Genomic DNA, 53,113 nt, shown 5'->3' with positions numbered 1-53,113 from the left:
GAGCGACTCCTCTCTAGCAGTTAAGTGGGTTAATCACAGCAAAGATAGGCCTTGGAAACTGAGAAACATTCTTAATCAAATTGATATTCTAATTCCCTTAGTGAATTGCCTAGAAGTTAGACATATCTATAGAGAAGCTAATATTTCTGCTGATGCTTTAGCCAAAAGAGGATATGAGAAACCAAATGATTTGTACTATTTTAACAGTAGTGTGGATTTTTAATTACCTTGTGGGGGGTTGTCCCCACCATCCTTTTTCTTTCCAGTTTTTAATAAATTCATGTTCTCGAAAAAAAAAAAAAAACAAGCCCGTATAAAAAAAAATATGACTCCCGATTTAACTCTCAAGCTTTTGCAATTGGGTTTCTAACTCTCAACCGGTTATGATTCCCAAATGCAATTGTTCTTCCTTTTTTTATCACTGATCTGATTGCTCAGCTGCTCAATTTATTTCTACATATTACCATATACTTGAGGAATCATATATACCGCAAAAGAAATCAATATATCATCCATATCTGGAACTAATTGAAATCAATGTTATATTATTTATTTATTTATGAAGTGTTACAAGAAAAAAGATACAATAAGATTAAATCTCAGAAATTCAAAACTGATCCAATAGATTAAAAAATGAGAAGAATGATACAATTTACAAAGGCTGATCAAGAATAGAAGAAAATCAATGAAAAAGAATGAATCTGGACAAATGACAAGCTATTGTCTCTTCAACGGTACACAACTTCTACCTTCCAGCGTTGGGTCATGTTATAGAACAGAGGAGAAATAGAAAAAATCAATAGAGCATGGCGTCCCGATCCCAGAGGGAGAGAGAGAGATGCTGTGATAGAGCGGGAACGTGGGTGGTTCATTAGAGAGGAAGCTCCACTCCTCCACCGTGAGCTTCTCACTCTCCACAGCGGCGGAAACACGAACTGCACATTCTCCTCGCAGCGCTCGGATGTGAGAGATCACTCTATCCCTGTGTGGGTGAGAGATTAGTGATGCCTTATATGGCTGTGTGTGTCGGCTAAAAATACTAAATATTTTATAATACTAAACTAGTATTTTTTACCCGCGCGTTCACGGGAAATATGTCTATTATATTTGATACATTAATTAATACTTTGATTATTAAAAATAAATTAAACAACGAATGAAATAGAAAAGTCAGAATTAATGAGTAAAGTGGAGATAAAGACTTCTTTTCTAAGCCTGGAGACCAAGAGGAACTCGTTTCACATTCTTCGTAAATATGAAGACGATAACACAAATCATAGATATAAGGAATTATCAACATATTAATCTTAAAAAAAATTAATGTGATAGTAGCACAAATCAGAATTGTGTAAGATATATCATAAAGTATAACATTATTGTGTTTATTCCAACTAAGTAGGGATGACAATGGGTAGGTACTATAGTACCATCTCCATACCCGCGTTTTTAAAAATTACATGTACTCGTCTCCATACTCACGTGGGTAGCAACTCGAAGCTCCCACCTTTAGAAAATTCAATGTCATTACAGGAAGTTATCCATCTTTGCCAAAATCTAAATCTATGGATGACAATGGGTCTCAAAATCATAGAGTACCCGCAAAAAATACCCACTATGGATATGGTAAAAAACCGCTAAATGGGTATGAGGTTGAGTATAAATAATTACCCGCAAAAAATAGTGGGTATGAGTGCGGGTATGAGCACTATATACCCAACCGGCCCATATCCGCACACATATGTTATCATTATTATTATTATTATTATTATTTGGGAATATATTAAAAAATTAACTTAAGCTATAGCTTTCAAACTCACTTTTTTTTTAAAAAAATTTGGGATAAATACTCTAAAAATAAATAATAAATAAATAAAGATAAAATCAAGAAATAAACCACCTAAATCCTAATCAAATCTAAAATTTAAAAATGTATTTTTTTTAATCTAAAAATAAATCAAAAATAAATTAAGATAAAATCAAGAAATATACAATATAAATCCAAATCAAATATAAAATTTTAAAATGTATTTTTTTTATGAGAATTAATCTGAGAATGACACGTGTTATTTTTTTTTTCCAATTAGTGAATATTCTGCACCCTAGAAGATTTTCTTTTCCTCAATCCTTTTGCTTTTGATTAAGAAGAGAAAAACAGGAATCCTTGAAGCATATGACATCTTACACCAAAAATGAAGTCTTGAAGAACCAAATACCCTCATTCACCAATTTGAAAGGAGTGTGGTGAAAGAATTGTATTTAGTGTATTTGTGAATCTTGGGGTGGAACCCTTGTGAAACAAAAAATCAAAGGCACATTTCAGTCAAGAGAAACAAAAAAATGATGTATTGCCCCATATGTGCGCACCCCAACAAATTATCTATATATGTGAGAAAAAAACAAAATAATTCTCCCACCCAAAATAATTGTGGTTACTTCACCAATAAATTTATACTAACAATCAATTTAAATTGAACTTAAGGAAATATATAGAGCAAAGTAAGATAAGTCACCCAATTGGCATACTAAAACATGAGTATATCCAAAACTAATGAGTTTGAGGAAAACATGAACCAACCTTAAGAATGGGCTAAACATACTCATGAAGATTAAATGTGAGTTCTTCATATGCTTTCATCAATTTGACTGACATGTGCATCATTAAAAAAAATAGTAAGTTGTGCATCATTCACATACAGTGCAAATAGTATGCTTATACACATAGCTCAAACATGAAGAATAAAAACGGGTAAAATTTGAGAAATTAATATAAATTCAGGCTATCCTAAGTTTCGTAAATTTCTATAAATTATACCAAAATCTGGTTTAGAATGGTTTCACACGCATGAACTTCTACAAACTATACTAAAATCTGGTTTAAAAAAATACAAAAGCGGAAGAAGAACAATAGAAAAAACATTACATCATAATCAAATTTATATTGATATTGATATTGATAGCATGAAAAAGACACAAAAAGTTATAGAAATAATACCACATAAATGACATATAGCCAAATATCATGAAAACATAAAACTTCATTACCAAATGACATGAAACAATCTAATATAAATAGTATCTAAAATGTGAAAAACAACACTAAATGTCATGTCATGACACTTAGAACTTAGATTTCTCCAACATGCCAAATAACTATGTATAAACATGTAACAAATAATTACGAACAAATACTCTAAGTTCAAATATGACAAATAACTACAAATACTTAAGTCTCAAAGTTTCAAAAAGTCATCACTCCGACACTAGCACTCCAAGTATGAGTAAAATTATAAAAATTATTATTATATGTATGGATTCTGGGTTGGGTTGGATGAATTTGAACTGAATCCGAAATCCGATCCGAACTTGGTTGGTTTGTAGTAAAATCCATCCGACTAACCTGATTGCCCGATCCAACCCGCATTTTTTCTATCGGATCGGATTGGGTTGGGCGGGTTCATTGGATTTACCCGGCCCATGTTCACCCCTACATACTATGATACTAGAGACTCAATAAGAGTGGGTCTGACCGTCTGAGTAAGCTTAAGCTTGGGCTGTGTTTTTTTTTTCTCCAAAGTTTTGGCCTCTTTATTATTTTGGGCTTGCATATAACTTTTTTTTCAAACAGGCTAGCCTGTCAGGCCTAACAAGCTTTAATAAAAGCCTAGACCTGGCCTATTTAGCTAAACAGATTTTTTTGAAAGCATAAGTCTGGCCTTTTTAGTAAACGGGCAAGGCCAGGCCAGGCTTTAGCAGGCCAGGCCGCAGGCCCCTGATAGGCCACCTGGCCTATTCCCACCCCTACTCCCAAGTTGATGCCTATTTGAGGAATTGGAGCCTACCGCGACCCAGCTCCTTTGGTGAGTACAACAAACTACTCCCTATTTTGTCACTCGGGGGTCTGCAGTTCTCCCTCTAGATCTGCTTGACATTTTTCTTCCTTTGTTGCGTCTGCTATTGTTTTAGTTTTGGACGTCTCTCCTTCCTCGAAAGCAAAAGTTATATGTTCTAGTTTTGAGGAGTCTTGATTTTAAACGACATATCATTCTCCATTCCCACATTATGTGCAAAATTTAGGGCCAAGTTTGCTTTCCCCAATCTCACACTAGATAACACTCATATTACTCCGAGTGCATCATATTTCTCCATGAACCGAGCAAATGCGAAGCATGTTCTTCTTATTTTTCTCCTTTTCCTCTGCAAGAAAAAGCCATGAATGTTCCTAAATCGTTCCACCTTATGTCATAGCTGGCTATAGGATACCACATCATCTACCCCGTCAACTAAAATTGTAAAGCCTTTCTGCATATCGCCAAAACCACGCCGCCACCAATCTCCACCGTCATATGGCTGCTCTGTTGCCAGAACTCTAGCAGAACCCATTCCCAATGGTGGACCTTCCTCAATCTAGGAAACATAGCAGTCTTCGAGATGCTTCACATGTTCTTCGCCTCCCATTTTCTTATGATGGGTTTGCAGACGAATAGATAGGTACACAACCGATAATCCTTTCAGTTCAGGAAATGAGAGTACCGGAAGAAAATGACGCTTTCATTTGTTTTGATTTCAATGATTTCAACCTTGCAATTTCGAGTCCAAGAAGATTTTTTACCAGACTGGGGCGTGCAATGGGTTGCTCGACTTGTGGCTCTGTGGGATGATGGTCATGCGATGAAAAAACTTCGGAAAAGTAAAGGATACATGGAAGGAGGAAAACAGTTGGGAATGGAATACAAGTAAAAAAATAAATATTAGAAGAGCAGTAGCAAGTGATAAAAAAAAAGATGCTTAATTTTATACGAGTAAGTCCAATACTTTCACCATTTATTAGGTTGTTTATTTTTTAATAAATATATATGAGTAACTTAATCATTTAAACTTTATATTAAAACTGTAATTGATAATAAAAAAATCAATACATTATTACAATTAATACCAGACTGGGGCATGAAGAGCAAAGGATGCAAGGAAGGAGGAAAACAATTGGGAATGAAATATAAGTAAAATAATAAATATTAGCAGAGAGCAAGACGTGGTAACTCAAATTTTTTGGTCAAATGGAGAAGAAGTAGTGGTGGGTATGAAAGCTCGAGCGAGGCGGACCTGGTGTGTGGGAAAAGAGCTCAACCTAGTGTTTAAAGGTAGGGAAAAAGTTGCGCTGGTCTTGAGGATCAAATTCGGTCGAATCATCTTCCTCTGGAGGAAGAATGACACATGATTTGCAATAGGGGTGTACAAGACCCGGCCCTACCCGCCAACCCGTCCCGGCCCGATCATTAAAAGAGACCGGGTTCGGGTTGATCTTTAAGTTACCCGACTTCGGGTAGGGTCGGGTTCGGGTTGACACTCGGGTCACCCGACCCGTCCCACATATATATTTTATAAAATTTTAATTTGTTATAATGATTAAAATGTGATACATGGTGCTCAAATTTATCTTACCATGTAGATGAAATTAAAATGTTTAACATTTACCTTATGAATTAAATAAACGTTGGTCAAACTATTGACACTTTCATGCTCTAACAAGAGAAAATCATGTGTGTGTATTATGCATATGTGAAACAAGTGAAGAAATGATCAAACAAAATGTAAGCCTCTCAAGTGCAATAGATTATGAAAGAATTGGATTCTTTCAAGTTATTTCTTCTAAAAAATAGTTCCAACTTATAACTCTTTTAGTATGTTATTATCTTTAAATTTTACAATTAGTATCAAATAGTCTTAAACTTATTGTCCATCGGGTCAACCCGGTCCCGTCCTACATAGACCCGTCCTAAATTGGACCCGCATGATGTCGGGTTGCTTCGGGTCTAGGGACGGGTTAGGGTCTATGAATTGACCCGATCAATATTTAGGGCCGGGTTAGGGTTAACCAAAACCCGTCTCAACCCGTCCCTTGTACACCCCTAATTTGCAATGGGGTCTCCTTGCGTCAATTGGAATGTTAGAGGCTTGAGGAGATCAGAGAAACGACGAGCAGTTAAGAAGGCCGTTTGAAGGTAATGTTATGGCAAATTATATGGTAGGAACGAGGCAGGATCGAATTGAATCGTTATGGGCTTGTGTATGAAACAGAGGTTAAGGGGTTAATTTCAATTGTAATCTTAACCAAATATGTTTGATTAAGAAAATATGTTTTTTGAATTTTTTTTAAACTAAGAAATCTACAATAAAAAAAGAAAAAAAAAAACAACTCGTGGAGACATGGTTTCTTTGTAAAGACTAGGTTCAGTAGTTCACTGCCGGTTCAAAAATTCCACAGCCGTCACTCACTCCTTTCCTCCGCCCCTTCTCTCCCGTCGTCGGCGGCTGATAGCCACCGCCGGTGAGTTTCCCCTCTCTCTTTCTCCGTTTCGTCCCTCACTCTCTCAGTTCACGTTACCATGGAGCTTCACAGTGAACTTGGGGTTTGACCACAAGTTCGATTTTGGTAAACTCTCACCTTTCTCTTCCTTCTTATTCCTCGCTATGCTGGTTGCAAGTTTCTAGAGTTTCCTCAGTTACTGTGCAGAACTGAACTCACACTTTGCATTCGAGGTTTCTTAGGTTTTACTTCATTCATATCATGTCTAATAATCAGCAAAACAATGGTGTGGGCATGCAAAACCAGGCTCAATTTGGTGCAGGAAATAATCAAAACCAAAACTTGAGACCCCCCTTTATGCCCAACATGCATCCACCACCACCACCTTTCATGAATGCTGCAAATCACAATCAAATGCATTTGCCTCACATGGGTCAATCCCATGTTGGGATGTTAGGTCCCCAGAATAGTGTTGTAGGGAATGTCAATTACAATAATCCAATGTTTCCTCATCAGGGACAAGTCATGCAGAATGCAGCTCAGATGAACTTGTCTCAACTCCAGGGGTTAGCACAAGGTATTTTGAATATACTTCAGCAGCCTAATATGAATATGAATATGAATATGAGTATGAGTATACCGAATGGCCAATTTTGTGCCCCGCCATATCCTGTGCAAAATATGAACCAGCAGTTACCTATGCAAGTGTCAAACCCTTCACAAGTTGCTCCATATGGTATGCATCCCGGTCTCCGTCCCCGTCCCATGTTTGGGTTTCCAAACCAAGTGCCTGTGTCACAGCCCATGTTCCCTCAAAACTCAATTTTTTCTGCAAATCCTCAGATGGGTCATGTGCCCGGAAATCAGGTCAGGCCACAGATTGACCCGAATGAGAAAAAATTGGTTCCACCAAATGTGAACACAAATGCTTTTGTATCATCACCTTTTCCATCGCAGCAGTTACAAGGGAATGGTTCTGCACCGGTTAATCCTCATTTGGCGCAGCCACATCATACAAATAATTCTCAACCTTCTGCATTTATGAACTCAAACTCACAGGTATTTTTAAAAGTGATGTATCTCAGTATCTGTCTTGTTCATGTGTATCATCTGAATTTGTTATTCTACTACATATAGTATACGATTGTAAAAGAAGCTGTGGCGATTATATTTGATGCAAATTCTTATTATCTCTGCAGGAAAAACCTAATAGCAATATCAAAGCTAATGTTCCAAACTCTAATTGGAAAGGGCCACCAAGCAAAAACTTCAAAAATAAACCAAGTAGAGGTGGTTTTCAAGGAGGGTATGTTATTTTCTTATCACTTTTATTGTTCTTGGTTAATCACGTTATCAATGGATGCGTTATTGATTTCATGTGATTTACAAACCTTGTCCAATTCATGTAGATTCCAGAAGTCTAAGTTTGTCAATATCAACAATGGAAAGAGGGGAAATGGGTTTCCTGAAGGCTGCAAAGGTTTGAACTTTACAACCTTACTACCTTAGTACTAAGATGAAAATATTTTTATGTGGCTAGAGTCTACTAATGCTTGTAACCGAAGCAGGTGCCAACAAGGGGAAGGCAGGGCATGCTGGTTTAAATTCTGAGGAACTTAAGCAGGAAGCAAAAAGGTAGCTTTAGCTTCTACTTAACTTTCCAATCCTTTTTTTTATCTGGTTTCAGTCTATTACTTGCTAGCAGTGCCTTACATTCAACTGTTTTTGTTTAATTGTGTTTTGTTCATAAGGTGTTAAAAGATGCTAATTAAATAGCCTTTTCTTTTGTAAACTGCAAAATCACTGGAAATGAATGTTATTTCAGATCACATTGTATAAACTGTATACTAAATTTTAGCATAGCAGCCATCCCTCTATGCGCTATACCGCTATAGTGAATGTGGGGACGGCCACTACACAACGCTATCTTGGATTGATGACACTACTTCTAATGTATCAATAATAATGGTGTTAATGAGAAAGGTAAAACAATAATGTTAGAATATATTGTTCAATCTTCAGAAGTTTTGACATGTAAATCTCCATTATGTTGCTGAATGTCCAGTTCTTTAGTCTGTCAAAGTCGCTACATTTAGTTTGTATAATAAGGATTAGGCAAATAATCAGCTCTATTTTCTCCCCTGATCTGTAACCAGCTTCCAAAAATTTCATAAGTTGATCCTTTATTCCTTATACCGAAGTTTAGGTAGTTAGGAATGTGAGTGATTAGCAGTGCAGTTAATCGCGGATAGTGTAAAGCCAAAAATCCTTTATGCAATTATGCCTCAGAGCGGAAGCGGATAGCAGTGTGCCCTCAGAGCGCCATAGGGCCGCTATATCGCCTATTAGACAACATTAGTGATGAATTAATGTTGAAACCAAAATTGTCATGCAAAATGAGGTAAATCAACTAAATACATAGCTTATATAATTAGAGGCGGTGGGGGTCGAGGGGGGGCAAAAGTTCAACTCTCTTTTCTCCCCTGATCTGTAACCATCTTCCAGAAATTTGTAAGTTGATCCATTATTCAGTGTACCTAAGTTTAGGTAATTAGGAGGGTGAATGATTAATTGATAATGACTTAATTTGAATCCAAAATTTTCATGCAAAAGAAGGTAAACCAACTAAGTATAGAATAGAAACTGATTCAGATAAAGCATAGAAAAAGGAATTCTATTATTAAATCTTCCCAGATCTGCATCAGTGGGGTGACATAATAAGAAAATTAAGAGGATTACATGAACAACAGATACAGAAGCTCCTTGGCATAATAGAGACTTTGACTCTCCCAAAATGACCCTTATTACAATCTAGATACCCTCTCTAATCTCCCCTTGTTATTTATGACTTATTCTCTCCCTCTCTAACCAACTCCCTAGCTAACTAACTACTTAACTAACTCTAACATTTACTATTTTCTATCAATACTCAGTCCTTGAAGTTTCACCTTGTCACCTTGTCCTCAAGCTGAATAGTTCTTGATAGCTAGTCGTGGTTCCCGATTATTAAAGCAGCGCGATAAACTTGACCACAAGCATAACGGTAGCTTGATCAGCAAGTAAAATAGTCACCAACCCTCCATGTATCACCAGTTGGCTAGTGATCACCGTTACACCTTTTGGATGCTTCCTGATCTCTATAATTTCTTTAGCAGCATGAACTCTACTTCCAACCATAGTGGTAAGAATACCAGCAGTCATGCTCCTCTTTCCTACTCGTGCTGCAGCTATATTAATTGCACCCTTACACCGCTTCTGAATTTTGACCAGTTTTCCATAGCCAACAGGAGAACAACATAGGCAGGGTCTGCTGAATTCTTCATTTCAATTTCAACAATGACATGAATTTGTTGATCAAGGAAACACCATCAACAATGACAGCTTCTGATCCATTTCCCTCACGGTTGTCGTGGGCCGGTCCAAGAGTTCGAGACCCAAACAACCAAGGAAGTTGCGCACACCCCTCTTTTCTGTTCCACCTTTGTGCTATTTTGGAGCTGTCCAAAAATACGCCGCACACTTTTTTATAACCTCATCATTTTTTCCTCCAGATCTTCATGACCTCTTTTATACATTTTTTTGCTGATTTTGTTCACTCCTTTGTTCTTTGATATTTTTGTTGGCTCTTTGAGAGAAAAAACTTCATCCAATGACTCAAAAGAATTTGATTTCATCTGTGTTTTTTTGCTTCCATCCCATCAGCTTCTCTTGCATTCTCTATGACTTCATCTTTTCTTCTACTTTCCTAGTCCCGGGATTCAAAGTCCTCTTGTTGAACCTAGACTGGAATATCTGGGTCAAAAATTATGGATGAAATTTCTTGAGCAAGGCTTTCATGAACTCTCACCTTGTTGCATTAGGATGGTACCATTTCCACCCAAGCTACCAACTGAAAGCACTACCTGTCAAAGCCTTTACAACCTCCTGTAGCTTCTTCTCCAGGCATATCCATGGCCTCAAAATGCTGCTCCATGTGAATGAGCCGCCAATAAGCGTTTCATCCTGCAAAAGATGGCGTCTCATTAAATTCCTCCTTGAGTCCCCTCCTGGAGCTGTCAATCTCTTTTCCCATTTCTTCAAGAATGTTAGGAATGTGCTCCTTTTTTACTGAATGCAAAACAGTTCCTAGATTCTTGAAGATTCACTGCCCCACAGCTCCTTGATGGAGATTTGATACCAGTTGATAGAAACTTGTTCAGATAGAGCACAGAAAAAGGTAAGATATTATTAAAGCTTACTTTCCAGATATGCACCAGAGGGTTGACAGAATAGGAAAGTGAAGAGAATTGCACTGAATAACTGATGCAGAAATTCCTTGGTATTTGAGAGATCAGGACTCTCCCAAAATGACCCTGATTGCAGTCCATATATCCTCACTAATCTCCCCTTGTGTTAATTTATCGCCTCTTCTCTCCCCCTCTAAATAACTCCTTTATCTAATTAGCTATTACACTAACTATCTCTGTTCAACATTTGCTAACTGTGATCTATAAATATCTATTAGTATATTAGAAAAATAAAGTATCAGCAATTAGAAGGGAGCGCTAATTATCCTGCTGACTTAGAGCCTGTTTGGATGCAGACCAAAGAGCACTTATTGAAGCTGATTCAGTGCATTTGTTGTAGAGAAGCTCCCATAAGTGTTTTTTGGTCCGTATCCAAAAGGGTTTTTAATCTATAACTTAGCCACTTATATAGACTTACATATAAGCATATTGTATTTGAACTACAATATCAGGTAAAGTGGTAAAAAACATTTGTCAAACAATGAAAAAAACCACCTTACTTCTCTTCAACATATTTAGTTAATCAGGTTCATGATTTTGGTCTGAAAATCTCAGATGTTTTATTCAGATAAATGTCTACCAGAGATAACCATCGAAATGACGCAAATCTTTATTTTGGTGCTATTTTTAAGAGTCTTGTTATGTTCTCATCATATTTTAGTTGTCTTTATTAAACGATTTTCTTAACTTTTTTATTTTGCAGCTTATCTTTTTTGTCTTGACAACATCTTAAATCTTCGAACATTGATTTCTTTAATGATCACTGTTCTTTTGTTTCTTGAACGGTTAGATCTGTGACTTACTCAGAGCAAGAAATCCAACAGTGGCGTGAAGCACGGAGAAAGAATCACCCTTTCAAGGACAACATTCAGAAGGTTTTAAACAACCTACCCTATCTTCTGCTTGTGTTTATCAGATTTTATTGTCTAACAAGTATAATTTAAATTACTACCTGCTGAAGCAGAGTGAAGACCAGAAAGACACCAAGGTCATTGATAGAGGCGTCTTGCAAAAAGAGGTATGCTTACTGAGGGATGTTTTAGCATATAATACCTCCCAATATAATATTGTCATATCACCAACTTCAATTTTGTTGTTAAATGGAAACTAAGCAAGCAATATCTTTTGGCATGAAGTGATGATAAATAAATATTTCTTGCACTCCATGATCAGAAGTATCTCAATTCTTTAACTTCGTATATGTGTTTTATATTTGCAGCTCAAGGAGGTTTTAGCTAAGCAAGCTGAGTTGGGTATTGAAGTTGCTGAAATACCATCACACTACCTGAAGAATTCTGAAAATCAAGGTTTTCAAACTGAGGGGAAAAACTCATTTACCGACAAAAGGAAATTCCAAAACAAGTTCAATAAGAAATCAGACAGAAGAGGTCGGTTCGGCAAGAGGCAAAAGTTTTCTCACAACGACATTTCAGAAAAACCTGCTTTAAACAAGAAGAAGCCAACTTTATTAGAGAAACTCTTGAGTGCAGACATAAAAAGGGATAAGAGCCACCTGTTACAGGTTTTCAGGTTCATGGTAATGAATTCTTTCTTCAAAGATTCTCCTGATAAGCCACTGATATACCCATCAGTTAAGGTTAAAGAAATAGGGTCTGAAGGTGGTTGTGAAGAAAAACATTTGCACACTGGAAAAGATGCTCTTGAACGCGGTAATGAGAAAACAGTTCAAAACATTGCAAACCACAGTATTGACAATGATCATGATAGTGAAGATGGAGAGAGTGAAGATGAAGGGATTGGGGAATCGGATGAAGAGGAGGGAGAAATTTTAGAGTGAAGTTCAAGGTTTGCAGTGTCTGTTCTTGCAGCAAAGCTTTTGATGAATAGCAAATATTGTAATATTTTCTGTTAAATTATTTTTGTTGTTTATGTCATTGTTTTGGCGTCACATATGTGGAGATTGGCATGGAAGGTCTAACCCTAGTTGTGGGGAATTTTCTTACAATATATTTTGGAGTTGCAAATATGAAGTAATTGTTGGTGGCATGGGGTCCTCATCATGCATTGCGTGAGGCAAAAGAAGATATATGGCTAAGCAAATGTTGAGTAAATTAAAACTACATGCAACTTCAGGGGATGTTGTAAAATATATTCTAGAATCAGCTCTAATTGACAATCAAAATAACATCTCAATAGTTGGTAGACAGTGAGTTCCTAAGCATGTTGTCAAGGGTTAAAATTTTGGTAGTGTGTATGAAAAAGATTAAGAAAATTTGACTCCTCACAAGGGATTAAAAACATTTGACTCCTACAAAGACTAGTGTCTCAATTCAGAAATTTTTGATTAACATTTACCGCAATATGCCTTGATATTTTTATTTTTTTATAAGCCAACAGTGTGCCTTGAAATAATTATAGAGCTTTGTCTATCATGGACAAGAAAAATCAAGATCCATATGTTAAAAAGAGCTGCGAATTAAGGCTTTTAGCACATAAGGCGAAAATTTAGGCAAATTTTTTTGGAAACCCAAGATTGATAAAAGTGAAAATTTTTTACTTTTTCATTTAGATGTCTTTTGGAAACCCAACATTGAAATATATTTAAGTAATTTTATCCATAGAAGTAATTTAATTCATTCTATTCTATCAACATTTTTGTAAACATACTTAAACACATTATTCCCATGTACCAAAAAACACATTATTCCCAAACACAAATTCCTTTACCCAAGGGGTAGCTAACTTGACAACGCTAGCTGAGTGTGTGAGAAGAGCTCTTGGGTTTGATCCGCACACAATATACTCTGAGGGAGGGATGAGAAACATTAACTGTGACTAAATCCCGAATCTGGCGGCATCCAAATGGTGACTAGGTAACGGATGTGTATAAAAAAACACAAATTCCTTTTTTTTTTTGTGAAAATTCATTCTATTAAACTTATCAAACTTACTTTTAATTAAGTTTTATCTAAACTCCAATAAAACAAATGGATCCTGACACTTTGAATTGTATAGTTCTTACTTTTTACTATAATTTTTTTATTACATCATAGAAGCTCGTTTCACACTTCGGATTCTTAATAACGGGACACGACGCAAAACGATTCGTCTGCCACATTCTGTTATTTCTGCATCTCTCTCATCGTTTGGTTCCCCAGAAAATCCACGAGAAAGCTGCCAGAAAATGGGGGAAAATCAGAACCAGTAAAAACCAAGGTATGAAGCTCCAACCGTGGTTACATTCAATGATCTGTCTCCATTTCCTCAAAATCTGTAGAACGTGACCTGCATTTCAAGTAGTGCTCAGTAATCTCTCTCTGTTTTTCCTTTTTTACGTTTGGGTGATTTGTTTTTCGAGCTACATTTTCGCGTTGTGATTCCGTTTCTGTTGTTGATGTACCCATTTTCTCTTGATGATAGTGTGTTACGAATTTTGTTGCCTTTGTTGTGTGAATCGGTTCGTGCCTTGAACATGTATGAAGTGGGGTTTACCCACGTTCGCATTCGGTTCTTAGATTTTGTTAGTTTTCTTGTGCAAATCATGTATCATATGTAACAAGCATTTTTAGAACAGTGACTTCATTTTTCATTTCATCACTAGGTGCCTTGTTAACCATCCTTTCTTCACAGTTGGTGGTTTCTCTGTTTGGACTAAATTGCAGGTGAGCATCCAGTGGTATATCCTATATTTTCTAAAGATATGTTAAGAATTTTGTAAATATGCATCTTGCAAGTGCAGAAAATAGTAAAAATTCAGACCATGTTGAGAGAGCTTATTTGAGCTTATCTGATAACATAAGCACTTATGCCTGTGTTTGGGAGAGCTTATGAAAACAACGCTGTTTTGAGCTTATTTTCATAAGCTACTCAGGATAGCTTATGAAAAAGAGTTTATGCTTATATATAGTTTATTTCAATTTATGTCAATAAATTTTTTAAAATAGCTTATGAATAAGCGCTTATATCATAAAAGACCATAAGCGCTTAATTAAGTTGTTTTTCCAAATGGGCCCTAAACAGTTGTCTGTAATTTGACTTAAAATTATTTGTAATGTGTACATATATGTATAACATCCAGTATTCATTTCTTAAATTGACTTGTATTTGAAATTTGCTTGCTGTGTCTTTGCTAATTTCTAGTAGTGCTAGCTAGGTAGTTGGCTTAATGATTATTATGGCAGTTCTTTGGTGTTTTTCTTTGTTAGCTCAAAGATGCACTCGAGGGACTTGCGCCGTAGAAAAGAGGTCACTGGACGATTTCCTGAGTGTGGTGCGATCTTCATGTCAAATAGAAGTACACTTGAAGAATGTTTTGAGAGGGGATTGCTTGGGCTACCAGGTTCTGCATCTGATTTTGTTAGAAGAGTTAAGGCAGGAATGATTTTGTTTCTTTTCGAATATGAAGACAGAAAACTCTATGGGGTTTTTAGAGCAATATCGGATGGTGGCATAAACATTGTTCCTCATGCATATACATCATCTGGTAGGAGCTTCCCTGCTCAGGTACTAATCTCTGTGTTCATATTTTGTTTGCCTTTTTCCAGCTCACATTCACATAGATTTTGCCTATATTAATTTTCTTTAGTAGTGGGTTTAATCGATTTTCGATGATATAGTTTGTTTCTAGAAAAAACTTATTGCTTTGAGTTTTTTTGTTGTTGTTGTTGGTATCAACCAGGTTCAATTTACCACAATCTGGCCGTGTGAGCCCCTATCTGAAAAGGAGTTTCGTGATGCTATTCAAGATAACTACTTTGACACCAAAAAATTCAACTTTGGTTTGTGTGAAAAGCAGGTCTGCTCTTTTGCAACATTTGGTTGGACATTTATGCATCATTTTATTTTATCTACATGTGTACTCAGAATTTGGTGTGGGTAATCTTCTTGATATATATGTTTTACAGTTCTTGTTAAGTTGTAGTTAATTTGTTATTGCTGTTAGTTGTATTCTCCTATGGCTGTAATTCTGTTAAGCAGTTAGTGTCATATAGTTTAGCCCTCTCCCTCTTGTATACAAACATTGTATCACTTTGATAGTTCAGTTCAATGAAAATACAGCCATAGTTCTTACATTCTCTGGGTATCACATTTACCGTTCTTGATTGTTTCTCAGATTCAAAGTCTTCTGTGGTTATTCAACTCAAGAAGACTTCAAATCATGGACTCTCTTCAGGACAAAAAAAGGAAGAACAGAGAGGATGAATTCGAGTCTATTGAAGGTGGACTAGAGAAAGAGAAATTTTCTGAGATTCAAATCACTGGAAGGAAGCTCAATTCTAGTGATGAAGCTTATGATCCTGAACATCCTGGCTTCGATCATTCAGAGGGATCCAGGGCTGACTCTGCTGCTGGCATTGAATCACATGAGCTTCTTACATTGCCACAAAAGAAAGAAAACTTCCATGTTTCTGCCCAAGACACTGAAGACTTTATACCGTTGTTTTCACCAGAACATTCTGACATTGAAGAAGATGGGTTTGATTCCGATGAGTGTTCTGAAGAGAAACAGATAGAGTTGTTTCTTGGCAATAAAGTTTCTTTTGTACCTGTACCACAATTTGCTCCTAGTTTTGTGCGGTATAACCAGATGAAAATGGATCACCTATTTGCTTCTCCACATGGGAGCAACACATTAGATGATTCTTCAATTGCTTCTCCACATGGAAGTAATCATTCAGAATCGCCTCAGCCCAAGGGCATGTATGCTGATAACGCCAACAAAAGAGCTAGTGTGTTTTCTCGATTAAATTTTTCCTCAAAGCATATTACTTCAGGAAATAAGAATCGTGCAAAGAAGAAACGCCATTACAAGTGTGAAAAGATGGAAATGGTCACGCGACAGAAGCTTGAGATTGATGGTTGTTCTATTGATAAAAGGACTAGCGTGTTCATGCGCTTGACCAGTGCTTCATATTCTGTTGATCAACAAGTCCATTGCATGACAGGATTCAAGGAGGGAAGTGGTGGGTGGAAGAAGAGAAAGGGGGAAAGCATTTCCTGAGATTGATGGGTTCTGAGTAACTGGTTTCAAGCTGTTGACAGAGACATGCAGGTTGGAGGAATATGATGGGGAAAGCTGATTGAGAAAATGGTCGGATAGAAAATGAAAAGAAAAAGAGTTGGTAGTTTTTTGGTTTTCCATTGTTTAGTTAAGTACAAAATAGGAGGAAAGAAAATATAGATATTTCAAATGTCTAAAATATCTTAATCAAGAACTTAGATGATGATGGTTTCAACTGTTGGGATTTTTTCTCTTGCAAAAATTAATTTCATATCTCATGAAATTTATGCTTTACGTTATTCAATGTTATACAAGGGAATTAGCTAGTGCATCCTTATAAATATAATATGAAATCATTTACGCGTATTCACCTAAATATTTAAACTTTTCATATTGTTTGTTCATCACATGGCATTAGAGCCTTTATAACTAATAGGTTTAGAGGGTTTGGAGTTTGTCATTGCTCCGTTATCTAAAATAATAATTGATTTTAAGCACAAAATATAGGTTTATGCATTGTGTACGCAACTTTAAGAGTTTTTAATATGTCAGCTTAATATTTGGGTGTGCATGCTTGTTGTTCCTATGTATGTGCATCAACCTCTTATTGAAAAAAAAAGCAAACGAATAGCATGTTGAAATTGAAACCTTTGAATAGTTACTGATAATGTATTAATTCAGAGGTACAATATTTGAGAGGTACAATATTTGAAGTTTATGATTTTAGAGGTTTCATGTTAATGTCAACTAACTAATAAAATCTTTTCCTAATAATATCAATATATCTTATTCTTATAATAATAATAATAATAATAATAATAATAATAATATATTATCATAATCTATCATGAAGAAATAATATATCTTATCCTAACAATATATCCTATCCTAATCAATATATTGATGATTAGAAAAGAAAAACTTCTATCAGGCTGATTTAGTGATGTGTCATTCTCACGTTAATTCTTAGTGACGTGTCATTCTCACGTTAATTCTCATAAAAAAAATTCCACGTGTCATTCTCAGTTTAATTCTCATAAAAAAATACATTTCTAAATTTTAGATTTGATTAGGATTTAGGTTGTTTATTTCTTGATTTTATCTTAATTTATTTTTTATTTATTTTTAGAGTATTAATTAATTTTTGTGGTATTTTTATTGAATTTTCGGATTTTTAATTAATTCAGTATTTTATGAGTTTTTATTGTGATTTGCTAGATTTTGATAGTTTTTATCTATATTTATTTAGTACCTTTTTAAATTTTAGATTTGATTAGGATTTAGGTTGTTTATTTCATAATTTTATCTTAATTTATCTTATTATTTATTTTTAGAGTATTAATTAATTTTTATGGTATTTTTGTTGAATTTTCGGATTTTTAATTAATTCAGGATTTTATGAGTTTTTATTGTAATTTGCAAGATTTTTATATTTTTTATCTATCTTTATTTATTATCTTTTTTAAATTTTAGATTTGATTAGGATTTAGGTTGTTCATTTCTTGATTTTATCTTAATTTATCTTAAAATACTTAATTAAATAAAAATCCGAAAATTTAATAAAAATAACATAAAATTTAATTAATACTCTAAAAATAAAATTTTTCTTCATTTTTAATTAATTCATGATTTTATGAGTTTTTACTGTGATTTGCTAGATTTTGGTAGTTTTTATCTATCTTTATTTAGTACCTTTTTAAATTTTAGATTTGATTAGGATTTAGGTTGTTTATTTCATGATTTTATCTTTATTTATCTTATTATTTATTTTTAGAGTATTAATTAATTTTTATGATATTTTTGTCGAATTTTTGGAATTTAATTAATTCAGGATTTTATGAGTTTTTATTTTGATTTGCTAGATTTTTGTAGTTTTTATCTATCTTTAGTTATTTCCTTTTTTAAATTTTAGATTTGATTAGAATTTATGTTGTTTATTTCTTGATTTTATCTTAATTTACCTTAAAATCCTTAATTAAATAAAAATCCGAAAATTCAATAAAAATAACATAAAATTTAATTAATACTCTAAAAATAAACTTTTTCTTCACCTAAATTTATTTCCATAACAAATTTTGAAACCGATTTATAAAAGTAATTTTAAATCTGAGAAACTTTTTTATAAAATTTTAAAAGATTTGCCTTAATTATTTAAGATTTACCTAGATTACTTATTACTAATAATGCATCAGTCATCTCCTCCCCTATATGCCTCTACTGTGAACCGGTTGACATGGAGGAAAAATGAGGAAGATCACTCGAGTATGCAACTTGCTTCATGTGGTGCTAATAATTGTGTAATGTGATAATTGTGTAAGTGTTTGACATAAATGTTGTTGGGTAATTAGATTATTTTCCTCATCCTCTTTTGATATATTTGTTCTAATGTCCCTTATCTGAATTTTGCAATTGAAACTAATTCATCTTCTGCCCTGAGTTTTTTTTTTTTCGAAAAGAAGGAGCTTGCGGTGTCTTCCTGTATGAGTCAAATCCCCATCTCGCGTTTCAAGGTATTCAGTTCTTCTTACTTTGGATTATCAATATTTATTTGGGTTATTATTTTTCTTTTTCATTTTATTTCTTTGTTCTTTTCTGAGTAGGGGGAAGAGAATCCTAATGAGAAGAAACTATAAGAACCCAATAATTGACAAGAGAAGAAAGAAGAATCTAAGTTTGTGTGAGTGGTGAGTTTCTGATTCAGGTTCGATGTGAGAATTTTTTATAAGCTTTTCCCCCTGTAGATTGTGATTACTTCATTGGTGAGATTCATGCTAGATTGTGGAGACCCCAAGTTACAGGTGCTCGGAGTTGCTTGCTGATTTTCCCTATGGCTTCAACTCAAATATTTGGTATCAAAGATCTCTTTTATGTTTAATCATTCATTATATTTCTTTTCAAGTTGGTTATGATGCATGAAGGCTAATTAATTGATGTTCCTTCTCTTTTGAGTTAATTTTCTAGCCGAGATAAGATGAGAACGCTTAAATGATGAAATTCAAATCCTTTCTTCACTAGATTTCAGTTTCATTGACAGGTTGAACTTAGCTGTCATTGTTTATGCTTATTTTCATATAAGTTTTTCTTTTCATTTGTGTATCGGGTTTTTCTTCATTGTTATGAGATAATTATGCTTCATTATATGAGCCTGTCTCCTTAATTGTGGTTGCTTTGCATTAAGGAAGTTGAGTCTGGTCAAGTATTGTGATAATTTTTAAATGCTATCATCATCATTGTCCTTGGGTTGGATCTTTGGTCTGCAAACTTTAGTTTTATGGTGAAAGAAAGTTTTGGGAAAATGGGGGATTGATCCCATCTCAAAGTCCAAAGAAAAGTTGTAATGATATTTGTAGTGAGTAGTTTCTTTTAGTTGTAGAATATAGAAGGTTTTGTATCATATTTTATATTTAATCCAGGCTTTTTGATTAAAAGATAAATTTTCAGTGAACTGTGTTTTTGTGTCAAAACAACTTTGCTCTTTTCTTCCAAGTTTATTAGTCCGTGATGCATCATAATATTAGAACAATCTTACTATTAAATGGTAGTTTAATGGTGTATATTATTTGACTTGAAAGTAGGGGCGGAGGCATGAATTTCAGAAAGGGGGCAAAGATATAAATGAACATAATTTGTAAGAAAATTTCAATTTTTATCAACTAAAGAATGTGCAAAAAAAAAAAACATAAACAAAACAAGAATGAAGTAGCAGCCCAAGCTAAGAAAAAACTCATTTGTTGAAGGCCAAAACTTAAAGGGGACATTTTACAAACAGTTGGTGTGCATAATTTTTATAACTTTTTTTTTACAAGCAAAACACAAGAACCACAAATTTAATCTCATATAATCAGACCGATTAACAAGGTTATTAAAACTGGACCGTTGATCAAATCGGTTAGGGAATTGGTTCATCGTTCATTAGATCAATCGTAATTGAATTGTGGTCTGACCGGTATAGCCGCTCTAAATTAAATATATCATTTAGAAAAATTATATAATAGATTACAAAAATTGATATTAAATAATTACCAAATTTTAACTGAGAAGTTAAATTTATATTTACCTTAAATGTCACAGATTCAAATTGATTTCAAATAGTTTTAAAGGATTGTTTAAAAATTAACACAAAAAAATGCTATCAAATGCTTCGTATAAGTTAAAACTATTATTTTATACTTTTTATTACTATGTTGGAAAAGGGGTGCAACTCTAATGTCAAAAAAAGTGCAGCCTAGTAGCTTTTACGTCTAATAAAAAAGGCCCATATGTAACAAAACCCTAATATCTATTTTTAATTTCAATTGTTAGTGGATAACACAGAGGTTCAAAAGAATGTCTACTGAATCTGAAAGAGAAACGCAAACAACATAGAGATCACCCCTTCCTCTCAGCTCAACCTTTCCCTCCCTCCTCTCCTTCTCAAGTCTCACACTGCTTCAATTTTTTCTCGAGACATTCCTAAAATTCAGGGGTGACTAAGCATGGACAAGTCACCCCTGTGCCTCCACCACTGCTTGAAAGTGAATTATGTCATGGAAAATCTCTCCTCACTTCCATGTATGTAATTTATGGCTTATGCTCCATAAACTAATCTCAGTGTAACATTTAAAATTATGTGTCGTACGACGACTAGAGAACTATTATCATATTCGCATACAAATAATTCCATGTTAAAACTAACATAAAAATTAATTTTAATATCATTTCAGTACTTTTTTTAGTTTTTAAAACCAACTTTAGATGTAAATATAATTAACTGTTTGATAATTTGATGATAAAAAATTTGTGCGGAGATTAGAAAATATTAGTACAGATATAATTTATATTTATTTATGTTTAAAGAATTAAAAGTTCATACAGAGGAACGAGCATAGAGAAATAAGTTTTGATATAATTACTATGCAACATCTGGAAGCCAAAATAAGTCTTAATGATAGTTTATCTTTTTGACCACTTTATATTAGTTAATTCAGTATATGCTTACAAAGCACTAGAATTGAGTGTCTGAATTTATGCTTTTTAAATATCTACATCTTTATTATCAATATATATTAGAAAAGAAGAACTTTCATAGTGACGTGTCAGCACCAGATTAATTCTTAGTGACGTGTCAGTACCGGATTAATTCTCATAAAAATTATTCCACGTGTCAATTTGTTAGAGGATATAATTTTCAATTGATATATGTTTTAATTTTATATATTCTAACCTAATTAATTGATATTATTTTAGAAGATATAATTTTCAATTGATATATGTTTTAATTTTATATATTCTAAAATAATTGATTGATATTATTTTAAAAGATAAGATTTGGTCTTTTAATTTATTTTAAATTTATTTTTAGAATATATTGATTAATTTTTATTGAATTTTCGAATTTTTTATTAATTCGGGATTTTATGAGCTTTTATTGTGATTTGCTAGATTTTGTTAGTTTTTATGTATCTTTATTTAATACCTTTTTTAATATTAGATTTGATTGGGATTTAGGTTGTTTATTTCATAATTTTATTTTAATTTATCTTATTATTTATTTTATTTTAAATCCAGGAAATACTTTATTTTATTTTAGATTTACTTTTAGAGTATATTAATTACTTTTTCTTAAATTTTCGGATTTTTAATTAATTCAGGATTTTATGAGTTTTTATTGTGATTTGCTAGACTTGGTAGTTTTTATCTATCTTTATTTAGTACCTTTTTAAATTTTAGATTTGATTAGGATTTAGGTTGTTTATTTCTTAATTTTATCTTATTATTTATTTAATTTTACCTCCAGGAAATATTTTATTTTATTTTACATTTATTTATAGAGTATAATAATTAATTTTTATTGAATTTTTGGATTTTTAATTAATGCAGGATTTTATGAGTTTTTATTGTGATTTACTAAATTTTGATAGTTTTTATCTATCCTTATTTATTGTTTATTTTTATTTTTAATTTCATGAAATATTTTATTTTATTTTTGAGTTACTTTTAGAGTATAAATGAATTTTTATATTTTATGAGTTTTTTATTGTGATTTGCTAGATTTTGGTAGTTTTTATCTATCTTTATTTAGTACCTTTTTAAAGTTTAGATTTGATTAGGATTTAAGTTGTTTATTTCTTGATTTTATCTTAATTTATCTTATTATTTATTTAATGCTAATTCTAAGAAAATGGAGTTGATTTGGTGCTAAGGGTCCACAAAGCTACCATGGACACGCAGAGATTTGATAGCTGCTATTTCTACCTCTGCCACATGTTGCGATTATGATAGAGATATGCCGTAAGATGATGTTACGTGAAGAAGAGTTTATCATGTTGTGATTGATGGTTTGTGTCATTTCAGTTTATCCTTTTGTTCGTAATTCAATCATGGATTCTTAAATTTCACATATTTTGTGTGTTTTGATCCAAAAGTTTACAAATTTTTGCATAGACCCTTTGACGAATCATTGTTGAAGACGTAATGTTTTGATTCTGATGTAATGTTTTTTCTATTGTTCTTCTTCCGCTTTTGTATTTTTTTAAACCAGATTTTAGTATAGTTTGTAGAAATCCATGCGTGTGAAACCATTCTAAACCAGATTTTGGTATAATTTATAGAAATTTACGAAACTTAGGATAGCCTGAATTTATATTCATTTCTCAAAATTTTCCCGTTTTTATTCTTCATGTTTGAGTTGTGTGTATAAGCATACTATTTGCACTGTATGTGAATGATGCACAACTTACTATTTTTTTTTAATGATGCACATGTCAGTCAAATTGATGAAAGCATATGAAGAGCTCACATTTAATCTTCATGAGTATGTTTAGCCCATTCTTAAGGTTGATTCATGTTTTCCTTGAACTCATTAGTTTTGCATATACTCATGTTTTAGTATGTCAATTGGGTGACTTATCTTACTTTGCTCTATATATTTCCTTAAGTTCAATTTAAATTGATTGTTAGTATGAGTTTATTGGTGAAGTAATCACAATTATTTTGGGTGGGAGAATTATTTTGTTTTTTTCTCACATATATAGATAATTTGTTGGGGTGCGCACATATGGGGCAATACACCATTTTTTGTTTCTCTTGACTGAAATGTGCCTTTGATTTTTTGTTTCACAAGGGTTCCACCCCAAGATTCACAAATACACTAAATACAATTCTTTCACCACAGTCCTTTCAAATTGGTGAAGGAGGATATTTTATTCTTCAAGACTTCATTTTGGGTTTCTGTTTCAATCTTCTTGATGAATTGATTTTGTTCTTCAACTAATTGTAAGATGTCATATGCTTCAAGGATTCATGCTTTTCTCTTCTTAATCAAAAGCAAAAGGATTGAGGAAAAGAAAATCTTCTAGGGTGAGAATATTCACTAATTGGAAAAAAAAATAACACGTGTCATTCTCAGATTAATTCTCATAAAAAATACATTTTAAAATTTTAGATTTGATTAGGATTTATATTGTATATTTCTTGATTTTATCTTAATTTATTTTTGATTTATTTTTAGAGTAAAAAAAATATATTTTAAAATTTTAGATTTGATTAGGATTTAGGTGGTTTATTTCTTGATTTTATCTTAATTTATTTATTATTTATTTTTAGAGTATTAATTAATATATCCCAAACTTTTTTTTAAAAAGAGTGAGTTTGAAAGCTATAGCTTAAGTTAATTTTTTAATATATTCCAAAATAATAATTATAATAATAATAATAATGATAACATATGTGTGCGGATATGAGTCAGTTGGGTACTATAGTGCCCATATCCGCACCCATGCCCACTATTTTTTGCAGGTAATTATCTATACTCAACCTCATACCCATTTAGCGGTTTTTTACCATACTCATAGTGAGTATTTTCTGCGGGTACCCTATGATTTTGAGACCCATTGTCATCTATTGATTTAGATTTTGGCAAAGATGGATATCTTCCTGTAATGACATTGAATTGTCTAAAGTTGGGGAGCTTTGAGTTGCTACCCACGTGAGTATGGAGACGAGTACATGTAATTTTTTAAAAACGCGGGTATGGAGATGGTACTATAGTACCTACCCATTGTCATCCTTACTTAGTTGGAATAAACACAATAATGTTATACTTTATGATATATCTTACACAATCCCGATTTGTGCTACTATCACATTAATTTTTTTTAAGATTAATATATTGATAATTCCTTATATCTATGATTTGTGTTATCGTCTTCATATTTACGAAGAATGTGAAACGAGTTCCTCTTGGTCTCAATCGGGCTTAGAAGATAAGTCTTTATCTCCACTTTACTCATCAATTCCGACTTTTCTATTTCATTCGTTGTTTAATATATTTTTGATAATCAAAGTATTAATTAATGTATCAAATACAATAGACATATTTTCCGTGCAACGCGCGGGTAAAAAACACTAGTGATTATTCTTACATTTTTAGTATCTTAAATTTTTTATAATTTAAAATATTGATTGATGTTTCAAATACAATAGACAAATTCCTCGTGCAACGCGCGGGTATAAAACACCAGTTCATAACACAATTGAATATATTTGAAGTAAATTGGAATTACGATACCCATAATTTTTAAATTAATCCTCTATAAATTAAATCGATGTTTAAGAAAAGTAAAATTAAAGTTTCAAATATTTTTGTAATATTCTTTCAATTTTTTATGGTTTATTTTTTAAAAAAAATATTTTTTATGTCATTCCAATGTAAAAAATAAAACATATGTATTGCACATTACACTTATTAATTATTTGAAAAACTAAAGTTAATTTACACAAATATTTTGTGAAATAAGATTTTCCTCTTCTGCAGTCATATTTTCCAAGCTTGCCAATTGCCTCCCTCCCTCTCCAGTTCATCTAAAATCAACTTCAAAAATCGGCGCTTTACGGGCAATTACTAAACCCTTGGATTTTTTTTTTCGGATTATGCGTCTATTGAAGTTGATTATTGATTATACATCATAAAGTTTGTTGAAGTTTCTGCCTTCCAATTCTCTTCAAATGAAGCTAAGCTTAAGAACCAGTGTATATTGTCCATGTAGCTTCCCAAAATTGCTCAATTCTTCTGCTTTTAGCAATCTGTGTAGACCCATTTGCTCCATAGCACCACAATCTCCACCCATTACTCTGAAACCCCAAATTCCCCTTTTTTTGAGGCCACCCATTTACTCAACCAAGCTAAGTGACCTAAAGAAATGGCAAGATTGGGCTAAGAATGTTGCTTCTTCAGTTGGGTCAACTTTTGTGGAGTCAGATAATGGACCAGACTCAAGCATTTTGTGCAGGGAGCTCAAGTGGCTCATGGAGGATGCTGTTGTGGAACAGGATGATGAGAGGGTGAGAATGAGGGCTGGTATAGAGGAGCTTTACTGTTTGTGGAAGGAGAGGATTCAAGAGAGGAGACCTTTTCAGTATATAGTTGGATGTGAGCATTGGAGGGACTTGGTGTTGAGTGTTCAAGAAGGGGTTTTGATTCCGAGACCTGAGACTGAACATGTTGTTGACATGGTAAATGGTGTGGTTTCGAAGAATGAGGATTTGAGAGGAGGGGTTTGGGCTGATTTGGGGACTGGGAGTGGTGCTCTAGCTATAGGCATTGGTAGGATATTAGAAGATCGGGGAAGGGTTATCGCCACGGATTTAAGTCCGGTAGCTGTTGCTGTTGCAGCTTACAATGTGAAGAGGTATTGCTTGCAGGTTAGAGGTTCGAGCTTTCAACCTCCACTTATTGAATTCCTACTTGCTGGCCATTTTGTCCACCAAAGTTTTACTGCTTTCACTGATTTTTTTTATGAGTATGCTAAAACTGGAATGACAAGTCTCCACCTACCATATGATTTAAATTTCTTTTAACCAATTTCATGATCCATGTTTTTGTTGATTTCTCTTGTGCTTTTCATTTCAGTTGTCTCGCATGATACTGTATGTGTGTATTTCTTTCATTTTGCATTTTACTCAAAGCTGAAAATTGAATTAGATGTAGTGTTTGGCAACACGATGGTGGTTTGCAAAATACCTTTCAAACTAAAAGCTATTTATAGCTTCTCCATTGCCAAAGCTAGAAATTGAATTTGATGTAGAGGCAGGACTGGAGAAAGTCACTGTTTCGTTTGTTTTAAGTGATGGTACATTAAAGGTTTAAATGTTCTCAAGGTTGGACACCCATCATTTTGTTGAAACTGATATTATATCTGGGTGAGAAAACAAACGATATGCTAATAATTATGATTTTAAAATAATTTCATTTATCATTTCGCACACTATCCCCTTCAGAATTTGTTATCTTTATATATGTTTGTGCTTCCACTTATGTTATTTTTAGTCATTATTTGAGAAACTTTGTTGTCCACTACAGGACAAAATTGAAATAAGGGAAGGATCTTGGTTTGAACCATTGAAGGGTATGGAAGGAGAGCTTGCAGGACTTATAAGCAACCCACCTTACATACCAAGCAAAGACATCTCTGGTCTACAGGCTGAAGTTGGTAGACATGAACCCAGACTTGCATTAGATGGAGGTACTTATGGCATGGAAGCTCTTCTCCATCTTTGTGATGGGGCTGCTTTAATGTTGAAACCGGGTGGATTTTTTGCCTTCGAGGTATGGGTCTTGTGCTCTCTAGAAATTTGTTCCAAATTTATTTTATATTGCCTACTGTGCTTTTGCTTTCTCGACTCTCGTGAAGTTAATCAGAACGGTAACCCCAAACATACTTAGATGATAATCTTGTGATTATAATCCCTATGGATAGGGAGATTTTGAAACATAGTATTCTGTTTTGCACATGTGATCAAAGTTGAGCAAACAGAGAGTAGCTTTAATACAGTCCTTTTGGTAGAAAGGTTTTTGTCATACGTAATTTTCAAAAATAGGCCATTGTTTGCTAAACGATTTATGCCTGAAATTATCAGCTAGCCAGAAATCTAGTAAATTTCTCGCCATACATGTAATTTTATGCCGGTACATAAAGTGGATCGCAGGACTTTCCTTTATGTTGTTCAATTGATGTGTGATAGTATATATATTTTGATTTAAATCTGATGCAGACCTTGCAAGTATATAGATTCCATTTGGCAATATAAGCAATATAATTAGAAAATCTTATGTCATTTCCAAGGTTTCATGTTAGATTGAAATACAAATGATTACTCATTAGCATTGCCTTATATTACAAATAATGCCACTGTTTAATGGATTACTTAGTTAGTGATTCCATGTTTCTCGAGTCTCAAGGCTCTGAACCAATACTATTTGTGGACAATGGTGAAGTGATGATAAAACTTGTTTAGTTTTGCATCCTCCATGTTTAGTATAGCTGCTAAATACTATAGGCCCTATCAAATCATTGAGACGATTGGTGCTGTTTCTTACAACAAGTTCCCCCCAACCGCAGGGGTTTATCCCGTTTTTCACATTGCACCGTTAAAACGTGCTATTCAAAATTGTACTTCTGAATGGAGATGGATTTGTCTATTGAGGATGTTCCCATACGTGTGATCACAATTAGGACTTCCACAGCAAGTGGAATCACCACTAAACAGCGGTTAATTAAGCGGAAGGAAGGATTTGAGGAAGATACTACTTAGGAAGATGATGTTTTGCTGCAAAGTCAGTTTCCCGACTTCAGCCTGGCGGACACAGCTGCAGGCTTCAGCTAAAGGAGGTAGCAATGGTAAGGCCTTCGAGCCCAATGGGGGAGTAGATCAGGTTTTAGGTGTGAGCCTGAATAAGCGAGTCACTCGGAAAGTCTATTCTTGAAAGAAAGGGTGAGCTGGATAGTTATTGATGTGGCAAGTGTGATGAGAGGAGTGTTGGTTGAGGAGCAATGGGTTTATATAGATAGTGAGGATCATGAATGGAAGTAGTGCGTTCAGTATGAGCTTAGGCTCTGAGTATTATTGCTTTTTTTTTTCCTGATTGTAAGAGTCATATAACTCATTTTCACACTGATTAATAACATTTAGACCCTATCATTCTCTGGATCTCTATCAAGTTTTAGGGTAACATTGGAGGAATAAATAGGTAGATATGATGAGTTTTCAATAGCTTTCAATTAAGTTTGGATGGTATAGAAAGTTAAATGACTAGAAGAGAAGTAAACCTAGGCATGACCCTCAAAGTATCAGGAACCAAGAAAGAAAGATACATGCAGCCATGATATATTAATTTGATCCCTTATTCAAAAGAAAGCATTAAAAACTATTTAAATAGATTTCCTGATAGTATCCTACGACAACTAGTAATAGAATCCTAATCCTACGAGGAACAATACTCTATACTGGTAAAATCACATAAGGATAACACAGGCTTCAAAACAATGTGAAATCATTATGATATAGTGTGGAGCATTCCAATCAACCCTATTATCTTTTCAAGTAGCCCTGAAAGTGAAAAATAATTTATTTTTCAACTTGAGCTTTCTTAATGCTAATACTGTATTACATTCATTGTATGCTGTTTCTGATTGTTTCTTTACTAACATGTCTTGACAGACAAATGGTGAGCAGCAATGCAGGGATCTTGTTGAGTACATGGAAAATAACAGAAGTGGAAGCTTCTGTAATGTGGAAATACGTGCTGATTTTGCGGGTATTCAAAGATTTGTAATTGGATTCCATCAATAAGCAATCTGAGTTACAGAACACATGTTTATTTGATTTTATATTTTGGATTAATAATTACCCCATTGCTGTCCTTGATATTGGAGCAGAATGTAATAGAAAGTATAAATTGTATTCCAGTTTGGCTCCTGGTTTCTTTTCAGTTTTCTCTCCCAACTGTTGAACACACTGCTAAAAGTTAGTTGAAAAATGAATGAAACCCAGGAGCTGCCTCTCCATACATTTTTTATGGAACTATACTCTGACATAAAAAGGGAAAATAATTGAGTAGTTAATACATTCCTAACTTAAATTATTCAGTTTTTTTGTTTAAATTGTATTTTTACTGAAATTAAATTACCGCAAGATTGAAATCCTTGTGCAGTGCTGGGGCAATGCTCTTAGTCATATATGTATCATCAAAATTTAATTTCTAGGGTCAGATTAACTTCAAAGTGAAACATAAGTGAATGTGACACTAGAAATTTGCAAGAATTGCTCTTGAGGTTTAAGAAATGGATCTTTCTTGTGTAGGACACCAGAAAATCCCACATAGTATATGTCTATATGATACCATGGCAGCTTGTACAGCCAGGGATATTGGAAAGTTTGTTCTTGTTGGCTAAACCAAATATGCCTTGAATCTTAGTCCCTACTCCAGTGAGAAATTGTGAAAGGGGCTGTAAGGAGAAAATCACTTTCAACAAATCTTGGTAAGTCTAGTTTTTCAGTTTCTTCTTGAAAATTACTCGTAATTTATGACGAGACTATGGGGGTGCACACGAGTTAGAGTAACCCGACAAACCCGATCCGGTCCAAATACAAATGAGCGAGCCAGAGGTCATTTGATTGCTCTGCCAGGATTAATATTTTCTAATTTCTACTTTTTTTGTTATGATGTTAGCTATTAGAATGTACGTGGTTTTCCTTTGCATGATGAGTAGTTGAACATTCTCTCTCAAGTTTGTGATGTAGGAGATGAATTGAACCTCATATTTATATATGTTTATCATTTAGTTTCTTAATTGTGTTTGCGCTTAATTCTACACGACATAATTAACCGTATCAATAGTGAGTTGTTTACTCTAACGAGGGTGAATTAATTTGTGGAACTGTAAAGAAAATAATGTTTAGGGAAATAATAATAATCCACATGTGACATAATTTTTAGGATTAGTTTCGTATGCTTTCAATTAATCTAGATATTGTGGATTGTGAAACATCTCTTAGATAGCTTCTATGTTTTAACCCCTATTCAAGCAATCACACCCGCATGACGATTGAGGCTAAGTAGTGTACTTAGGTAGGTAGCTTAGTATAGCTTAACAGCGTATTTGAACACTTAAGAAATATAGTTGGCTCACATATAATTTTTTGACAACATATATAGATCGGAATTAAATATAGATCAAATTAAACAGAAAATAGAATCTCCTAGAGGATTACAGAAGGAAAAGAAACGTAATCCATTACGTGCCGTGTAGGCCAGGTTTTCGGTGATTGAGTCGGCCCAACGCAGCTATAAATACCTCTCCTCCTTCCCCTTCTTTCCCATCACTATTCTTCTCTTCTCAATTCAACAATTCAATCGATTCACGCAAAACCTAATCTCTCAACGTTCCTCTTCTCTCTACTTTTCTTCTCAAGGTATGCCATGTCTCTGATTTCTATCTCTACCGCTATACAATCCAATTAGGTTTAGATTCTTGATCCTGTCTAGGTTTTCATAATCAATAGGGTTCTGTTTTAGTGATTTGATTTACGCAACCTATGTTTTATTTCTTTCCCCAAATTTCTGGTTCAATTTTTTATTTTCAATAGGGTTCTGTTTTCATTATTAGGGTTTGTGATTTGATTTATGCTACCTATATCTTCTTTCTTTCCCCAAATTTGTGGTTTGATTTTAAATTTTCCAATAGGGTTCTGTTTTCGTGATTAGGGTTTGTAATTTATCCCCAAATTTGTGGTTCAATTTTAGATTTTCCAATAAGGTTTCATGATTTGGGCTTGTGATTTGTGATTTGATTTATGCTATATTTTATTTCTTTCCCCAGATTTGTGGTTTGATTTTAAATTTTCCAATAGGTTTCTGTTTTCGGGATTAGGGTTTGTGATTTGATTTATGCTGTTTCAAATTTAATTTTTCCAATAGGGCTCTGTTTTCATGATTAGGGTTTGTGATTTGATTTTTGATGTTTTGGTCTTGAACAGATGCAAATCTTCGTGAAAACCTTGACTGGCAAGACCATCACCCTCGAGGTGGAGAGTTCAGATACCATTGACAATGTTAAAGCCAAGATCCAAGACAAGGAAGGGATCCCACCTGATCAGCAAAGGCTTATCTTTGCTGGGAAGCAATTAGAGGATGGTCGCACCTTAGCAGACTACAACATTCAGAAGGAGTCCACCCTTCACCTTGTTCTTCGCCTCAGGGGTGGCATGCAGATCTTTGTCAAGACATTGACGGGTAAAACAATCACCCTCGAGGTGGAATCCTCAGACACCATTGATAATGTGAAGGCGAAGATCCAGGACAAAGAGGGCATCCCACCAGATCAGCAAAGGCTGATTTTTGCTGGTAAACAACTCGAGGATGGAAGGACCCTCGCCGATTACAACATCCAGAAGGAGTCCACCCTTCATTTGGTTCTGCGATTGAGAGGCGGTATGCAGATTTTTGTTAAGACCTTGACAGGGAAGACCATCACTTTGGAGGTGGAGAGTTCTGATACCATTGATAATGTGAAGGCGAAGATTCAGGACAAGGAGGGCATCCCTCCAGACCAGCAGAGGCTCATCTTTGCTGGGAAGCAGCTTGAAGATGGAAGAACCCTTGCTGATTATAACATCCAGAAGGAGTCTACCCTACACTTGGTTCTGCGTCTTCGTGGTGGGATGCAAATCTTTGTTAAGACTTTAACCGGGAAGACCATAACATTGGAGGTTGAGAGTTCTGATACTATTGATAATGTGAAAGCTAAGATTCAGGATAAGGAGGGTATTCCACCAGACCAGCAGAGGCTTATCTTTGCTGGGAAGCAGCTGGAAGATGGTAGGACCCTGGCTGATTACAATATCCAGAAGGAGTCCACCCTGCACTTGGTTTTGCGGCTTCGTGGTGGTATGCAAATCTTTGTGAAGACCTTGACAGGGAAGACCATTACATTGGAGGTGGAAAGCTCCGATACAATTGACAATGTTAAGGCGAAGATTCAGGACAAAGAGGGTATTCCTCCAGACCAGCAGCGACTGATTTTTGCTGGCAAGCAGTTGGAGGATGGTCGAACTTTGGCAGATTATAATATCCAGAAGGAGTCCACCCTGCATCTTGTCCTGCGCCTTCGTGGTGGCTTCTAAAGCGTTAAAGCACTACCCTCTGTTCGTTTCCTTTGGTTTTTTTTTACCTGTTATTCTGATATAGTCTCTAGTCTGTAGTTTGCAGCCCCTGTTTAGTGGCTGTAACTATGTTCTAATGTGTCTGAACCTGCTGTGGTAGCTCCATTCTCATATGTTGAACCTTTTAATATAGTAATATCATGCTAGTGTTTTCTTAACTTGAAATTTCATTGAGCAAGTGATTTTTCCTTTTTTTTGTGGTTTATTTGTGGCTGATCTTTAATATTCTTCTTTGGTACCTTTTGGCGAATCATAACTAGCACAATTTTCTCAGATAAAATTAACTCTAGCATGGAAAGAAAAAAGAAAAAAGAATCACCATGTCATCAATACTACCTTGCTATGTTAAGTCTTACCTCAAATAACGGTATAATTTCTTTGTAGAAGTGTGGTGAATTGAAATTTTTATCAGCTCAAAGACATAAAACAACTAATTCTTTGTTATGGACTTGTGCGTTTAACTGTTCCAATCCTTATATACCCCAATTCCATATGAATCGCAGAGGCTTATGTCAGATACTGTAAACATGAAAGACGAGGCACAAAGGCAACAAGAATCCAATTGAATCTTCATGTCTTTAAGAACATAAAATGGATTTCATTAGAGAGCTAGCGGCTCCTGTGGAGGTTGGTAGTTCCCCATCTATCAGCCATAGATCTGGCTGTTTTACTCCCGCACCCTTATCGGGATTAAGGAAAGCCGGTTTCCATCCTTTGTCAGGACCCGATAACCTAGTTACCAACCTCTCTTGCATTTTACTTTTTTGGAGTCGTTTTCTATAGTATATTTCTTTCAATGTTATAAATGATTAGCATCAGCAATGAGTGCATCTGCTAGGTTCCCATTCCTGCTCAACAACTTGAGAGATTCAGTTCATCTGCGGACCAGTAACAGCCCCTACCTGTTAGCAACTATGGAGCTAATGAACCGTCGGCCTTTGCCTTTCTTTCTTATCTTTCTACCCCTGCCTGTATCCGGTACTTAGAGCTCCCCTTTGCGTTGATTATAGGCCTTCTTTAAGAACATAAAATGGAAAGGTAACTTCAGAATTTTGTGGATGGATGATGTAGTTTTGTAGACTTTGAAGCATGTTCATATGTTCTGATCCTTCGGCATCTCTAACAGCCGATTGATGAGTACTTTTGAGCATCCAGAGGGATTTAGATAAACGAGACCAAAAATATTATTGGGAATAATGACTAAACTATTACAATTTTTCAAGTTCAATAAAGAAAGCTTTTCCTAGAATGCCAATGGACGGTCGATTTGCACACATTTTTACATCCTTCAAGAATTAGCAACTCAAGTTTGAGATTTCCTTGATATTCGGCATTGTAATGAGATTATTGAGTGAGAAGGATCATCTTCCTCAAATTGTTTTAGGACCGCAAAGTAGAAATTTAAAATTGAAGGTGTCGGGATATGTGTAAGTGGTTCTAAATCTGGTTTGACTTGCCCTTAGCGTTGAGCTCCATGATCGAGTGATCTTAGATTCATGAGACTGAGAGTCTGAGATGGAAGTTGTCTCACGACATAGAGATAGTGTTGTACTCCCCAGATCGCACTGACAGAGAAGGTTTTGTTTCCTTCCCGCGATTGCAATGGAGATTCCACCGATTCAAAGAGCCGTTGAGCAGAAAGCAAGAACACCATGGTTTCTGGCGAATAGGAGATTAACCAAAGTGAATCTCTCGTCTTCTCGAATCAGCCCTGACTCAGACCAGTACAAGTTCAAGCTTCCTCTTCTCCATTGATACACATTGCGTTTACCTCTCTTCTCACCATCGCAAGATGCGCCACTGCACAGTGGAGGGAATCATCACCCCGTTCATCGGTTTTGCTTTACTGTCACTCTCTCCTTTTCTAAACATTTTCGTTCTCCCTTCTTCTTGACCTCATGCTACCTATTGGTCACGTTCCAGCTACCATAGGAAAGGAAATGATCCTTTTCTTCAATAATCTCGTCTTGATGAGGAGGTGGAGTCTTCATAGCTTTTTCACGTAGATGAACTCATGATTGTGGAAGTAGAAATCATTTTACCGATACACACAAACGGCACCAAAAGTTCCAGTATAGAAATATAGTGAGCAAACTAGATCAAGCTTTTTCCTTATTAGTTCTTTTAACATTTTATAATTTTATTCAATTTATGAATAACAATAAATATTCTAAATATTTTTAATTAATTATTAGTAAATTATTCTTTTTAAGAAACTGAAAATTTAATAATAAATAGTTAGTAAAATAAATAACATAAAATAGTTATCAATAATTTATTACTATGTCATTAAGATAAAGCACAAGATCTTTCCAATGTACCAAAAAAAAAATAAAGCACAAGAAAATTTTCAAATTATTTTCTACAATAACACAAAACAACATTATAGTTTATATTAAACACCATATATAATAATTTAAGATATTTTAAATAATTTATAAAATATATATTTACAAAAGCCATTTGACCATTGACTAATTTCACGCTTTTTTATTACTTTATATAAAAAAAATTATTTCATCTTTCCCAACTTTACGTCGATAATTAAAATAGAATAAAATCAATATTTTAACTACTTATTATATTATATTTATATGCATAAGAAGTTTAAAATTGATATATAAATAATAATTAAAAAGACAATGAATAATTAACTAATTAATCTTGTCACCAATATAAAATTCAAGTCATTTTTTTATATATAAATATATAATGGGCTTGAAATTATGGTTCTCTCACAGGACAAATGTCCTACACGATGCTGGGACAACAGGTTCAACAATTGACTAACAATAACAACAATAAACAAAAACACAAGTAAACAAGACACAAGAATTGGTAACCCAGTTCAGTGAAAAACTTCACCTACGTCTGGAGGGTTTTCACCCAAAGAAAGAAAATCCACTATCTCAAGATTCAGGAATTACAGACACTCATGAACACAACAGTTCATAGTTCACTTCCTAATCTACCTAGTGTATTTCTACTTAGAACCTCAACCTAAGTATGAGAGCCCTTCTCACTTTCTCTCAATCACTGCCACAGTGATTGGTAACAAACAATCAACAATCAGAGTTTGCAGATGCAACCGACACAGATCATAACCTTGCTTTATAGAATCAGTGAGCAAGGTATGATCACAAGCAACAAAGAACAAAGAACAAAGGACAATAACAATCCGAAAACACTTAATCTCTCTATTAGCTTCGGTGGTCTTCAAGCTTTAGGTCTTTGTTCTTTTATAGTCTTCAGCAGCGGTGACTTGGGCAATAGGGTTTGCTTGGCTGAAGTAACAGATTGCAGCAATAAATCAAAACTGAATCTCCAAGATATTGTTGCAAAATTCAAACGTGAAGATAGAAACTCAATCTTTTATCAAAGATTGTTTCAAAAAATAACAGCCCACAAATCAAACCCTTTCGGTACAGCTACTTGTTCCTCAAGTAACTACAAAAATATATCTTCATAAAATCTACAAGGGCCCACAAGTAACGTTCCAAACGGAGGACTGATGTCCTAGTATCACAAAGGCAGATGCCACGACATCAGCTTCGACATCCGGTTGTTTTTGACAAAATGCAAGACAACAAAGTAACAGCAATCTCCCCCTTTGTCAAATTTTGTCTAAAACAACTTAATGGACAGAGAGAGTAAACAAAGAAAACCAAAGCTCCCCCTTAATAGCAGACTCCCCCTCAAATGATGCATCTAACTAACAACCAACACACTCCATAAAGCACAGTTGGAACAAAGAACATGGTAGCAGAAACGTACTAAATATCCAACAAGTGCAAACCAACAAACCAGAAGCAATTTGAACAAAAGCTAATCACCAAATGCATCAAGAGACAACAGTAGCTAAACAACCAGTCAATTACTTGCCTCTGTCTTGAACTTGTCTCCAAATTATTACAGACCAAAGCCATCAACACAACAAAACACATAGTTTGCACAGCTACACAGATCTACTCCCCCTTTTTAACACAAATTTGGCAAAGGGTACACAAACTACAGCCAAAAGACAAACAAGAACCACAAACTAATCATCAGAACTGGAGTCGCCTTTAGTGTCTTCTATATTCTCTTCAGATTCTCCCTCTTCTTCAGTGCTGGCATCCTGAGGAGCAGCAGCAGCACCACTTGGCTCACCCTCTTGACCTTCTTCCTCTTGAAGCTTGAGAAGCAACGCATCAACCTTTAGCTTCCTTGCAGTGCTGATCTTAATATTCTCCTGTAGAGCCTTAGAAACATCCATTAATTCAGCAATAATGACCTTAGTGCTAGATTCACTCACAGGAGCAGGGTCAGAAGTCCTGCTAAATGGCACAACAATGTCTATGACATGTGGCTCCATAAACAATCGCTGATCCAGGGTAATAGGAACACCCTTTGGCAAAGGAACCTCATCAACCCTGAGGATCTGAGGATGTTGTTGAAGAATAATCTCTGTAAGAAGAGATGGAAATGATATGGGCAGCTTCACAGCACAAGTGTCAGCATGCTTCAGAGTCTGATCAAACACAAAAGACCCAAAATCAAAATCAGTAGAAGTGTCAATCTTGTAGATCAATCGGGCAAGAGCAGCAGAAACTCCAGAAGTATGTTGGGTAGGAACCCAATTCACAGCCCCAATCCTGTTAAGGATGGCATACTTCACACTCAGTGTTCCTGTAGACAGCAACTTCTTGATGGGCCACTTCTTGACTTGGCCAGCAGTAATCTCCTTGGCAATCACATCCAAAGACACCTCCTCATCAACAAACTCATCAGAACTTCTACCAAGTGCTTTGTTGATCACAGCAGGGGAGAATTCAACACATTTTGCCCTGACAAACACCTTTCTAAACTCAATACTTTCAGGAAGTCCCACTTCCACTGACAAATTCACCAGAAATTCCCTCACTAGTTTTTCATAACACCTTCCCACCTTGAGAATGGTCTTCATCAGTCCAGCCTTTTCAATAAGTGCAACCACTTCCTTACACTCAAGTACATCAGAGCCAACTTCCCTTTCCTTGGCAACTCTGCGTGACACACATACTTCCACTTCTGAACATTACCTTCAGCATGAAAGGACACATTATCAATAGGAACAGCAGGGACATTATGAGGAATGCGTTTTCCTGCATATTTCTTCTTCTCATAAGGCAAGATGTCCTCGACATCCCCCTCAACATCTGACCCAGATTCCTCAGCAGCAATTGGAACATTCTTCTTCTTGACACTCTTGGATTTTACTTCCTGTTGCTTACCTTTTCTCTTTACAACTTTTTGCTTAGACTTGGAAGTTGTTGGAGTGGACTTAGTCTTTTTCTTTGGAGCAGGAGATTCTTCAACATCAGGAACCCTTCTTTTCCTCTTGATCCTGGCAGCAACACTATCAGGCAGAGAAGCAGTTAAAGGAACATCATCAGAGTCATCATCAGAGATGTTCTGAATAGAGGCAGGAGCCTGACTTGATTCCTTGGACTGAGATTCATCAATGGTCACATGCACTGGTTCATCCTCTTTCGAAGGAGAAGAAGAACCATCAGAATGAGTGGGTACACCTGAATCTTCACGAGCAGTGGATTCCTTCCCAGAAATTTCTTGATTTGAAACATCTGCAGGTACAGAGGCCCTAACATCGGGCACAACATCTTGATTGGAACCAATGGGAGAGTTTTCAGCAGATAGTTCTTCTTCATCTGTGACATCCTCAATAATAGGAGCATTTGAGGTAGCCTTATCACGAGCCTGAGATTGATACACCTTTCTTGATAGAATCTTGGTCGTCTTCTTCTCAAACTTCTTCTTTGAATCTGATGAACCACTCTTGAGGCCTATGCATTTCACACCAAGTGAAGTTCTTTCAACCTTGGCCTTGACATAATCGTGCTTCCCTGATGCTTCAGACATGATGAATGAAGTGACACAACACTTTGAACACAAAAAATTGATGAGAAATTGAGAATGAAAGAAGTTAAAACTTGCAACACTAAGAAGTACAATCAGTTGAATAAAGAGAATTTGCCCATTGAAGGAGGTTATATAGCAGTTGGGCAAAGAAGCAACCTTCTTTCTGCTAACGTCACAACGACAGTTAATGATGAGAAAGGTAAAAACTAGCCGTTAACACCTTTAGGAACGTTAATTGCTATGCTCCTTCAAAGAGGCAAATCCCAAGATTGTCATAATACAATGTCATGACATCTTGTTCAATATCATACTCCTTGAGCATTTGCTTCATCCACATGAGTTGTGTGCAACTACTTCCAGCAACAATATACTCTGCTTCTGCGGTTGATAAAGATACACAGTTCTGCTTCTTACTAAACCACGAGATTAGATTATTTCCTAAAAAGAAACAACCTCCTGATGTGCTCTTTCTGTCATCTGCACTACCTGCCCAATCTGCATCACAATATCCAACTAAAGAAGAGTTTGTATCATGAGTATAGAGAATACAATAATCACTTGTAGCATTGATGTACTTGATGATTCTCTTTACTTGCAGTAGATGACTTGCTTTAGGAGCAGCTTGATATCTTGCACACACACCAAGAGCAAAAGTGATATCAGGTCTACTAGCAGTAAGATACAACAAGCTTCCTATCATGCTTCTATAGAGACTTTGATCAACATCTTCTCACTGCTCATCCTTGGTTAATTTAACATGAGTTGCAGCTGGAGTTCTCTTGTGACCTGACTTCTCTAAACCAAACTTCTTGACCAAGCCCTTGGCATATTTGCTCTGTGAGATAAACATGGAATCCTCCATTTGCTTCACTTGTAGACTTAGAAAATAACTCAACTCACCAACTAAGCTCATTTCAAACTCAGACTTCATTTGTTGAACAAAATGCTCCACCATCGTGTTTGACATTCCTCCAAAAACTATATCATCCACATAGATTTGTGCTATCATGAGCTTCCCTTTGTCATTCTTAACAAATAAGGTCTTGTCAATTCCTCCCTTGCAATATCCATTACTAACAAGAAATTCAGTAAGCCTTTCATACCAAGCTCTGAGAGCTTGCTTCAATCCATACAATGCTTTCCTTAATCTGTATGCATAGTCTGGATGATGAGGATCTATGAACCCTGTAGGTTGCTCTACATATACTTCTTCATTTAAGTAACCATTCAGAAATGCACTCTTGACATCCATCTGGTAGAGTCTGAACTTAAGAAGAATTGCAACTCCCAACAACAATCTTATATACTCCAGTATTGCTACTGGTGCAAAGGTTTCATCAAAGTCAATTCCCTCTATCTGAGTATACCCCTGAGCAACCAGTCTTGCTTTGTTTCTGGTGACAATTCCATTTTCATCAGACTTGTTTCTGAAAATCCATTTTGTGCCAATGATGTTTACTCCTTCAGGTCTTGGTACCAGATTCCAAACTTCATTCCTTGTGAACTGATCAAGCTCTTCTTGCATAGCATTTATCCAGTTCAGTAAGAGCTTCTTTGATATTGCTAGGTTCTATCTTTGAGATGTAGCATTCATGAGCAATAAGACTTCTGGATCTGGTTGTTACTCCCTCCTGAAGCTCACCAATGATATTTTCTTGAGGATGGATCTTTTGAATCCTGATGGATGGGGCTTTATTCTGTGTAGGAAGCTTGTCTTCATGTTCATCTGTACTTGTATCAGACTCATTGTCGAGGTTGGTTGCTGGAGCATCTGCTAGAACATCTGCATTATCTTCATCTTCACTGAGATTGGATTCCTTGCTTGCACTAGGCTCATCATCAACACTCACATTTACTGACTCCATCATGGTTTTTGTGCGAGAATTGAATACTCTGTAGGCTTTGCTATTTGTTGAGTATCCCATAAATATCCCTTCATCACTCTTTGGATCCAACTTTCTTCTTGGTTCACGATCAGCAAGAATATAGCATTTGCTTCCAAATATATGAAAGTGTTTTACTGTAGGTTTCCTACCTTTCCATATTTCATACTGAGTAAAGGAAGTTCCAGCTCTAATGGTGACTCTGTTGTGAATGTAGCACGCAGTATTCAAAGCCTCAGCCCAGAACTTGAGAGGAATCTTCTTGGCATGCAACATGACCCTGGCTGACTCCTGAAGAGTTCTATTCTTTCTCTCTACAATTCCATTCTGTTGTGGTGTGATGGGTGCTGAAAATTCATGATTGATTCCTTCTGATTCACAGAACTCAGAGAATTTAGAATTCTCAAACTCCCTTCCATGGTCACTTCTGATCCTTACAATCACATAGCTCTTCTCATTCTGAAGCCTCAGACACAGGTTCATGAAGATATCAAAAGTTTCTGACTTTTCTCTCATGAATTCTATCCAAGTGTACCTGGAAAAATCATCAACACAAACAAACACATATCTTTTACCTCCCAAGCTTTCAACCTGCATTGGTCCCATGAGGTCCATGTGCAGTAGTTTCAGCACCTTTGTTGTGGTCTGATGCTGAAGTCTCGTATGAGATACCTTGGTTTGTTTTCCAATCTTGCATTCTCCACACAGCTTACCTTCACTTATCCTCAGCCTAGGCAAATATCTTATGGCTTCTTCAGCAACTATCTTCTGCATACTCTTCAAATTGAGATGACCCAGTTTTTGGTGCCATACATTTTGCTCATCCTCCTTTGTTAACAAGCATCTAGAGACTTGAGCTATCTCTTGGGGTGTCCACATATAACAATTATCTTTCTATCTGACTCCTCTCATAAAGACTTTGTCATCTTCTGTAGTTACAATACAACCTGCTCTGTTGAATTTCACTTCAAGCCCTTGATCACAAAGTTGGCTTATGCTAATTAGATTAGCAGTTAGACCATTAACCAGAAGCACATTATTCAAGTCTGGGGATCCAGCATTAACCAGTTTTCTTACCCCTTTAATTTTTCCTTTAGCTCCATCTCCAAATGTGACATAGTTGCTAGAATGACTTATGAGATCCTTCAGATATCTTTTATTTCCTGTCATATGCTTTGAGCAACCACTATCAAAGTACCAGTCTTCTCTTGCAGAGGCTCTGAAAGATGTGTAGGCAACTACACAAGTAACTTCACTCTTGGGCTTCCATTCCTTCTTCATCTGTGTGACCTTTGAGGTATTAGACCTATCATAAGCTTGAGGATAGCCATACAATTTGAAACAGTAGGGTTTTATATGTCCATTCCTTCCATAGTAATGACACTTCCAAGGTGCTATTTTGATACTCTTAGCTTGAGAACTCTCATGACGAGGCACATGTCGAGGCATCGGTCTTGACATATGATAATTAGCATGTTTCTTGAATTCAGATTTTTCTGCTGCAGCAACAAAATTCTTTGACCCCTTCTGATCTTTCTTGTTTGCAATCCCATAGTCAAATCCAATTCCCTTCAAGCTTCTTCCCTGCTTACTTGTTTCTTTCAGAATCTCATCTAACATATCAGAACCACTATTCAACATCCGGAGTGATTTGTGAGTGGCTTCAAGCTTGCTTTTCAGAATTGCTATTTCCTCTTGTAATTCTGTGTTGACTATCATCAGTTTTGCCTTTTCCACAGTGTCAACATTTTCAAGTTTGGATTTCCACTTATCACAATCTTCTTTTAGCTTAGCACTGAGTTCTTTCAATCTTTCATTCTGAGTGGAGAGTTGTTCTATCTCACTTTCCCGTTCTCTTACAAGTTTACAGGCTTCCTCCCATTTGATATGCAACAGCTTGTAAGTCTCAACAAGTTCCTCATCTGAAATATCTTCATCACTTGTATCTGTATCACAAAAGGCATTTACCTTGTTGGCAGAGATCTCCTCCTCATCTTCAGTGTCTTCATCTGACCAAGTGACCATCATCCCTTTCTTCTGCTTTTTCAGATAAATAGCACATTCATATCTAATATGACCATAACCTTCACACTCATGACACTGCACTCCTTTATTCTAACCAGATCTTTCTTCTTCCTTGGTCCTCTTTTGAGAATTAGAAAACTTGGGTTTGTTGTCGAACTTCATGTCCTGGACATTAGGTATGGTTCTTTTGTCAATCTTTCTCAATGCTCTGTTAATTTTTTTTGCTAGCATAGCAAGAGCTTCATAAAGGTTTTCACCCTCACAGCCTTCATCATCACCCTCATCTGTGTTAGATACAAAAGCAATACTCTTATGTTTCTTTTCTAACTTGTCACCAAGTTTCAACTCAAAAGTCTGCAGAGATCCAATTAACTCATCAACCTTCATGTGCTCAATATCTTGAGCCTCCTCAATTGCAGTAACTTTTATAGCAAATTTCTTTGGTAGAGACCTCAAGATTTTTCTTACAAGCTTTTCATCTGACATAGGTTCTCCAAGAGCAAAAGAAGCATTGGACAAGTCACGAACACGCATGTGGAATTCAGAGATGGTTTCTTCATCAGTCATCATCAGATTTTCAAACTGAGTAGTAAGCATCTGAAGTCTTGACATTCTCACTCTATTAGTTCCTTCATGAGCAGTCTTCAATATCTCCCAGGCATCCTTGGCCACAATACAAGTGTTAATTAGCCTGAACATATTCTTGTCAACTCCATTGAAAATAGCATTCAGTGCTTTAGAATTCCCAAGAGCAGCTTCATCTTCTTCCTTAGTCCATTCTTCCTCAGGTTTCTCAGCAGTAACAGTTGAAGTTCCTTCAGTTTGTGCCTTGGTGGGGTGCTTCCAACCCTTAACAATAGCTTTCCAAGTCTTGTTGTCAATTGACTTGAGAAAGGCTGTCATGTGAACCTTCCAGTAGTCATAGTTAGTACCATCCAGAATAGGTGGCCTATTGACTGATCCTCCCTCCTTGTTATCCATGAGAACTGAATTAGATTCCCTGGAGCTCACCCCAAACAGAACAGGGAACCAGACTCTGATACCAATTGAAATTCTAGTTCTCTCACAGGACAAATGTCCTACACGATGCTGGGACAACATGTTCAACAATTGACTAACAGTAACAGCAATAAACAAAAGCACAAGTAAACAAGACACAAGAATTGGTAACCTAGATCAGTGAAAAACTTCACCTACGTCTGGAGGGTTTTTACCCAAAGAAAGGAAATCCACTATCTCAAGATTTAGGAATTACAAACACTCATGAACACAACAGTTCATAGTTCACTTCCTAATCTACCTAGCATATTTCTACTTAGAACCTCAACCTAAGTATGAGAGCCCCTCTCACTTTCTCTCAATCACTGCCACAATGATTGGTAACAAACAATCAACAATCAGAGTTTGTAGATGCAACCAACACAGATCATAACCTTGCTTTATAGAATCAGTGAGCAATGTATGATCACAAGCAACAAAGAACAAAGAACAATAACAATCCTAAAACACTTGATCTCTCTATTAGCTTCGGTGGTCTTCAAGCTTTAGGTCTTTGTTCTTTTATAGTCTTCAGCAGCGGTGGCTTGGGCAATAGGGTTTGCTTGGCTGAAGTAACAGATTGCAGCAGCAAATTGTAACACCCCGATTTCGGTGGCGTCACTTTAGTAACCAAAAATAAACTTAATGCGGAAAAACGTGAATATTTTTTTTTCGATAATAACTAAGACAAGACTGAATTAAATAAAACCCAAATGCGAAAAGTAATAAAGCTAATATACAATATATATATACATCCCCCGCTGTAAGTAGCAACCTTGTCACGAGTAAACCTCCAGCGACGGGTAATAGAAGAGTAGCGCCCGTAGGCAATAGGTACAAACCGAATGAAAGGTAAGTGTCCGCAACACTATCCCTCAAAACTGAGAATAAGCTGACCCAATGGCCTGAAAATAAGACCTCCTAAGTCCAACCAACTCTCTGTGATTCCCGTAAGGCAACCACACAAAAAGCTATAGGCGGAACTACCCTGTCCCCCAAAGAAACAAATGAAGCAAAGACTGTCAGAGCTAAACTCTACTCCTACACTAATCCTAACTCGAGGAGCTCATACCAACACTCAAAACTATGTGCTAGCATGATCGTCGTCTGAATCAGAATCCAGGACGACCTAGTCTAAGTACACCATCCGTCCTCCTCTCGCTACCGCAATGTGCTCCTGTTCCAGTATCTCAACTCTAGTTCCCCCCGAAGGGTGAACCATCATGATCTAGTCCGCCGTGGACATCTGACAAAGGGCGTTTGTCCGCCAAAGCACACACAGAAGACGCGAGGGTCAACTTCAAAGAATTATATAAATAGTACCATCGATAGATACAGATAAGGAAATAGCCATTTAGGCTTATAGCTAGGGATAACATCCTAGGGTTACATATTCCATAACGAACATAAATGACAATAAAAACACTTAACATGTTCCAAATAGGATTAACAAATAACAATCACATTCGACAACTAAGTCAGTATGCATGTTGCATGAAATGATATGCAGGTTAACCCAGTCAACCAATATGCAATCCGGAACGGATGGACATCAACGGATCAGCCCTAGCACCAGCCACGGTGGGACCATTTCGGCCCGCGTGCCTCTTATTCCAACGACAGCGGTAGTCAGATCAGCCGTAACCCGTAGGTCTGCCATTTCGGTCTGCTACAAGAGACGTCTACAGACGCTCTTACACGGAAATCCGGGTCTTATGACCATTTTGGAATCCGACGAGGTCCAGAGTACGTCCTGTGTTAATACCCCATTAATGTTGCATGAATGCAGGATGATTAGTTAAACAACGTCTCCGAATCTCACTCGACACGTCGCCACGTGTTCTAGCTAAATTAAAGTCTCTAAAAGCTTACCCTAAGGTAAAGTCGATTCTGCGACAAAAGACACTTCTTTCCACAACACACATTCTCTCATGATGATCTCCAAATCATCCGACTCATCTCAATCCGATGGTCACAACTGCTCAATGAGCAAGAGTATCAACATACTCGGGAACTATCAATTCCCCGGACTTATCCCCAGGATAGCCCAACAACATAGCTGCTCCAACAGCACAATAACAAACGCTGCTCCAACAGCACCACAACATCTACATACTCGAAGCCTCTCAACTTTCTCAACACTGGGATCCGACGACACTTCTCGTTTTCCAAAACTAAGATTTGACTTCCACGCCTTCCTTTCGAGTTTATTATCATTAATTAAAGATTTAGAGGTTGTTTAATGTCTTATGAGTTTTCTTTACAAAATACTATCCTTTTAGTCTTATCGCAAATCCTATAAGTTCTCGGGATCTCCAAATCCCCAAATGACTCCAGAGAATGTCTCGATCCATAAACATCATAACAAGGCCCGAATCTCATTCGTCCTATCAAGCTTTCTCAAAACTCTCAAAATAAAATCGGCATGACCTGCCCGCTATTCTCACCATTCAGAAACTCAGATTTCATTGCAAAAGCATAAATAACTCAGCACAATCAATCAACATGTCATATATCAACATATTAAGCAATAACCACATAGCACTTAGCATATAAGCATGCACCACACATCCTATATTACCCAATTAGCACTTAGCATGTAATTCACTCATCAAAAACATTCAGTAGATGCATCATCTACATTGTCAGCCGAAGCCTCAGAAAACATTTTCCAATCACACACAATCCAGTGCATAAACAGTAAAAAATGTCGAAAACATCGACCCTAAGCATTAACTAGAGATTCAGTGAGAAGCCCTCACCTGTAGGTTCTCTAGAGTTATCTCCTAAAGTTCCTTCACAATCAAAGCCTTGCTCCGCTGGAAATTCCTCAAAATCACCTTTAGAGCAAAACCACATAAATACTATCAGAATCTATCGGAAACTAAGCTATCAATACATCACTAAGGTTACACGAAGTAATCTATACTCTAAGGTACGATAATCTAGCGCGAAAGACAAGTTTTCGGAAAAGGAAATTTTCCTCCTCCTCCCCCTATAGGCTCGGCCACTTTAGGTAATTAGGAGACTCGATTTTTCTTCGATCAAACTTGGTTCCTATGCTATCATTAGCCGTAACTAAGGTTATTCTGAACTCGGAAAAATTATCGGATCAAAAACTGTCGCAGGGGTATTTTGGTCATGATTTTTAACTTAGGATTTTCAAAACTGAAATCCCAAAAACCAAATTTTGCAGGGACGTCACCAACGACGTTTATAACAACTAATCCTACTAGCACTAAGCTAAGGCGATAGTTTTTAGCCTAAAGGTTGAAGCTTTACCTCAAAAACTCCAAAAATGGGTATTTTAGGCTAAATTTGATTCCGACGGAATTCCGGCGACATAACGGAAAATCTAATCCGGCAGAAGTGATCTTGGGCACATAAAGAAGAGGTTTAGAATCAGAAATGAAAGATTCAGGATAGTTTTGCAAAAACCCATAAACTATCAGCTCAGAAAAGTCTACAGAAAAGCTATGGAAAAAGCGATCAGAGGTAAGGATTAGCGACTATACCTCGAAACCTTGAAGCAGCAACTAACGGATCAACGATCAAGCAAGTAATGAAGAAAATTCTTCTTCCTTCTTCCTTGGTGAAGCTCGCGGCCTTGAGGAGAGAAAATGGAGGAGTTTTGTGTTTTTTTCTCACTTGTTTGCTATATATAGAAGATGGAAATTCGCGGGAAAATGAAAGTTTCGCGAATCTGATTTTTCCGGCGTCATTCTCCATGAATTAATAGATATGTTTTGGCAAAAGAATTCCAAAACTATAAAGAGGTCTCCTTGTATTTTTGGCAACTAATGCATAGTCGGTATAAAACTATTTTACCCGATAAGTTGCTTTTTGCATCGGATGTCGGAATAGAAAACTTCCTTTTGAAGAAAGATTGAAATCATCAAGAGAAATGGGTGTACGCGTGTAGAATCTTCATTTGAAGCTCTGAATAGAAAAAGTCTTCATTGTCGGTTGATTCTAGGGTTTTGAAATACCAGGGATTCGGTTTCGGCAAACTTCCGATGATTGGAATCGGACGTTCGTAGATCCTAGAGTTTCGCCTCGAAACGATTTTGATATATGGAAAAAGAGAAGTTCTAACATTTCTCTGAAGATTTTTGGACTAAAATCCTACAGTGTTCCAAGGGTGGAACATAGTGTTATTTCCTAAGATTCTTGTCCTAGGTTTTTAAAGCGAATATTAGTCGTGCTATAACTTAAATCGACTTCGATACAATCCTCAGACTTTTCCTGAACTTTCTCCTTCACATATTTATTTCATTTGGTAAACTCTAGTTCAGGTTTCCCTTCACGATACATCAACCCTAATCGTGAATAGGATTCTATTTACTTGACACAAGCTTAAAAACTTGGGCCTTACACAAATCAAAACTGAATCTCCAAGATATTGTTGCAAAATTCAAACGTGAAGATAGAAACTCAATCTTTTATTTCAACAAATAACAACCCACAAATCAAACCCTTCCGGTACAGCTACTTGTTCCTCAAGTAACTACAAAAATATATCTTCATAAAATCTACAAGGGCCCACAAGTAATGTTCCAAACAAAGGACTAATGTCCTAGTATCACAAAGGCAGATGCCACGACATCAGCTTCAACATTCAGTTGTTTTTGACAAAATGCAAGACAGTAAAGTAACAACAGGGCTTAACTTATGAACATGATATTTAACTTTAATATTTAACATATTTGTCCTAAGTAAATTCAAATTTTATTTTTTATTTTTGAAAATTTCCTCAACTTATGATTAAGAATTTTAAAAGAAAAATAATTTTAATTTTAATATATAAGAAATTAGAAATTTTTACTATTAGTAATGAATATAATAATTTATTATTAACTATCTATTAATGTAAAGGTAGTCAGTTTAAATTTATTATTATTTAAAAATTAACCTCTTTTTTTTGTTCATTGAAAAGATAAATTGCACCCGCCAGGAATCAATCCGTGAACCTCCCCCTACCCATCACATATGTTCCCAGCTCCTACCACTTGAACTAACAACGGGGACAAAAATTAATCTCAATTGGAAATTTATAATTAAATATTTAATTTTAAATATGAGAAATTAAAAGTTTTAATAATTAATAATAAAGTGAATGTAGTTTTTCTTTTAGTTTTCAATTTTTAATTTAAATTAATTTTTTTTTGAGTAAAATTTAAATTATTTAATACAAAAGAAATTTATTATTGCTACGTATATAATGTTATTGTTCAAGTGTGCTTTACATGTATAGATAGATAGATAGATAGATAGATAGATAGATAAATAATTGATGATTGATGATTTAATATTGTAGGTAATTAAGTTTATAAATATTATTATACAACAGCGGTAGTTGGAATGGCCTTAGACAATGAATTTGTTTTTGTTTTTACTTTATTATTTAATGTATTTAATAAAAAACATTCATATTGTTCACGTTAATTAATGAAATTAAATAAAAAACATATTTTTCACATCCTTACAATCGGATTGGTTTACAGTGTAAAAAAACTTTACACTGTCAGTGCATCATCATTTTTCTCTTTATTGATATACTGATTTGACACCTTTCTATATAATACAAAATTAATTAATTTACCAATTAAATCATATTATATTAATTTATGGTCAATTTATGTAAAATTTAAAATAATTTAAACATTTATTAGTATGTAATTCAATAGTAAATATTATGGAAAATATCAATTAGATTTAAATTATTAAAAATGTGTATTTAATATACATTTATAAAAATATTAATATAATAACTAGATTGATAAGATTAACCCGTTATTAGTAAATTATTAAACACACTTTATGACAATACTTGAGAAATTTTATTTTTATAATAATTATGCGTTATTATTGATATATATATTTATTATTTTATGGTATTCAATTTAATATTTAATTTTAATTCATAAGAAACTATTTGGTTGATCAATATTAAAATTTTAAAATTTCATAAATTCAAAGTGTAATAATATATTAAAATGTGGTAAATCTGATTCTCCAAAAAAAAAATCATAGACACTATAAAAACATGGAGAAAGAGATAATGTAAAGGGGTAAAGGTGATTGTGAACTTGTAAGTAGGTCTCTCTATCTCTCTCATGTTCTCTCTTGTTTTGGATACATAAGTGTATATCCATTCCTTAATCCATGTCCTTTTGTCTTTGTCTTTTGTAGGAGCATTGACATAGACCAGTGAAATGGAAGGCGGCACTAAGGGAAACACTGTTGTCACTTATTCTCATATGGCTCCATCTAAACCCCTTTTGGTGCCCGGTTCACCTTGTCTATTTGGTGATCAGAATGAAAAATACATGGTAAAGAATGATACAGTTTCTAGTGCTACTATTGACGACAACTCCACTTCAATAACTTACCAATCCCAAGGAGCAAAACCCATTTTGAGTCCTAATAATGACCAAGACATGGATCCTAAGCTCAAGCGGTAAATTTATTTAATATTGTTTTCTAGTTGAAGGTTCACTTTTCACAATCATACATTTTTTTCTCATTTTCTGTTCATTTTCTTGTTCCAACTATGAATTTTAACATGTCACTTAAAAAAACATGGGTATTATTTCCTACAGGACCATTGCAAATCGATTGGCAGGACAGAGATCAAGAGATAAGAAAGCACAATATTTGGCCAATTTGGAATTCCAAGTTAAGGCCTATAAGGTGATTCATGTTGTTTTCATTTATATTTTTTGTTTAATGAATTATGTTTGTGTTTCTGGACCAAGGTATGTTATATATGTGAGTGTGGGTGTGTGTAGGCTCAAATAGCCAATCTTCGGCAGCAAGTTGAATCCTATGAAAATCAAAAGCTCTTGATAATTTCGGAGAATGAGAAACTGGGTCGTGAATGTGAAACTCTTAGGTTCAAAACATTACTCACAGATGGTGAGTTACATTATTACTGTAGTTATTATCCCAATCTCTGATATAGGCACACGAAATTTTGAACATTAACATGTATTTAACATTAATGTCAATATTAATATTTGATTATTTTGTCTTTTCAGTTGAAATTCAGAAGAACATGGCTGAAGTGAATATGCTGAGGAAACTTCATACCATGCAGCTTGAGATGCAAGAACTGATGTTTTGTAATACTAGTCTCACGTCAATGCTCAATGGTCAAGTCTCAAATTATGATCCTAACACTTATCAAGGTGAGAGCATGTTAAAATTTATCTGCAAAGAAAATAAATTTTTGAACTATTTTTTATTAAACATACAAGGTCCAGTTAGTGTTAGAAACATTATTGAATATATATGAACACAGTAAGAGGTTGATGATTAAAATAACAAAGAAAAATATTCAAATGTTTAATATATTTTACTTGAAAAATAGAAGGCACCGCTGGCATTTGTCTTTTATTTTAAGTAAAGGCAATTAAAATTGAAAGTGATATTGAGAAAAATGCTTACTTATCATTTGTCTTGGAAATTGATGCTATAACACCTTCCATAGTGTGAGGGAACGGGGTGAGATTGAAGAGAGAGATAGAATAAGAATGAGAGAAAAGAACAAATGAAAAATATGATAAGTGATGGATGATTTGAATGAAGAGAGGTATAGATTAATAGGAAATAAAAGGAATGTGATAGAAATATAATATATGTGAGAATATAAGAAAACTTTTGTCATCTTGTTTCAGTAATAATGTAAGTATAGCCTTTTGATTCTTATCTCTAAGAGTAGCTCTCTTATGCTTTTTTGTATTTGGAATTCTCTCTCCAATTACTCAGATATGGGGCAGGCAAAAGACAAATAAGAGTGCAACTTCTAAGAATTGAAATTTTAATTTGAGGGTTCAAATAACCACTTTAAAATGATACCCTTTAGATTCTCTCATACTTATTATTAACTCAGAGGGATGTGATGCTCTTTACCTATTAACTACTAAAATTTTAATTTTAAAACTCATTATTATATGTTATAACATCACACTAGTTACACTAAACAATGACATATTTATTATTTATATATGGTTTAGAGCAACCATTAAGAGGGTAAGGAAAACAAATTCTATTTGTACTGTCCCTGCTCAGAAAAAGTACTTTTTTTTAAAATAAAATCATAGGTAAAATTTATAATACTTAGACCCTTTCCCCTTTCTCGATTTTCTTGGATATATTTACACACAAACACTATATAATTTATATTAAAAACATGTATTTATTCTTTCCCCTAAATTAAATAAATTTTGAATCCATCTTTGACTATATTTTATATTAAAGATTACTTATTTAGTAAATTCAATTGAAATATATGAAATTGGGTTAAACAATTTTTATCAATTCACCACCTTTAGGATGTAAATGTGTTTCTCTTTTTTCTCGTGTGGGGGTGTCTTTTTGTAAAGCTTCGTAGGTTCTTGTTTTATTTTTTGCGGGGGTTGATGTTGTTTAGTGAGGTTTTTTTCTTTCTCCTTGGGAGTTTTGTGTCCCTTTTTTGTTGGGGTTGCATCTTTCTCGGCCTTATTCAAATTCTCTTTATATATAATAATTAACCTTTAACTTTCAAAAATATATTGTTGTTATATATATTCCCTATTTCATGCTCCCTTTCATTGCAATTTTTATTATATTGTATTAAATAGTGTTTTATATTGCACAATTCTCTCTCTGATATATTATTCATATATTTTGTTATTCTAATTTGAAGTTTCAGGAAATGGGGAGGAAACTTTTGGCATACCACCAACTCAAAGCCATATGTGAAAAAGTGCTATTCAGGATGAGCATGAAGGGAACCTTAATCTAGCCAACCTCTTCAAATTGGTGGATATTTAGATCCAAAGTGATATGAACCCTAATCTTAAATGTCACTTTGCAAGGAAGTAATGTCTAAGTAGAATTCCTATTATGGATGGTGTTGTGTTATGCATGCTTGATTTATATTTCATTTTTAGACAATGCCTACAATTTTTTTTGTTACGGAGGAAAAATAACAATGCCTACAAACAATTAAAACTTTTAAGGCATTTTTTAAATAAGATTTCTTTATTTTATGCATGATTTTCAATATGTGACTTGAAATTGATCTGATTAATGTGGATCTATGTAGTTGTGAGCTTAACTGTGGCTCACTACTAACAATTGTGGATGATCATTAAATATAGTGCATTTGTAGAGAGTTTATAAGTCAAGTTCTTCTTTGATTATATTTTTTTGTGTTTTTATGTTTTATGTTTTATGAGTTGATGATTCACATGCAATTTTAATGTTTATTGAATGCATGTTTCATTCTTTCATAATTTTTTTATACAAACCTGCTATTTTTAGATTCCCAACCATCCAAATCTTTGTTTAATTTTTACATGTTTGACAAAAAGGCACGCACGACAAAAATTTCAACAAGAAAAATTAGAAACTTCGTTTGAAAGATAATGGAGAATCTCATGCCCATCAACTATAATTCAGTGAAAATAATAGTATTTCTATGAACTAAATCCATGATTGTGACCTTTATATTTTCGTGCATACCTCTATGCGAAACCATGTCACCTCAACCATTAAGAACACACCATGCTATTAAAATCGTGAGTGAAGAACCTTATGATAGCTAGTAGACTTGATTATACTTATATTGCTGATAAATAGTAGTATAAAGATGTATATAGTAGTTGATATATATATATATATATGAAGGTATGAAAAACGATAGAAGGGGGAGTTTGAATAGCGTTTTCAACTAAAAAAATTTCCCTCT

The 53,113-nt window shown here is 34.9% G+C and overlaps 5 protein-coding genes across 5 annotated transcripts; 4 read left to right on the top strand and 1 right to left on the bottom strand.

Annotated features, from left to right (window-relative positions):
- The first annotated feature begins 6,196 nt into the window (after positions 1–6,196).
- LOC130748121 (uncharacterized) lies at positions 6,197–12,597 on the top strand. The gene is made up of 7 exons (XM_057601268.1): positions 6,197–7,363; positions 7,504–7,610; positions 7,714–7,784; positions 7,873–7,939; positions 11,381–11,465; positions 11,555–11,608; positions 11,810–12,597. The coding sequence occupies exons 1-7, from the start codon at positions 6,566–6,568 to the stop codon at positions 12,386–12,388; spliced, it is 1,761 nt and encodes a 586-aa protein (XP_057457251.1). The 5' UTR covers positions 6,197–6,565; the 3' UTR covers positions 12,389–12,597.
- A 1,021-nt stretch (positions 12,598–13,618) lies between these two features.
- Positions 13,619–16,835, top strand: LOC130749714 (uncharacterized). The gene is made up of 5 exons (XM_057603093.1): positions 13,619–13,767; positions 14,153–14,213; positions 14,757–15,054; positions 15,230–15,346; positions 15,665–16,835. Exons 3-5 carry the CDS (start codon positions 14,764–14,766, stop codon positions 16,550–16,552), a joined length of 1,296 nt encoding a protein of 431 aa, XP_057459076.1. The 5' UTR covers positions 13,619–13,767; positions 14,153–14,213; positions 14,757–14,763; the 3' UTR covers positions 16,553–16,835.
- An 8,496-nt stretch (positions 16,836–25,331) lies between these two features.
- LOC130749624 (uncharacterized) lies at positions 25,332–29,450 on the top strand. Its single transcript, XM_057603000.1, has 3 exons — positions 25,332–26,233; positions 26,892–27,137; positions 29,030–29,450. Exons 1-3 carry the CDS (start codon positions 25,538–25,540, stop codon positions 29,159–29,161), a joined length of 1,074 nt encoding a protein of 357 aa, XP_057458983.1. The 5' UTR covers positions 25,332–25,537; the 3' UTR covers positions 29,162–29,450.
- Positions 29,451–30,624: 1,174 nt separating this feature from the next.
- On the top strand, positions 30,625–32,698 carry LOC130743147 (polyubiquitin). Its single transcript, XM_057595268.1, has 2 exons — positions 30,625–30,784; positions 31,349–32,698. The coding sequence occupies exon 2, from the start codon at positions 31,349–31,351 to the stop codon at positions 32,492–32,494; it is 1,146 nt and encodes a 381-aa protein (XP_057451251.1). The 5' UTR covers positions 30,625–30,784; the 3' UTR covers positions 32,495–32,698.
- Positions 32,699–36,572: 3,874 nt separating this feature from the next.
- Positions 36,573–37,478, bottom strand: LOC130743692 (uncharacterized). Its single transcript, XM_057595923.1, has 2 exons — positions 37,191–37,478; positions 36,573–37,043 (listed from the first exon to the last, which is right to left on the bottom strand). The coding sequence occupies exons 1-2, from the start codon at positions 37,476–37,478 to the stop codon at positions 36,573–36,575; spliced, it is 759 nt and encodes a 252-aa protein (XP_057451906.1).
- Positions 37,479–53,113: the final 15,635 nt, after the last annotated feature.

This window comes from Lotus japonicus, chromosome 3 (genome assembly GCF_012489685.1).
Source record: "Lotus japonicus ecotype B-129 chromosome 3, LjGifu_v1.2".
Classification (NCBI taxonomy): Eukaryota; Viridiplantae; Streptophyta; class Magnoliopsida; order Fabales; family Fabaceae; genus Lotus; species Lotus japonicus.
This window is presented reverse-complemented; position numbering and strand designations above follow the sequence as displayed.

Bases quoted from the DNA above. Each gene is read 5' to 3' on its own strand.
- LOC130743147 (XM_057595268.1), top strand. From the start codon at position 31,349: ATGCAAATCTTCGTGAAAACCTTGACTGGCAAGACCATCACCCTCGAG.
- LOC130743692 (XM_057595923.1), bottom strand. From the start codon at position 37,478: ATGAAGACCATTCTCAAGGTGGGAAGGTGTTATGAAAAACTAGTGAGG. The intron at 37,044-37,190 runs GTGAAGTATGCC...GTGTTTGATCAG, and splicing joins TGTCTACAGGAACACTGAGT to ACTCTGAAGCATGCTGACAC.
- LOC130748121 (XM_057601268.1), top strand. From the start codon at position 6,566: ATGTCTAATAATCAGCAAAACAATGGTGTGGGCATGCAAAACCAGGCT. The intron at 11,466-11,554 runs GTTTTAAACAAC...CTGCTGAAGCAG, and splicing joins TCAAGGACAACATTCAGAAG to AGTGAAGACCAGAAAGACAC. The intron at 11,609-11,809 runs GTATGCTTACTG...TTATATTTGCAG, and splicing joins GAGGCGTCTTGCAAAAAGAG to CTCAAGGAGGTTTTAGCTAA.
- LOC130749624 (XM_057603000.1), top strand. From the start codon at position 25,538: ATGAAGCTAAGCTTAAGAACCAGTGTATATTGTCCATGTAGCTTCCCA. The intron at 26,234-26,891 runs GTTAGAGGTTCG...TGTCCACTACAG, and splicing joins TGAAGAGGTATTGCTTGCAG to GACAAAATTGAAATAAGGGA. The intron at 27,138-29,029 runs GTATGGGTCTTG...ATGTCTTGACAG, and splicing joins GTGGATTTTTTGCCTTCGAG to ACAAATGGTGAGCAGCAATG.
- LOC130749714 (XM_057603093.1), top strand. From the start codon at position 14,764: ATGCACTCGAGGGACTTGCGCCGTAGAAAAGAGGTCACTGGACGATTT. The intron at 15,055-15,229 runs GTACTAATCTCT...GGTATCAACCAG, and splicing joins GTAGGAGCTTCCCTGCTCAG to GTTCAATTTACCACAATCTG. The intron at 15,347-15,664 runs GTCTGCTCTTTT...ATTGTTTCTCAG, and splicing joins TTGGTTTGTGTGAAAAGCAG to ATTCAAAGTCTTCTGTGGTT.